At 45.2% G+C, this 72,089-nt stretch overlaps 1 protein-coding gene across 1 annotated transcript; it reads left to right on the top strand.

The window, feature by feature from the left end:
* Positions 1–34,408: 34,408 nt before the first annotated feature.
* Positions 34,409–67,991, top strand: UBE2QL1 (ubiquitin conjugating enzyme E2 QL1). The gene is made up of 2 exons (XM_083624789.1): positions 34,409–36,301; positions 66,596–67,991. The coding sequence occupies exons 1-2, from the start codon at positions 35,474–35,476 to the stop codon at positions 66,725–66,727; spliced, it is 960 nt and encodes a 319-aa protein (XP_083480915.1). The 5' UTR covers positions 34,409–35,473; the 3' UTR covers positions 66,728–67,991.
* Positions 67,992–72,089: the final 4,098 nt, after the last annotated feature.

Raw genomic sequence — 72,089 nt, 5'->3', positions numbered from 1 at the left:
AATAGAGACCATTGCTTTTGGCTGACAGTGATTTTAAATAAGTACCCATATCAACATGGGAGTGTGAAAGTACTTTTGCACATTCAGGTTTATTGTGAGGAGTTTGCCACTGGACTGTTGAGGTAATGTGAGTGCTGTTCGGTTCCTCAGGCTCAGGGGATGGCGCCTATGAGAGTCGTGGCTCTGACTCTCCAGGACCTGGTGATATTGGAGGTTCTCCTGAGTTCCTGTCTCATCAGCCTCAGGCATAATGTCTTCTGATCTCCAGCAGCAGTTTAAGAGCCCTGAATCTGGTCTCGCTCCTTAGCTGGAGACTCTATAGCTTCTGCCTCTTGAGTTTTGATAGCTGCTGGACTCTGCAGCTAAGCAACGGACCTCTGTCAGTGTCTCTCAGTACAGCATTCTACATAGGGCTATAAAATGAGGGACTCTCCACATATCCTACCATAAGCTTCTTAGACAAAGGGTGGGGTACAAATGCAGTTAATTGAGAATTTCTCTGACCAGGAATGCATTGTTCAAAGCCAAAACAGTGACTCACAATTTTCACCCTAAGAGAGCACACACCTAGTCAGGAAAGGGTGCTGATTCAGCAAATAAGTGCATGGCATATTCACCGTGCCAAATACATTAAGGGGGGAAATGCAGAAAATGTGTGCACTGGTGCTTTTTGTTCTCACAAGCATATGGCGAAACTGAAACAACAGGAGCAAAAAGAAGAAGAAGAAAACCCCCAGTTCCTAGCAAATTATTGTGCCTAGAACTGCAGCCCTACCGCCGGGTGAAATGGCAGTTGCATGCCTTGTAATTTATAGATCTGCATGTTTAAATGGCACAGGGGATTTGCAGGAGGCAATGCTGGTTCATACACTCCCATCTGTTTTGCAAGACTTCCCTATACTTTAATTAGTCCATATCGGAGACATATTAATGAGTACGGCAGAATAAAATTGCTTGAAACCCACACCATGGAATACCACCGCCTTGATGAACGACAACAATTTACTTGAGTAAGCATTAGGTTCTCATTATATGTGCCCTTGGAAATGTATAGGGCGAAGAATCGTCCAGGCCCATAAAGTTAGCTATAAATTTCAAAGATTACAGCTGTCCAAAAATACTGTTCCTGTGTGACTGGCCAAGTGTGCCATTCCTCCTCAGATATTTGCACTAGTTTCCCTTCCCACATACGACACTTTCAAAGCTCTTTGGAACCAAGTCCACCCTGTCTTCCTGACCTTCATTCCTGTTCTGCCGATGATGTTGGATGCGCCATCTCTACCCTTTCTGTCCATTGTTCTTTGCTGCTCCTTTATGCCTAGAATTCATCCCCCAAATGGTAGTGCCACCGTTCTCCCTTCCTACTTAGGGCACTTCAAAACCCACTTTTTCCTTCCCTTTTCGGTGGCCTCCAGATCATGCAACTCCCTTCACCTCTCCCTGCCTCCATTGTTAAGTCTTCCACTGCTGAAATGTGGATCAAAGTAAAGGTAAAGGGACCCCTGGCCATTAGGTCCAGTCGTGACCGACTCTGGGGTTGCGGTGCTCATCTCGCTTTATTGGCTGAGGGAGCCAGCATACAGCTTCTGGGTCATGTGGCCAGCATGACTAAGCTGCTTCTGGCGAACCAGAATAGCGCACAGAAACGCCGTTTACCTTCCCGCTGGAGAGGTACCTATTGATTTACTTGCACTTTGACGTGCTTTTGAACTGCTAGGTTGGCAGGAGCAGGGACCGAGCAACGGGAGCTCACCCCGTCACGGGGATTTGAACCACCGACCTTCTGATCGGCAAGCCCTAGGCTCTGTGGTTTAACCCACAGCGCCACCCATGTCCCTTGTGGATCAAAGTAGGGACCTCTTATATGCTTGCTTGCTTATGCTGCTCCATAAAGCTCCATGTACACTGATCGCAGTATGTAATAGGAGGGGACCTCAACAGAACAGAACTGTACGGAACAACCTTACATTTACAGAGCAAAATATCCTTTTGAATATAACCCAGCACATGGAACCTTATAAAAGGACAACATGAGCGGACTCTCTGTGCCCTTACCACAGCGAAAAGACTGACAGTGATGAATTGGAAAAATAAAAATGTGGCTCCCTTCTACGATTGGATTAAAGACTTGTACAAACTTGCAACATATGATCAACTTGCATATAAACACAGACTTGCCATGGACAAATTCAAGGAAGTTTGGAATCCAGTCTCACAAATACTGTACAGTGGTACCTCGGGTTAAGAACTTAATTTGTTCTGGAGGTCCGTTCTTAACCTGAAACTGTTCTTAACCTGAAGCACCACTTTAGCTAATGGGGCCTCCTGCTGCCGCCGCGCCGCCGAAGCATGATTTCTGTTCTCATCCTGAAGCAAAGTTCTTAACCTGAGCTACTATTTCTGGGTTAGCGGAGTCTGTAACCTGAAGTGTCTGTAACCTGAAGCGTATGTAACCCAAGGTACCACTGTAATAGGTTAAGATCTGGTGAAGTACAATAACAACCTTGTAAAATATACAGGTATGTGTGTGTCCCCCTTTATTTTCCTTTCTACACGGGTTCTGTTTCTCCTTTTCTGTTTCTCTCTTTTATTTACGTCTCATCATGTTTAATGCTCTGACCTATCCAGCACAGGTAACATTCACGGTCGGTCCTCTACCTTCAATAATATTAAGGCAAGGTAGGTACTATTAAGTAGAAGATTGAAATGTAACATCCTTTAAAAAAAACATTTTATTGTTTTTAGCAAAACATGAAAAACAGTCCAAAGAGCTTAACATAAAATAACAACAATAAAGGAACAGTTGCTGCAGTAAACATTCTTGGAGTTGTTCCCATATGTTAAGCACTGTGTTAAAACCAATTGAAGAATAGATCCATAAATTGTCGTCTAAATGTACTTCCCCATAACTGTCCATGTGTATGTTGGGGTTGCCTTCTTTGTCCATAACTCTTAAGATTTTGTATAAAAGGATACCAAAGAATGGGGAGGAATGTCAATTGTTGTGCATCCTTGAATGTGTTTTTATCTGATTTGATAGGGCTTTTTTTTTTTTTGGCTAACACAATATTACAGATGTGACCTTGAGTTCAAAGATATACCCTCCAGAGTACGTCAAAATGTCAGATACTTGAGAAAGGCCTCAGCTCTTACATACCCAGTAGATTGTCGTGTTCCGTGGCAGAGTCTGTCCTTGAAATTCCTAAAATATCAGAGAGCCACTCTGCTGCAACCACCGGCAGAGCTTTCCGCCCGTGTTTCTGGGAACAGCACCCTTTTTGAGATACGACAGGCACTCCCAAGTTGTGGTTTCTGGAAACAACTGAAGATATTATTGTTGACAAGGCAGCACCTGCAGGTAAGTCACTAGCTGCTCATGTAAGAGTCACAGAAGCTGTTGGGAGTCAAAATCTGCAGCTTTAAATTTGAAGGGGACAGCTGAGTGTTTGTAACTGAAAACTAGGACACCTATACAAATTGCTCTCTTGGAATCTGACGCAGGGTTTTGCAGCTACGCTCTGAAAGGATCGTGTTTTCCTCCCCTAGGTTTTGCTTGTCTTTTTTGAAACGAAATAAATATTGTAGAGACGCTGTAAACCTCCCACTTCTCTCTCACTGAGACACTGTTTGTTGTCCCTAGAACTTCTCATTGCGTAGTGACATTGTGTTACTAGTTCTCCTGCACATTCACATGGAAACCAGCTGAAACACGTAGCAGGAAGTTGGATAAATTTGCCGCTGATCTTCGGCAAACACAGTAAAAAATGCAATAATCCAACAGCTCTCCCCATGGCATGGATTCAACCTCCGGGGATCAAGTCTCACAACTCCCCCCTTTTGCTCTGGTCTCTGGTTTACGTCAGTTCCTTCTTCCCTAAAGACCGTGGCACATTTTCCCTAGGTTTTTTTAAAGCCTCCCAGCTCTTCAAGTTGATGTGAATCTTTGTTATGTAGTGTTTATTAAGTTTGTGTGTTTCTTTCAAATTTTGTAAACTGTTCAGGGAATTTGCATTACCGTAAATGGAAAGATGGTACAGGAATCATTAATTAGTTTACTGGAGTGAATTCAAATAAGCCCGTCCAAGACAGAGAGCCAGAGAACCTACGGTATATCTTTTACTTCGATTCCTATTGTTTTGCTGGTTTTGCTTTAACTATTTATTTGTGCTTTTATCTTGTGAAGTGCCCTGAGACCAAATAAATAAATGAATAAATAAATACTCAGACTTCACATGCACAAAGGATGATCCTGATAGGGTTGGAGTATGAGTTAGTCACTTAATCATTTCAAATGTTCCTCCTGATTAATCAGGCAATATTGTTGTTTTTAGAAAAAAAAATCACCTACAATTACCGTATTTTTCGCTCCATAAGACATACCTGACCATAAGACACACCTAGTTTTTAGAAGAAAAAAACAAGAAAAAAATATTCTGAATCAAATGTTGTACTAAACTATTTAATAAACTACTGGTATATCAGAATAATATTTCAACCATATAAAGTGAACAGCAATCAACAGTGGCATTAAGAACCATCATCACTGTCATTAACAAATGAAGAGAGACTTTATCCCCAGTAAGCGGGGGCAGGCAATGGAAATATATGAGCTTCCCACGTTGAGTCCCTTAGATCTAAGGACTGTATGGTTTGGCCCTACACAATTATTTTAATAAAGCCAAAAGAAGTGGGACTTTCTTCCTTTTTGTTCATTGCAGAGAGCTCTGGGGGCTTTCATATTAGGGAGGAATGAGGGAGAAATCTGATTCAATTCCCATTTAAAGTCAAACCCACCTAATTCACACCTTCGTACACAACACAAGGACCAAACCACAGCCGCCCTTCAAATTTCACACTTTTGCAAAGGAAGGCACTACTGCCCCGGCAAGACCAGTGGTAGAGGGAGGGTCTTGCGTGGCGGCACGTCGCCAGTGGGGATGTGCATAGCTGTCAAGTGTCCCTTATTTGAAGGGAAAGTCCCTTATTCCAGCGCCATGTCCCGCTGCTGTCCCTTATTGATGGATGTCCCTTAAATGATGTACCTTAAATTTCAAAGGAAGCAGCTCCTCTCCCTCCCTCCCTGGCCGGCAGGGAGGGAGGGAGGCTCCAACTGTGTTGCTTGGCTGTGTTGCTCACCCAATAAGAAGTCTAAGAATGACTGGGGGGTGGAGCTTGCATGCCTTGTGTGTGGCTAGTTAATGCAAGCTGAGGGGTTTTTTGAATGCTGGACGCCATTTTGTTGCACGTGCTGCTGCAAACTTTGCAGTGCAAAGCCAGGCCGGGGAGCCATCTTAAGTTGAGGCTGCATAGGCCTTGTGGTGCATGTGATTCAGATTCTATTCAGTTGAACCTCTGGTTACAAAGTTGGGTGGACAGTGTTCTCGGAGCTACCAGCATGAGTTTGACCAGACTGCAGGAGGACAGGAAGACTGGAGTGCCTGGAACAGGTGAGGCTGCAGGTCCCTTATTTTGGCTGCTGGTCCCTTATTTTCAAGGCTGCTGGTCCCTTATTTTCAAATCTGTAAGTTGACAGCTATGGATGTGGGACATCGCCCACACGAGTGTCCTCCCAAGGGGGTGGGGCAGCCAAGTGCGGAGGGGGGAGGGATTACACGGCTCCCGCTGTGCTTGCTTTACACCCATGTAAGTGGCTCCTGTCCCGCTTTGCTGCTTTAAAGTGAGCCACAGAGGAGGAAAGGAAGGGGAGCTATGGCTCCCGTCCGTCCCTCCTCCGTGCAGTATTTTCCGTACGGTATTTTCAATGTTTCCTTGGCATCTGTCTGTCTTGAGAGACAATGGAGTGTGCCTCCAGAGCCAGGTCAAACCATGTTAGCAGCGCAAAAATGACCTCCCTGGGGCACAAGCCTCGGCAGTGTGTCTGGAGGTCCCAGGCTGCCCAGATGGCAAGACCCCCCTCTTGACATCGCTCATGTGGTCCAAAGGAAAGCAGAGCAAGACGTTTGGCACCAGCTTGGCTTCAGGAGTTGCCAGAAGGAGTTGCCAGAAGGCGTACAAGGTGCTGCACTCTGGATTTGTGTAGGATTTACTCCTTAGCCTTTTTAATGTAGGTTCTCAGAAAAACTACATACGGCTGGAAGGCCAGTCAGGCAGTAGATCTTAAAATACATATATTTACAATTATTTTGAATGCAAGTAAAGTGGTACCTCGGGTTAAGAACTTAATTCGTTCCAAGGAGATAAATAACCATAAAACCTACTGCTGGTGGAGCTTCGATGAGTGAAGTGGGATGGGCATGGGACTTCTGTTGCAACAGAATATTAAAGATTCTTGCTTTCACTGGTTCCTGCCTCAGCTCATTCATCGCTGGCGGATGACAGACTTGGTGGAATCTGACTCCCGTAAAATGGGAGTTACTTTGTTAAAGCCCCTTCCCCTTATATTCTGGTAACACCTTCCTGCTGAAAAGGGGGGAAATTGGGCCATGCCTCAGTTGGCCTGCTGGTGTGTACCTAAACATGCAGACACTGAGTGTATCTACATATGGGCTTAATATACAGTGGTACCTCGGGTTAAGTACTTAATTCGTTCCGGAGGTCCGTTCTTAACCTGAAACTGTTCTTAACCAGAAGCACCACTTTAGCTAATGGGGCCTCCTGCTGCTGCCGCACCGCTGGAGCATGATTTCTGTTCTCATCCTGAAGCAAAGTTCTTAACCCTTTGCAGTACCTGCATCTGTAAAACAAAACAGAACTTTTTCTTCAAAAGTTTTCATAGACAAATTCAAACAGATTAAAATGCATTAACTGATTCATAGTGCAATTCTATGTGTTGCCTCCGAAGTAAGCTATTCTGCATTCATTGGGGCTTACTGCCAAGTAGGGATTGGGGCGGGGGGGGGGAGGTTTCGATTCAGTTTGCATTTAAAGCCAAATTTATCAAATCTGCACTTTCTGAAACAATATGAGAACAGAAACACAGCCATCCTTCAAAATTCGCACTTATCTTAATTTCGTGATGCAATTCTTCCACCACAACGTATGCAAAAGGGCATAATTAAGAAGACAGTGAAAGGGCAATGGCAATAGAAATAATAAGCTTTTATATTTTAATATATGCCGGTACATAGGCAAGTATGCAGCTAAAAATAAAAAAGCTAACTAAAGCGTATATGTGTTCTGCACATGACATAAAATATATAGCTCCAGCATGATTTTTTTGACAGCAAAGTCATTGATAATGTCATCACATGCTGAGCTATGAAGTTTATCACCTTCTAGGCATGTACGGCTAAATGCAGGCAGCTTTCCTTATAACATTTGTCCACGGTTCATTCTTGATCTTGTTCAGCCGTGAAAATGACCTTTCTCCTAAGCAGTTTGTTACCATTAAACTCAAAAAGAGCCGCAATATTGCCTCTATATTAGGGAGGGCCAGCTACATCTTATCTTGGATGATGACTTGAGGGCGGAAGTGTTTTTTATCTGATTAATTTTGCTTGATATAAGCATGGAAGTGCTGTATTTCCCCAATGAGGTTAGCGTCAACATTATCAGGGTAGTCTTTCATCAGAAATTTGATACCTTCACACAGTTGTTTTTCTGTGGCATCTGAATCAACCAAGAATTGGGGGGGGGGTGTTCGTGCAACATTTTCAAGTTGGTTTCAAGTGCATCCACCATAGGCATAACAGATTTCACTCAAAATATTTCTCTTGAACAAAGCCTTTCATCAGCATCAGGTGTATCACCATCATGGGCTGCCGGTAGTTTTTTCATCATTCTTTTTCTTTTATTTACACACTTGCAGTCAACGTCAGGCAAATATTCTTTTGCTTTCCCTGGGTTTCTTTTAGGAACCGAGATAGTAATCTGCAAAGTTTTGCACATGTGCCAAGGGCTACCTGTGTATCCTGTAGTTGTTGTGGAACTGGTCTAAGAAATGAACACTCAAATCCCTCCATTTTCTCCTGAAGAATGGCAGGTTATCTCTTTATTCACCGTTCCATGAGCAAGGACATTGATAATTGAATCACAGCTCTGAGCTGAAGTACCCATGAGGTGTCAAAGAAATTTTGGGTACCGTGGAATCAGGACCCAGTAATAATCTCAGTATTGCACAGCATTTTGTAGAGGCAGAAAGGAATGCATATATTTGATGTACAAAAGCCCTTTTTCTTTTTACTGAAGCTAGGCAGATGTCAGTTGGAGCAGAGTCAACAAGATTCAGTCAATAATGTCCAGCACATTATTTCTGCACACGTTTATAAAAACAATATGACATAGTTGTCAAACCAGAATGAAAATATCTGTTTTGTAGCCTCTTTTCCCTTTATTTCTTTATTTCTTAACCAATTACAGTGGAACCTTGGTTGTTGAACGCTTCAGAAGCCGACCAATTCAGAACCCGAACACCGACAAAGTGAATGCTTCTGTTTTTGAACGCGCCTCAGAAGTCGAACGGCTTCCAAGGTGCGTTTTTCCATTTTTAAAAAGGAATTTGCTGACCAGCAATTGCACCTCGGTTGTCGAACACTTCAGAAGTCAAACAGTCTTACGGAACGGATTACGTTTGACAACCAAGGTTCCCCTGTATGAGAAATCTGATATTTAGTGTGTGGAACAGGGTATTTAGAGGTTCCTCATAATCTGAGGCCCTAAATTGTGGTTTACGTAGTTTATGCATAAATCCGGCACCGTGGAGGAAAGTGGACACTCACCTTCAAAAAAAAAAAACCTTTGAGAAACAGTTCTTGGAGAAGTTGTTTGCAATTGCACACAAATAATAGGATAATAATAATAATGTAGGAAAAGCAACAACAAAGGGATCATAGAGATAGAAAAACAGAGTGGCACACTGTTGAATGGTAAAAAGTGAAAGCCACCATTGTAATATAATAATAATAATAATAATAATAATAATAATAATAATAATAATAATAATATTTATTTATTTATACCCCACCCATCTGGCTGGGTTTCCCCAGCCACTCTGGGCGGCTTCCAACCGAATATTAAAAACAATACAGCATCAAACATTAAAAACTTCCCTAAACAGGGCTGCCTTCAGATGCCTTCTAAAAGTCAGATGGTTGTTATTTCCTTGACATCTGACGGGAGGGCGTTCCACAGGGCGGGTGCCACTACTGAGAAGGCCCTCTGCCTGGTTTCCTGTAACTTCACTTCTCGCAGCGAGGGAACGGCCAGAAGGCCCTTGGAGCTGGACCTCAGCGTCCGGGCTGGATGATGGGGGTGGAGACGCTCCTTCAGGTATACAGGACCGAGGCCCTTAATGGGTACTTAGTGGTGTTTCTGTATTTCTTGGCATCTTTGTGGTGAAAACTTGGAATAGAAGAGCGGTGACACTGTTCAAATTTAGACCAGAAGTGCCAATAAGAATTTCAGTGATATATGATGCTAGACTTTCTATCTCTATGGAAGGTTGGCATTTTAGAAAAATGACCAGTGGGGCAGCAGGCAGTGGAGAGAGGGAGATCTATACTATCATTGATCCAGGGCTTTTTTTTCAGGGGGAACTCACAGGAACTCAGTTCCAGCACCTCTCAGGTGGGTGCCATTGATATTCAAAGAGAATGAGGGAGATGTTCATGGTAAGTTCTGGCACCTCTTTTTCTAGAAAAAGAGGACTGCATTTACATCAGAAGCCACAGCTTCACACCAAATGGCATAATAATACAACATCAGCTCAGACTTCAAGTTATAGTACTACTACTGCAATGAAGGCACTTTCTAAAGGACATGGGTGGCGCTGTGGTCTAAACCACTGAGCCTCTTGGGCTTGCCGATCAGAAGGTCAGCGGTTCAAATCCATGCGACGGGGTGAGCTCCCGTTGCTCTGTCCCTGCTCCTGTCAACCTAGCAGTTTGAAAGCACACTAGTGCAGGTAGATAAATAGGTACCACTGCAACGGGAAGGTAAACGGTGTTTCCGTGCGCTCTCTTTTCCGACACGGTGTCCCATTGCACCAGAAGCAGTTTAGTCATGCTGGCCCCATGACTTGGAAAAGCTTTCTGTCGACAAACACCAGCTCCCTTGGCCTGAAAGCGAGATGAGCGCCGCAACCCCATAGTCGGCTTTGACTGGACTTAACCATTCAGGAGTCCTTTACCTTTTTACCCTTATGTTCTAAACCGGGGCCGGGGGCCTGAAAAAAGCAGGATGAAATCTGGGGGTTGTGGAAGAAATAGCAGTTCTGAAAATTGTTTTGGGGAAATATTGACTAGTTTCTCAGCAACAAATGTGTGAGTGAGTAGTATCCCTCCTAGGGAGATGGATGAATGTGGGAAGACATTAGGTTTCGCCATGTTTGGAGGCCTTGATTGTCTGTCTAGGACCCTTGAGAGTGCCGGCCCCCAATTGCACAGATGCTGCTTCTGTATACAGTGGTACCTCGGGTTAAGTACCGTATTTTTCGCCCTATAGGACGCACTTTTCCCCCTCCAAAAATGAAGGGGAAATCTGGGTGCGTCCTATGGGGCGAATGCAGGCTTTCGCTGAAGCTTGGAGAGTGAGACGGGTCGGTGCGCACCGACCCCTCTCGCTCTCCAGGCTTCAGGAAGACATCCGCAGCCTAGGCAGCCCTGCGGGAGTTCCGGCAGGGCTGTCTAGGCTGCGGATAGCAGCCTGCTTCCCGGAGCGCCAGGTGCGCTGAAAGCAGAGAACCCGGCGCTTCGGGAACACATCCGCAGCCTAGGCAGCCCTGCGGGAGTTCCCCGCAGGGCTCCCCACGCTGCGGATAGGAGCCTGCCGCCCGGCCCGAGGGGCGCCCTGAAGCAGAGTGCCCCTCGCGCCAGTCAGACATTGGCCAGCCCCACAAGCTCGGGGGACAGCAGGGAGGCGCAGCGCTGCCATCCCGCTGTTCCTCGACCTGGTTCGGTTTCCCCGACCTGGTTTTGGGGGGGAAATAAAGGGAAAAAAATTTCCCTTTATTTCCCCGCAAAAAAACTCGGTGCATCCTATGGGACTGAGCGTCCTATGGGACGAAAAATACGGTACTTAATTCGTTCTGGAGGTCCGTACTTAACCTGAAACTGTTCTTAACCTGAAGCACCACTTTAGCCAATGGGGCCTCCTGCTTCTGCCGCTCCGCCGGAGCATGATTTCTGTTCTCATTCTGAAGCAAAGTTCTTAAGCTGAAGCACTATTTCTGGGTTAGCGGTGTCTGTAACCTGAAGCGTATGTAACCCAAGGTACCACTGTACTAACTTTAGACCAGAATCCTCCAGCAGCATGCCATGAAAACATAAAACTTCTAAGATTTTTCTGTAGGTAGTGAGATTAATGGTAACCCCAGGAATATGCAGAGACCTAAACATCCATTCAAAGCAGAACTGTCACTTAGCAACCACTTTAGGCACCTATATGTGGTTATAAACCTTTCTTCTTCCTTGCCTTTGCCAGAGTTTCTATGCAACTGTGTAAATTAGATTTTTCCCCAGTGTGTTACCACAAAACAAAAGGTATCCACAACCATGCATGATATAAATGTGCCTCAATTTAGTTTTATGATAGGAACACCGGTGTACTGTTGCTTGACTACAGTAGCCTGTCAATCAAAATTCACCTTCAGCATGAATTTGCTGGAAGGCTGAAGGCAAACCCCACCCTCCCACGATTGCAATATTCTGATATTACCGTTCTTCTTGAAGGGGTCCTGTTTAAAGATAACACTCTAAAGCAGCTTTTGCCAACCTAGTTTCCTTCCAGTCTTTAAAACTACAATTCTCGTCCGCCCCAGTCATTGCTTGACAGGAGCTGTAGCTAAAGCACTGTACGCATGCTAAGCATTTAGAAATAAACTTAGACTGTTCCTTTCTGCCTCCTTGGCTGCCTCTCTTCATTCTGATTACTTCTGGCTTTGAGACAATTTTGCACCCAGCCATTGCCAAAAGTAGATCAATTAAACCATCTGTCATCTAGAACGGGAAAGCCAATTGTCGAAATTTAGTTTATACCGAAGCTTAATTAGATCACCTTAATTGGATTCATGAATTTGGGTTTGTGCAGTGCTTTGAAGTTTAAAAGAAGCAGAGCCATGTGCAGCTATATACGGTATAACGCAGGGTCTCCCACATTCCCCACAGCTGATCTGATTCTACTTTTCTTTTTCTGGATTAAAATGGGAGGCACATTTCCCTGTCCGGTCCAAACAGGTTTCCTTTTCAGGATGCTCAAAACAACAGCAACCCTACCCTTTCGCTCTCTGATGGGAAGGCAGGAACCCCCAGAGCGGTGACTTCTGCAGAGATGCAACACGCAGACTTCTCTGAGGATGAGTCATTCTGTTGCATCTCCACATCAGGACCGATTTGGCTGATTAATATTCTGCAGCCTTTTAAAATGTGTCTGTGGGAGGCAGGGGAGTTATTGCTTTGCCTTTATTTGTGTCTTTATCTTGTGTTTTTATCTTGTGAACCACCCTGAGATTTTTTGGATGAAGGGCGGTAGATTAATCCAATAAATAAATAAATAAAATCTTTAAATTGTTACCTATAAGGCTAAACCTAGACAGCATCTTAAAAAGCAGAGACGTCACCTTGCCGACAAAGGTCCGTATAGTTAAAGCCATGATTTTCCCAGTAGTGATGTAGGGAAGTGAGAGCTGGACCATAAAGAAGGCTGATCGCCGAAGAATTGATGCTTTTGAATTCTGGTGCTGGAGGAGACTCTTGAGAGTCCCATGGACTGCAAGAAGATCAAACCTCTCCTTTCTTAAGGAAATCAGCCCTGAGTGCTCACTGGAAGGACAGATCCTGAAGCTGAGGCTCCAATAATTTGGCCACCTCATGAGAAGAGAAGACTCTCTAGAAAAGACCCTGATGTTGGGAAAGATGGAGGGCACAAGGAGAAGGGGACGACAGAGGACGAGATGGTGCGACAGTGTTCTCAAAACTACCAGCATGAGTTTGACGAAACTGCGGGAGGCAGTGGAAGACAGGAGTGCCTGGCATGCTCTGGTCCATGGGGTCACGAAGAGTCGGACACGACTAAACGACTAAACAACAACCTAAGGCCAAAACAAAACGGAACGAGTTCCCCACCAGCCACACCTTCTGCTGGTCAGAAGGATGCAAGGGATATCCTGCAGCAGCACAGTGACTCATGCAGAGGCAGAATGGGCATGCCCCCCCCCCCTGTGGATGAGTGCCAGGGCTGGTACAAAAATATTCTGATGTTGAAGGCAGAGCTGTTGTTTGCCATCCATTTTCACTGACCATTGCGACCAACATGGGAGGAAGAATATATGATGCTTTCAAACACTGAAACACAGTACTGCCGCTCCACAGTACGTTTCCTTGGGGCAACTGCCCCCCACCCTTAAAAAGAACCTGCTGTGGGAGGGGGAACAGCAGGAGATACGTACAGCCTCTCCTGTTTTCCCACTTCAAACCATCGCTCCCAAAATTGTGCTCCCTTTAAAAAACAACAACACACCCGTAATCATGCATAACATGTAGTTAGGCTCTCAGACTGTCAAAGAAGGATGCAAGCGAGATTCACTTATCCTTATTTGCAGATTGGCTTCCTGGTAAATTGCATTCAAGAATACTGCAGAAAACCACTTTAATTCAGGTCTTTATTGTGTCTGGTGTTGGCAGCAGAGCTCACCCTTGACATCTGTTTCCATGTCAGTGCTGAACCCTGGGATTGATTGATTGGTTTTAATAAATTCTGTTGTGCGGTTCTTTATCAATAGAGCAAAAGAAAGCTAACGGCACAAAATCAATAAAACACCAAACGCTAAACACAAATGCAAGGTTACAAGATAGTAAGTGGGAAACATAACAAGAGTATGAAATACAATCCCACAGCATTCTCTGTGACACAGAAAAAGAGAAAACTGCCCTTGACTGTGGGTGCAAAAGTGCAGTTCTCTCATCAAGGAACTTCACAGATCAGGAATTAGGGGGGAAGCCCTTTCAGATAAAAGAGACTGGAAACAAGACAGACTTCAGCTCAAGCATCTCTTTGGGTAGAAAATAAATTTAATGTGGCTTTATTCTTTAAAAGACCGGCACATTTTCAAATTATAAAGCTCTTCCTTAGGGATATTCTCCATCAATTCAGCAAGGAGGTGGAGTGAAAGGATGATCATGATCATCCTTTGAAAGGAATGAAGACAGGAAGAGAACACTTGCTCTTGAGAAAGAACTGCGCAGCTCAAAATACACTGGCCTTTTAAGAATATAAGAAATTTATTTTCCCCCTTTTTTGGGGTGAAATTCCTCGGAATTTTCACAGTAAGATCGTTTTGTACAGGTATCATGTCTCTGAAGTAACCACCCATATTTCAGGTACCATATTGGCCCAGATATAAGCCGCACCCGCAAATAAGCCGCACCTTTAAAATTCAAGGGGCAAAAAGGAAAAAAGGGCAATACCTGAATATAAGCCGCTCCCTTAAAACTGGGTTACAGGCTGAAAATTGCTGTGGCTTGTAGAATTGTAACTCCAGGCCAGTTTAAACCTTTGATCTTGCAAGCCCGCAAAAGTTACTGTACAATCGCTAAAATCGCAAATTGCCGTTCAATTGCTACAATTCCGCAGGCACTCAAGCTCGCAAATAGGCAATAAAACTTTTTTTTTTGTTCCGTTCTACCATATGTCTGTTTCAGCAGCAATATCATAAAAGCCTATTTTTGTAAGGTCGTGAATATAAACTGCACTTAAACTTTTCACGGTTGGAATTGGGGGGGGGGGCTTATATTCGGGTCAATGTGATACATGATTGTAGTTACAGTGCAAAAAGCCCTTTTAGGGGTGTACAAGGATTCACACGCTCAGGTGCCCTGCTTATTTTATTCCATGCAATAGCTTTACCCTCTGTGTCAAGCACTGCTTCTCAAGGTATGTGTGGGGAGCTTGTCTGGCAGCCCAAGTGAGGGCTGTTTCCAGAAAATCAGGACTCTGAAGAAAAGCAGCTACCTCAGGCATACATTGTTGTTGTTGTTTAGTTGTGTCCGCCTCTTCGTGACCCCCTGGACCAGAGCACGCCAGGCACTCCTGTCTTCCACTGCCTCCCACAGTTTGGTCAAACTCATGTTCATAGCTTCGAGAACACTGTCCAACCATCTTGTCCTCTGTTGTCCCCTTCTCCTTGTCCCCTTCCCAACACCAGGGTCTTTTCCAGGGAGTCTTCTCTTCTCATGAGGTGGCCAAAGTATTGGAGCCTCAGCTTCAGGATCTGTCCTTCCAGTGAGCACTCAGGGCTGATTTCCTTCAGAATGGATCGGTTTGATCTTCTTGCACATTGGGGTCTGTCCCAGAGATGCAGGTGACAGCCAGTATGGAAAAGTACAAAATGGCACAGAAAACACCTGTGTTCCACAGGTGCTGCTCAATGCATCTTTACTAATCGCAGGCAGATTTCCCCTGTCTTACGTTTCACAGTGTGAAACCGAGTCCTATAATTATTCCGGGTCTGTTGTTACAGGACATGTCACACTAATACTTAAGAGCTGACAGTTTGACAAGGGAGCATAGAGACAATACTGGCAGCATGTGAAATACCTGCTCTGCTCTTGCTGAAGTTTAAATAACTAAAACCACACAGAAGAGAGTCACTTACTATAAATGTTATATTTTGTAATGCTAGCATTTCTGCCCCAGTTTCTGATGTTCCTTTTACACTGCAATACTTGCTGTGTTGTTGTATTAATATACGGACATGTTGCGCTAATTTTTAAACAGTGGGAAAGAACAGAATGTCAGGACACCACCCCAATTACATTGTGTGAAATTTCAGCATGAAACTCCCAGGATTTTCCATGTTAACAGAGTTAAAAATGGATTTTTTCCTAGAAACAATTAACACAGAAAGGAGCACTAAACTTCTGTTAGATTCCACTAGATTTCAAGAAGTGGCTTTTGACATTGTGCGGAAGATCAGCATAAAAGTTAACAAGTCAGGGGAGATGCTGTGAAGGCAAAACAAAGTGCCGTCTGAATGCATCCTTTTTTATACAGCCTCAGAATTTGTGAGGAGTCAATCTGTGTGAAAATACATTTCCTTCCTGGGACACTTTAGAGACTAAAGCAATAAATTTGAAAGCTATATATCCCAAATGATGGACTATGACTGATTTTCAGTTAGAATGGAGAATTCCACTTGGGTCTCTTCCATACAATTTCATGCAGAAATAATATAACTTCCCTGCTTATTGAGCATTCATGATGATTTGCTTGCATGGAGGTTATATGATGTTGTCTCTCGGGACAGATGCCAACAAACAACATGGCACTAGAGAGTTCAGCTGCCCACCCTGAAACTGTTGTGTTTCATTGCTACTTAGCCAGGGATGGAGGCTACAGAGTGGGGTTCTGAGGATATTTTTTATGTCACAGCATGTGTTTCCCTGCCCCCAACACTAGTGATCAGCTCCAGGACACTTCCAAGCGAATGTATTTAGAATTACAGTACAACATGTAGGTGTCTCAATGGCTTTCACTCTGCATGATGTCCTGGTCAACTCAAAGTTGTTCATGTCAAGACGTCACAAAATCAAATCGAAAGAACGACCTTGCCTACACTGGGCATAACCCCCTAGGAAGGTCTCCTGCACAAACCCCATAGACGTGAAAGGCATAAAAAGCTCTTGTTCACATTAGTAGACCTTGTGCTGCAGACCTTCCCAGTGGGATCGTTCCCTTAACTCTCATATTCAGTTGGGTGGTATGAACTGTAGCCCTAAACAGATTTCCTTTCAGGTGAACCCCACTGAACATAAATTATAGCAAGCAATGCAGTTAACACGTTGTGTTGTGAGTTGCCTACAGAGTCTGAGCAGATCTCAAATGCATTTTAAGTTAATTAAAAATAACCTTGGCAATGTGCAGGCCTTAGGAGAGTGGGATGGAAATCTAAACCGATAAATCGATATTCACTCGTCCAAACTCAATGTGACAACTTGATTATTTTCAACTAGGCCTGTAAATCATATTTATTTCTTGTTGCTGTCTAGGTAGATCCTTGTAGCTCTTGGAATCATATTTCTTCCAGTATAATTTTTCACACTTGGGAACTGGGGGCGGGGGGGCGGGGATTGCTTTCCACAAACATGTTTTGAATATTTACTTAGGCAAATGCTTCCCTGAGCATTTTTTTTCAGCCATATCTGCTAAACTGTGTAAGAAAGCGTTTCTCTAGAAGGCCAATACAATAGAAGCCAAGTAAATCTGTTTCACAAATATTTAAACATATTATTCTTTGCGGGTTTTACATAGAGCCTCTTCCTGATAATATTGTGCTTTGTGAAAATACAGCCAGAATATTTAAGCCAGAAAATGAGGTTAAATACAATTATTCCACTGCAACTTGTTTTATAGCTCTTCTACAGCTAGATATCACTTATTATTACTGAGCAATCCGATTCATTTCACAACAGTTCTGAGGTAAGGTATTGTGGTTTCTTGGTAGCAGATTTGTTTCTATTCTTTGCCCTATATTTGTGATAGAACTGTTTTCCTAAAACCCTGTACTCAGATCCACCAGTTTAACAGTACTGACTGCAAAATCCTGAGGGATTAGTAGCACAACTCTCCCCTCATTCCTACAATTTTATTATTTAGTTGTTAGTCTCTAAGGTGCCATAAGACTTTGCTGCTTTTGCTGCAACAGATTAGCATAAACACATTATCTAGGGTGCTATCGTACATTGGACGCGGGTGGCGCTGTGGTCTAAACCACTGAGCCTCTTGGGCTTGCCAATCAGAAGGTTGGCGGTTCAAATCCCCACAACGGGGTGAGCTCCCGTTGCTCTGTCCCAGCTCCTGCCAATTTAGCAGTTTGAAAGCACACCAGTGCAAGTAGATAAATAGGTACCACTGCAAAAGGAAGGTAAAAGGTATTTCTGTGTGGTCTGGTTTCTGACACAGTATCCTGTTGCACCAGAAGTGGTTTAGTCATGCTGGCCACATGGCCCAGAAAGCTGTCTGTGAACAAACACCAGCTCCCTCATCCTGAAAGCCAGATGAGGGCCGCAACCCCATAGTTGCCTTTGACTGGACTTAACCGTCCAGGGGTCCTTTACCTATATTGGAGAGTCTGTCAGTTGAAGAGAACTCTGCAAGGGCAGGGGGGTGGGGCTTGTGATTACTGTCCAGTTTTCTAATTTTTTTGCATGTTGAGGGTGTGGCCTCTATACCATCCACAAGTAGATATCATCTCCAGCTCAGTCCTTGATTGGTAGGCTTTGGTGGTGTTTCCAGGAATACTGGGGACGGAGAATCATCAAATCGTAGAGTTGGAAGGGACCCGTGAGGGTCATCTAGTCCAATCCCTTGTGACACATGTTAATCTCAACCCGCAGTCAATTTGAAACCAGACCCTGCTTAGCTTTGCAAATGAGCTAGCAGTTTTATTGCCGCACCAGTCACATTGTGGCCTTTCCACCAGTGCAGCAACAGCGTATCTTTGGTCCAGATGTGAGGATTAGGATTGTTTTGCTCATTTGGGGATTTCTAACCCCCTTTTAATGGTGTCATCCATTCCCCTGCACGTGCGTATTTAATGCATCTTATTAAGACCTCGAGGGACACGGGTGGCGCTGTGGGTTAAACCACAGAGCCTAGGACTTGCCAATCAGAAGGTCGGTGGTTCAAATCCCCGTGATGGGGTGAGCTCCCGTTGCTCGGTCCCTGCTCTTGCCAACCCAGCAGTTCGAAAGCACGTCAAAGTGCAAGTAGATCAATAGGTACCGCTCCGGCGGGAAGGTAAACGGCGTTTCCGTGTGCTACTTTGGTTCGCCAGAAGCGGCTTAGTCATGCTGGCCACATGACCAGGAAGCTGTACGCCGGCTCCCTCAGCCAGTAAAGCGAGATGAGTGCAGCAACCCTAGAGTCGTCCGTGACTGGACCTAATGGTCGGGGTCCCTTTACCTTTTTATTAAGACCTCAGCATGTGTTAGAAGGTGTGCAATTGCATCTATGCATATGAAGACTGTCCTACATCGTTGCCCATCCCAGACCATATCCAACAGTATGTACCAGGACCTGGCACACTTGGGAACTTCATACATGATTGCTGGCTGATGTAGGTGTGTAGGTTTCTTGCCATGTTGAAGGTCCACCTGGAGTGAAGATGGAGGGTGCAGCGATAGAAGAAGTGGCATCCATCAGAATGAAGATGCTGGACCAGTTGGGTCTGGATGCGCAGAGAGTATGCCTGTCTCAACTACTTCTTTCTCCTCCCTCTGGGCTCCATAAGAACTGGATCCTCCACGGTGTTGTCTATAGCTGCACTACTGAGGTCCTCCACTGAAGTGCTGGATCATGCCTTTAAAGTGCTGGATTATGTTTTCAATGCCCCTGGTGACCTCGTCTACTGCAGTGCTCTGTAGCTCACACTGCCCTGCCATAACAGGAGCTTTTCCTTAGAAAAACAAACCAATTTCTATGCAGCTCTTATGACATAAAACTAACATCATGGGTGCTTGTCAAGCAATAACAAAGGTGAAGAAGTTTTGTGGCTTTCTCTACACCCCAAACCCACACCTGTACCCCCACACACACTGTGTGGGGACTGGCTGCTGGCACTGTATTAGGTCTAGCACAAGTATGGAAAAAGTCCTTGAGAAATCTGAGATTCCCAGGCTAGCTGTCTACAGCAGCAGAGGCTAAGTGCCAAATCAGAACTAATGGTGGAAATCCACCATTGGATTGCCTGATGATGATGATGATGATTAATTAAAATTAGCTGCTGGGGCTTTATCAGAGTAGCAGTGCTTGAAGAGGGTTTGTTTAAAAACAAAAACAAACCTCTTTTCCCCAGTCTGAACCCTCCTAAGGTCCTGCACAGGGTCTTTCTCTCCTTCTTTCTCAATTTGAGATGGTCTGACTTGTTTGGTTTCATGCCTTACAAGGAGCCTCATGGCCAGAGCTGGTAACTAGGTAAACAGGATAAACAGGGCTCTAGGCAGCAAAAAACACTGGAAAGGGCAGAAACATACCCTTCCTTGCAGATTTTTCATATCTGCTGTGCTGGCTGCCCCTAAAAGAAGTTCTTTTCTGGCCAAAACTGTTTGTGGAAAACACAGGAGTACACAACATCACAAAGAACAAAAATTTGTGTTAACCCACATTCAGGGCCCATTGATTTAATGTGGACTGTGAAGCCCTTATTCCTCCTTTAATCCCACCTTGCCCATGCGTACGCCTCCAACCAATGCTGCCCCACACTTTCTGCTCCCTAAATCAAGACGCTCCCCATGCAATCAACGTACGTAGTTCTCCTATTTGGGTTTTCAAAGGGCCCTTAGTAGAACAGAAGAGGTGGCAACAGAATGATATAGGGTCCAAGCTGAAATCCTAATTAGAAGGGCAGTTCAGCAGTGGAACAAGCTATCTAGGGAGCTCACCATGAATCTTCCTTCCTTCAAATATTTAAAAGAATGCTTTCAGCAGACATTTGTCGGGCTGCTGTAATACATGGCAGTTTTGTCTTTAGGTCCTTTGAGAACTTCCACTCCATTCTGCAATGGTAATGGCTGTGCAGTCTGACATACAATTTCTCTTCTCTTCTCTCCCCACACCCTATAGCTACACAGATTGGCTTGTATTTGGCCAGCGCTATCCTGGGTGGCGCTGTGGGTTTAAACCACAGAGCCTAGGACTTGCCGATCTCCTGTTGCTTGGTCCCAGCTTCTGCCAACCTAGCAGTTCAAAAGCACGTCAAAGTGCAAGTAGATAAATAGGTACTGCTCTGGCGGGAAGGTAAACGGCGTTTCCGTGCGCTGCTCTGGTTCGCCAGAAGCGGCTTAGTCATGCTGGCCACATGACCCAGAAGCTGTCTGCGGACAAATGCCGGTTCCCTCGGCCAATAAAGCGAGATGAGCGCTGCAACCCCAGAGTCGGTCACGACTGGACCAAATGCTCAGGGGTCCCTTTACCTTTTATCCTCTCTACTCTCGGGGTCCTTTCCTATTTTGTCTTCCCAGTCTTCCCCAGAAGCTTTGGACTACAAATTCCATCATTCCTGACCGCCGGCCATGATGATGGGGCTGATGGGAGTTGTAGTCTAACAAACCCTGGAGCAAAATAACAACAAACAAACAACAACACCCATGAGTACCTACTGAGGCACGTATATCAAAAGGAATTATGGTGAAAATAAGAAAGTGGGGGCAAAATTTGTCCTCGCTCAGGGTGCCATGTTACCCAAATCCACCCCTGCACAAAGTAAAGTCACTAGAAGTGAGGAGCAGGGCCGGCTCACTCACAAAGCAAGGTGAGGCGACTGCCTCAGGTGGCAGGATCCACATAGACAGCAGATTTGGCCTCCAGTGAATGCATCACTCACTGTTCCTGCTTAGTGGATAGAAAATGCTGGTGGTCTCCTTCCACCCTTGTTCCTCAAGTACAGCAGACCTTTATTCCCCTCTTGTTCCTGATGTAGATCTTCATTCACTGCTTCTTCCCTGACCAGGGATGGGGGGCATAATTTTGTGGTTCGCCTCAGGTGGCGGAATGTCTTGGTCCAACCCTGGTGAGGAGCCTGGTCCTCAGCTTGGAGGCTCAACCCTCCAACATTCCTCAGATGAAAATAGGGACATTTCTCACTCCCCCCACAACTGACCCTCCTCGACTCCCCATTCTGCCCCCCATTCCTAGCAGAGCATTTCCACCACCATTACACCAATGGGACACAGCACACACGCCCTCCACCAACCTCCAAAAATCCCTTAATCCCGATTTGATTTGATTTTACAGTGGTACCTCGGGTTAAGTACTTAATTCGTTCTGGAGGTCCATTCTTAACCTGAAATTGTTCTTAACCTGAAGCACCACTTTAGCTAATGGGACCTCCTGCTGCTGCCGTGCTGCCGGAGCACGATTTCTGTTCTCATCCTGAAGCAAAGTTCTTAACCCGAGGTAATATTTATGTGTTAGCGAAGTCCGTAACCTGAAGCATATGTAGCCTGAAGCGTATGTAACCCGAGGTACCACTGTATTTTATTCTTTGGTAGATTTACAAAAAGAAAAACACATACCAATAAATAAATCTTGGGAAGGGGCAAGGTTAGACATGGACACGCAAAGCATTTTATTTTTTAATCAAGACTTCTTGTGCTCTGCTCAGCTCCCCCTTTTTTCTTGCCCATCCACCTGCCGTCCACCTGCATCTCAGAGATGGTTCTCAGAGGCCGCAGAAAGGCCACAGGATGCTCCCTTGCTGCCACCACATTCCGGGATCAAATCAGAAGCCGGCTTTCGTAATTCCAGGACTGTCCCTGGAAAATAGGGACAACTTGGAGGGTATGCAAGTATCGGGTCAAGGAAGAAAGGAAAGAACAGCTTTACTGGACATGCTTTAAAGCCCTCTGGGGAGCAAGGGTCCTTTTGCCAAGCAAGCAAAAAGAATTGCGGCATCACCACCACCAATCGCGACGATTATAGGTCTCCACAGCTGCTTTTGTTATGCTGACTAGGAAGAGGCCAGGTGAACAGTCTGTCTCAAGCTTAGCCAATACAGACACAAAAGCCGCAGGGCTGGACGTGCTGTGGGTTTTTACTGAGCCAGCCGCATGGCTATCCTTCCAGCTGCATTTCTTACTTATTTAAGGTCCTCTGAGGGCGGCATCCTGTTCCCCACAGATACTCAATGCACGAAGGCAGCTTAGGGGAGGGTTAGAGCTATACAGTCTTTGGGACAGAACGGGAAAGGGAAAGGAGAAATTGGGTCTTTTAAATGCTGTTAAGCACTTTGTGGGCCTAATGGTTTAAAAGCGGGATATAACCCTAAACAAACAGCTCTCGGTTGCTGTCCGCCCCACAGTGATGGTGGGCATGCAGCTTTGGAAGACTTAGACATCATTAATTTAATGTATTGAAATATGTTTTTTCAACCTTTACTCCTCAGCCGCAATATGGGGATACCCAGGACTTTTTTTTCAGCCAGAACTCACCAGATCTCAGTTCTGCCACCTCTCAGGTGGGTGCCATTGTCATCATAAGAGAAGTTCGTGGTGAGTTCTGGCACCTCTTTTTTTCTAGAAAAGTAGCACTGGAGATACCCTCCAGGGTTGCTGAAAGGGTTACTGAGATAACGCTACATGAAGCAAACACTCAAAAGTGTGGTACAAATGCTAGGGATGGTGATGGCATTGCCTGTAGGTAATATATGTGTGAATGGGTGATGGAATTCTACGTACCATGGTCTATCTTGGTGCCCCTGTGTCAGTGAACAAAAGAAACCTCTGCTGAAATCAGTGGCCGGGATAACTGAAAGTAATCAAGGCACCACAGACGGAGGAGCATGAACAGGCTTAAAAAGCTATGTACGTAGAGCTAAACCAAAGGGGACTCAGGTCAGCTGCAAAGTAGGCATTGGAAAATGCCAGTAAGATGCAACAGCACAAACGGCTTCAGCGAAGAGAGAGAGAGAGCAAAGACTCAACGGCTGCAAGGAGGAAGCCGTAGGGAACAAACAGAATAAGATGGGTGTTGCCATGGGAACCAGAAAGTGCGTGTTCCAAGGAGCGAAATGGCTGTGGGCAAATAACGAAATGGTAGGCCCTAACGTGGCATGAGAGCGAAGAAGAGCAGAACGAGGGCATCGAACGGCAGCTCTAACTGAAGCGACGACGGGCACTGCATGTTCTTTTCTGAACGCCGAGTGGCAGGTGGTGCTGAGCTAGTTTCTCCTGAACTTTGTGTTGCAGAGATTTCTTCTCTTGGTTTCCTTGGAAGGAAGTAGGGACAGTAGGCTCTCCTCATACGCCCTGGGGAACCCATACTCCCTGATTTTTCACCTCCGATTCCTCCTGCTTTTTCTCTGGGGGAAACGGCCTTGTTGCTTGGTTGTCTGGCATTCCATGCACGCATGTCCAATCACCAGGTGCCTCATATATAAATTCCTTTTTACTGTTGCTCATATTGTTACAGGTCACCCCAATCTCCTAGCGGTGCCAGATTCCAGGGGTTACAAGCACTTACTGAGGGTTTGTGTTTCCTTTTGGAAACAAGGCCCAGCGGAGACTGTGGTGTCTTTATGATATATGGTTTATTTACTCAAGATATACAACCTGCGCCTGCAATGGAGGGGCTCACAGCATTAACACTTCAATAGGGTCCTGATTCCCCCATTTCTGCAGCTGTGGGTTCAAAAAGAAATCAAACATAGCTCTGACTCTAGCCTGCTGCGTTTAAAGATTGCCACTGTTTTCTCTCCAACTTACATCACAACAACTCTAAAACTCTACTCCAAAGCCTTTTGTCTTTCTAACTAATTCTGAGATGATGTGGGACCCCTCCCATTTACCCTCTGGCACAGAAACACCCCCTTTGTCCCCCTAACAAACCATCTTTAGTGGGTCATTACCAGGCTGGCCTCACTATTCCAGCAATTGAATCTGTGTTGGATCCAGGAATTAGGAGGCAGTCCCAGGTGATTTCTTGAACATGGGATGCCAGCCTGACTTGTATTTTAACATGCTAAATTCAGTGTCCATCACCCAGGAATTAGAAGCAGGGTCCAGGCAGCTCACAAACTCAAACAATATTGTACATGGCATTTTTAAAAGAATAGCAATGTAAGCGTAAGAAAGATCGTGCCCCAAAGATCAAATGTGTCAAAGAGGTGACAACAGGAGGACAGCATAGCCAGGAAGAAAGATGAGAGTCAAGCGTAATAGGCTGGAGATTTGTCAGTGTAAATGCACACGCTTCAGACTATGTTTCATCTGAAGGTGAGGAACAAGTCAAAGGGTTGATGAAAAGCATGGCTTTGGAGAGATTTAGAGGAAGCAAGAGAGGTGGTGGTTCTAGTAACATGTATGGATTTATTGATTGAAGGCAATCTTCTTTTAAACACTTGGAAGAACAGTACACCTTAACATAGCTTTCTCCTCAGTGTTCCACCCTCCCTCCTCTTCACTCTTTGGCTCAGCTTGGATCATAGCTGTCAACCGTCCCTTATTTGGCGGGAAACTCCCTTATCCCAGCGCCGTTTCCCACTGCTGTCCCTTATTGATGATGTCCCTTAAATTTCCCGGGTTTCAAAAGAAGCAGCTCCTCTCCCTGCCTCCCTGCTGGCCAGGGAGGAGGGAGGCTCCAACTGTGTTGCTTGGCTGCGTTGCTCACCCAATAAGGAGTCTAAGAACAACTAGGGGGTGGAGCTTGCATGCCTTGTGCCGATCAAATCAGCCGTGTTGGTGTAGTGGTTAAGAGCGATAGACCCATAATCTGGGGAACCGGGTTCACGTCTCCGCTCCTCCACATGCAGCTGCTGGGTGACCTTGGGCTAGTCACACTTCTTTGAAGTCTCTCGGCCCCACTCACCTCACAGAGTGTTTGTTGTGGGGGGAGGAAGGGAAAGGAGAATGTTAGCCACTTTGAGACACCTTCGGGTAGTGATAAAGTGGGATATCAAATCCAAACTCTTCTTCCTGGGGACTCACCTTTGCTCAGCACTTCCCAGCGGTGGTTTTCCTTGCTGCATCCCCTCTGCCGGGTTGCTGCACTGTGGGAACCACCGCTTGAGGCTTCGTTTGGCTGCTGGTTTATTAAAATCCCTTATTTTGGCTGCTGATCCCTTATTTTCTGTAAGTTGACAGCTATGGCTTGGATTGCTTTGACCCCCAGGGTTCTAGTTGGGTGTCACCTGTTGACCAACTGAATACCACCAGAAACAGTTCAAAGCACAGGAAAAACCAATAGAGTATGTTAAGGGGACAGAAGACTCTTTCCTCCAGACTGTAGCCTGCAAGGTGTCTTGGTGAAGCCTGGCAGGAGACAGAGCAGGAGAGCAGGACCATGGAGCTGGTTATATCAGATCAGCTGCAGAGCATTCAAGAGCACCAAGCTAGAAGGTTGTCCTCAGTCTGGACACTGAGGTCCAGTGCCGAGGGCCTTCTGGCAGTTCCCTCACTGTGAGAAGTGAGGTTACAGGGAACCAGGCAGAGGGCCTTCTCGGTAGTGGCGCCCGCCCTGTGGAACACCCTCCCATCAGATGTCAAGGAAATAAACAACTATCTGACTTTTAGAAGACATCTGAAGACAGCCCTGTTTAGGGAAGTTTTTAATGTTTGAAGTTTTATTTTGTTTTTAGTGTTCTGTGGGGAGCCACCCAGAGTGGCCGGGGAAGCCCAGCCAGATGGGCGGGGTATAAATAATAAAATTATTATTATTATTATTATTATTATTATTATTATTATTATTATTATTATTACAGAGGGGGCAGGTTTAGTCATTGTCTGAGGACTATTCCTGCCTCTGGGTCTGGTCCTGACCAGATGGATACTAGAATCAGCAAGGGATACCCACATGACCTGAAGGTGCTGCTGTGCAATGCCAGGTCAATGATTCATAAGACCACTGCCATCCATGACTTGATCATGGATGGAGGACTTGACCTGGCACATGTAACAGAGACTTGGTTGGATGAAGGAGATGGGCCTGTCCTTGCCGCTGCTTGTCCACCAGGTTTCTCTTACGCACAGCAACCCAGGTCATGTGGGCGGGGAGGGGGGGTTGCAGTGATTTTTAGGAAGTCATTAGTTTGCACCAGGCATCCTATTGGGAAGACCCAGTTTTCCGAGTGCATGTTCTAGACATTGGGCAATAGAAGAAGAAGAAGAAGAAGAGTTTGGATTTGATATCCCGCCTTTCACTCCCCTTCAGGAGTCTCAAAGCGGCTAACATTCTCCTTTCCCTTCCTCCCCCACAACAAACACTCTGTGAGGTGAGTGGGGCTGAGAGACTTCAAAGAAGTGTGACTGGCCCAAGGTCACCCAGCAGCTGCATGTGGAGGAGCAGAGACTCGAACCCGGTTCCCCAGATTACAAGACTACTGCTCTTAACCACTACACCACACTGGGGCAGTACAGGGTTCCTTTTGGTGTACCGACCTCCCCGCTGCACCAAGGATTCCCTGCCCAAGCTGCTTCAGGTTGTGGCGGATGTTCTCCTGGAGACACCTAGCTTGGTCGTCCTAGGGGATTTTAACATCCATGCTGACACGACCTTACAAGGGGCCACTCAGGACTTCGTGGAAAGCATGGCCTCCATGGGGCTGTCCCTGAATAAGTCTGGCCCAACCCATAGCCGCGGACATGCCTTGGACCTGGTGTTTACCTCTATGGATGTTGGTGATCTGACACTAAGTAAAAGCGAAATGAAAGAAGTGCCATGGTCAGATCACTTCCTGGTGCAACTGGACTTCACTGCGACCCATCCCCTCTGCAGGGAGGTGGGACCAATTCGGATGGTCCGCCCCCGCCACTTAATGGATCCAAATGGTTTCCAGAGAGCGGTAGGGGATGCTTTATCCCATCTTGATGGCCTTTCAGCTGATTCCATGGTGGCCTGCTGGAATGTGGAGTTAACCAGGGCTATTGACTGTTTGGCTCCGAAGCGCCCTCTCCGATTGCATGGAGCCCGGACAGCCCCGTGGTTTTCCACAGATCTGAGGGCAATGAAACAATCGTTGAGACGGTTAGAGTGCCAGTGGCGGATAACGCATTCCGAATCTGACCAGACACAGGTTAGAGCTCAACGTCGAGCCTACCAAGTGGCGATAGCGACGGCGAAGAATTTCTTCACCACCTCTATTGCATCTACAGAAAACAGCAGCAGGAGACTTTTTCAGGTGGTTCACAATTTAGCGGAACCACCTGCAACATTGGGGCCCAGTACGGGCCACATGTTCTCCTGCAATGATTTTGCAAAGTTTTTTGCAGATAAAATCGCTCAGATTTGAGAAGAAGTAGACTCCACCGTGGGAGCAGGGCCGGGGCGGGAGAGTGCTAGAGTTCTGTCTAGTCAAGTTGAGTGGGATCAACTCCAATCTGTTACCTCCGAGGATGTGGACAGGCTGCTTGGACGAGTGAAACCAACCACCTGTCTCCTGGATCCCTGCCCATCCTGGCTTATAAAAGCTAGCTGGGAAGGACTGGGCGATGGGCTTCGTGGGGTGGTGAATGCTTCCCTCCATGAGGGAGCCTTCCCAGACCCGCTGAAAGAGGCGGTTATTAAACCGCTTCTTAAAAAAAACATCTTTAGATGCAGCCACGATGGCCAACTATCGCCCAGTCTCAGATCTTCCATTCTTGGGCAAGGTGATTGAGCAAGCGGTTGCCGAACAACTCCAGGCACGCCTAGAAGAAGCAGACCATTTGGATCCCTCCCTCATCATGGGACTGAAACTGCCTTGGTCGCACTGGTTGATGATCTCCGGCAGGCTAGGGACAAAGGTGAGAGCTGTTTCCTAGTTCTGCTGGATCTCTCAGCGGCGTTTGATACTATTGACCATAACATCCTTCTGGACCGTCTTGAGGGGCTGGGAGCTGGGGGCACTGTCATACAGTGGTTCCGCTCCTTCCTCCTGGGCCGTGTTCAGAAAGTGGTGGTGGGGGATGAGTGTTCAGACCCCTGGGCTCTCACTTGTGGGGTGCCTCAGGGTTCTGTCCTCTCCCCCATGCTTTTCAACATTTACATGCAGCCGCTGGGAGAGATCATCAGGAGGTTTGGGCTGGGTGTTCATCAGTATGCGGATGATACCCAGCTCTACCTCTCTTTTAAATCAGAACCAGTGAAGGCGGTGAAGGTCCTGTGTGAGTGTCTGGAGGCGGTTGGAGGATGGATGGCGGCTAACAGATTGAGGTTGAATCCTGACAAGACAGAAGTACTGTTTTTGGGGGACAGGAGGCGGGCAGGTGTGGAGGATTCCCTGGTCCTGAATGGGGTAACTGTGCCCCTGAAGGACCAGGTGCGCAGCCTGGGAGTCATTTTGGACTCACAGCTGTCCATGGAGGCACAGGTCAAATCTGTGTCCAGGGCAGCTGTTTACCAGATCCATCTGGTACGTAGGCTGAGACCCTATCTGCCTGTGGACTGTCTCGCCAGAGTGGTGCATGCTCTGGTTATCTCCCGCTTGGACTACTGCAATGCACTCTACGTGGGGCTACCTTTGAAGGTGACTCGGAAACTACAACTAATCCAGAATGCGGCAGCTAGACTGGTGACTGGGGGCGGCCGCCGAGACCATATAACACCGGTCTTGAAAGACCTACATTGGCTCCCAGTACGTTTCCGAGCACAATTCAAAGTGTTGGTGCTGACCTTTAAAGCCCTAAACGGCCTCGGCCCAGTATACCTGAAGGAGCGTCTCCACCCCCATCATTCTGCCCGGACGCTGAGGTCCAGCGCCGAGGGCCTTCTGGCGGTTCCCTCACTGCGAGAAGCAAAGCTACAGGGAACCAGGCAGAGGGCCTTCTCGGTAGTGGCGCCCGCCCTGTGGAACGCCCTTCCAGCAGATGTCAAAGCGATAAACAACTACCTGACATTCAGAAGACATCTTAAGGCAGCCCTGTTCGGGGAAGTTTTTAACGTGTGATATTTTACTGTATTTTTGGTTTCTATGGAAGCCGCCCAGAGTGGCTGGGGAGGCCCAGCCAGATGGGCAGGGTATAAATAATAAATTATTATTATTATTATTATTATTATTATTATTATTATTATTATTCTCCCTCCAAGGAAACTGTTGGTGTTTCAAAAAGCTGCGCTCTTGCCCTATTCCTCAGGCACTGGCAGAGTTGTGGAGTCTCCAGCTCAAGAGAATCAGAAGCCATGAACCAGAAGTCCAGATTGAAGAGTGATCAAGATCCGAAGGCAAGCCAGAAGGTGGGACTTGAGAACAAGCCAAGAGTCAGGACTGAAGGCCAGAAAAACAAGACACACCAGAAGTCAGGTAGACTTCATTGCTCAAGAAAAGTTCCACTGAGAACAGCAAAGGCAAATTTTACCTTTGTACAATCTATGCTCACACAGCCCTCTCTACCCTCCATCCTGGAAAACAAGAGGTTAAAGGGCACATTCCAGCCAAGCAATTGGAATGTGAATCCAGGCCACTGAGGGGTGTGTCCTAAAAAGAGGAGGCGTGGCCTGTGGAGAGGGCCTACCTATTGTGTATAAGACAATATTTTTTCCTTAGAAATAATAGGCAAAAATTGTGGGTCGTCTTATACACGGATACCAGAGGGGGGGACGGGCGACTGGTGGCAGCAGCCAGCAGAAGACTGTCAGCAGCGATTGGCGTGTGATTGGTTGCTGCAGCAAGGCCTGCTGATGGATGGCTGAGGCTGCAGCTATTGGGCGGGCTATTTACGTCAGTGGCGAGTCGTACATGCCATACAATCGGCTGTGGTTGCGTCAAGCGTGCAGGTGGGCTTTTGGCTGCGTACATTCCTACGATTGGTGGCCGCAGTGATGCGTGCAATTTGCATTGGCGGGCAGCCTGTAGAAAAGCCCCAGAAAAACTTTTCAGACAAGCTCAACAACTCTGGGCAATCTCCCCCCCCCCCCCCGCAAGAAAGCTCAACAACTTTGGGTAATCCCCCCCCCAAAAAAAAATATTTTTTTGCTGCGGTCCAAAAAAATTGGGGTCGTCTTATACATGGAAAAATACGGTACAGTGGTACCTCGGATTACATACGCTTCAGGTTACAGACTCCGCTAACCCAGAAATAGTACCTCGGGTTAAGAACTTTGCTTCAGGATGAGAACAGAAATTGTGCTCCGGCGGCACGGCAGCAGTGGGAGGCCCCATTAGCTAAAGTGGTGCTTCAGGTTAAGAACAGTTTCAGCTTAAGAACGGACCTCCGGAACAAATTAAGTACTTAACCTGAGGTACTACTGTATTACTTTTCTTATTGTGTACTTTCTACCAAACCAGGGACTAACAAGTCACAGGTTCTAGGAACCCGAAGATTCTGTATCTCGCTGTCATTATCATCATCCACAGAACTCATAGATGATTTTGTACTCCTTCTTCATGTCTTTCAACTACAATAGTTCAGTCCTTAGTTATGAATATTCATGACTCTAATAACTTAAAACATGGGTTCTTAACCTATGGTCCATGGGTGGCTGGGGGCACAAAACTGGGACCTTTTTTTCTTTTCTTTTCTTTTTACCCCAATGCAATACAACTAATTGTATGCCAAATCCTGTATGAATGTGCTCATGTAGATTTCCCCCCATAGGAAGTGGGTTTAGTTTTCATCAGATTTTCAAAGTGGTCTGTGTCCAAAACAAATATAAGAACCACTGAATTAAAATATTTCACGTATGCTTTCCATATCACTAGGAACACTCTTTTATCTAAAAACTATCAGCACGAAACGTACAGAAAGACCTGGAAACTTACAGGCCAGTCCAGTCCTTGTTTACTCAGAAGTAAGTCTCACTTTGTGCTATGGGACATTTACAGATAAGAGCGCCTACTACTGCAACATCAGTCTTTAAGTAAGTGTTCTTGCTTAATATGTTTGCATGCGTAGATAGAAAGAGCCGAAAAGACTGTCTCTAAGCAGACACAATTCTACAGTGCAAAAAAAGCATGTGGGTTATGGTTTAATGGTGTAATAAAGGCTCCATGGGACGCGGGTGGTGCTGTGGGTTAAACCACAGAGTTTAGGACTTGCCGATCAGAAGGTCAGTGGTTCGAATCCCCGCAACGGGGTGAACTCCCGTTGCTCGGTCCCTGCTCATGCCAACCTAGCAGTTCGAAAGCACGTCAAAGTGCAAGTAGATAAATAGGTACCACTCCGGCGGGAAGGTAAATGGCATTTCCGTGCGCTGCTCTGGTTCACCAGAAGCGGCTTCGTCATGCTGGCCACATGACCCAGAAGCTGTACGCCGGCTCCCTCGGCCAGTAAAGCGAGATGAGCGCCACAACCCCAGAGTCGGCCACGACTGGACCTAATGGTCAGGGGTCCCTTTACCTTTACTTTTAAAGGCTCCATTTAGTTGCAAGCCAATATGTCTTAATTGTATGTGGCCATGGGCTACTCTACATGCCTGTTCAAGAAATATATGAATGCCTGAATGGTATAGTTGATTTACATCAGTTATTTAAGTTGGCTTAATTTAAATCACCGTGTATTGTGTTTCAGCTGAGTTCAGGTGTTTACGATTGCTCTGCAGTGGATAATTGCACATCATCACTTGGCGCACTGGTCACATAGGTGAGTTGGCCATAAAACACACATTTGATCCACTCACATGCTCTTTGTGCCACACGCAAATGCTACTGAGATGTGCTTTTCACATTACAGCAGCCCTGGATCCATCCCATGGGGCAGCTGCAACGTTTAAGGGCTTGTAACCAGGTGGTGAGGACGAAATGTGAGGGTTGCTGCTCATACAAAATGGGCACTGCGGGGTAAAATGTGGCCCCCATGTTGGTGCTGTTACACCACCTGACGCAGGGCAAATGACAGAAAACGAATTTATATTTTCCAGTCAATGTAAGATTGCATTACATTACACTGCGTTATAGGTTATTCATGAAAATGTTTTCCAGGTCCAGGTCTGAGAGCTTTATTTTTTTCTTTTTTGCACTGGTGTAGCCATGAAACCCCGCTCTTTACCACTGGTGCAGCTGCAGAAAACCCAAATTGCTGTATGCTCCGATTCAGCAGTAAATAGCAGGTTTTCCTGGGGGAAAACAGACAGTGCTCTGAGACAGGCCTGGAAAGCCCAGACCTTGTGCCTATAATGTGTGGAGCAAAAATGTGGCTGAGCCCTAAGTTACTACAGATCCTGACTGATCCCTCCGTGAAATTATTTCTCCCAGTAATCACAAGGAAGAAAATTGAAGCTCTTATACTGTACTATACTATACTTCTGTAAAGCGCTTTGTGAATTGACGGCACTATATCACGAAGCAAAACAGCCCTCCTCCTCAGATATATAGGATAGAGGCATAGTTGTGTTAGTCTCTTGTGCAAAAACCACGAGTCCTCTGGCACCTTAAAAGCCAACATTTATTGTCACATCAAACTTTTGCTACAAGGAAAGCCTTTAAGGTGCCACAGGACTCTTGGTTGCTTCTACACAAATATATAGCTACACGCGAGGAATGGAAAATAGGTGGCAGAAAATGGGCCCAAGACATAGGTTATAATATCATGTTTGCTGACTAGGAACAGTTGTGGACCACCGGTATGAAGTTTACGGCATGTAATGCCTTAAAGGAGAATATTATGAAAATGATTTACAGGTGGTACATGACCCCAGTTAAGCTTGCAAAAATTTATCACCTGCCTGATAACAAGTGTTGGAAATGTAAAGAAGCTGAGGGAACATTCTTTCATCTTTGGTGGACGTGCCCAAAGGTTAAGGCTTACTGGGAAATGATCTATAATGAACTGAAGAAGGTATTTAAATTTACCTTTCCTAAGAAACCAGAGGCCTTCCTTTTGGGCATAGTCGGCCAATTGGTGCCAAAGAAAGACAGAACATTTTTTATGTACGCAACAACAGCAGCAAGAATACTTCTCGCTAAATATTGGAAGACACAAGATTTGCCCACCGTGGAAGAATGGCAGATGCAAGTGATAGACTATATGGAGATGGCAGAAATGACCGGCAGAATTCGAGACTTGGGAGAAGAGTTGATGGAAGAGGACTGGAAAAAGTTCAAGGATTATCTACAGAAATATAGTAAATTGTTTGAATGTTAAAATGATGTGGGATGTAAAGGTAACACGGCATTTGGGATATGGTTAAAAGAGGTATGAAAAAAAGGATCTAAAAAAGAGGGGAAATTAGAGATATAACAAGTGGGAGTACACAATTATAAATGAGATGTGAAAGAGGGTTAGAATTTGCTGAATTTGACGAAATAAAGAGGAACACAAAAAAGGGAGATGTGAGGAGGTCAGGAAAGAGGAATATAGAACCTTGAAATTTAAAAGTGGATCTTTTTTTCTTTTTCTTTTTTTACTAAGTGTGTATTTTGTTTTTTGTGTTGATATGTATTTGTTTGATTTTTATGTGTTGTAAAATCCTAATAAACATTTATTTAAAAAAAAAAGGAAAATAGGTGGCAGAAAAAAGAATCCCTTTTTCTTTGTAGTGCCAAGAAGCTGCCCAATAAAAACCCGGTATCTTTTTCCTTCCCTAGCCCACAACCAAGGACGTCTACTCTCCTTACGCATGTGAACACTTATCTTGTGACGAACGGGATTTTTTTAGGCTCAGACACACACGGCCCATTAATGCGTCTTGCATTTCTCCTCCCCCCCCCCGCCCCGTCCTTGTTGGAATCAACCTTGGTCTGAAAGGCATGCTTTTAAATCTGATTTCTTAAACAAAACAAAAACAAAAAAACTGTTGCAGGTCTGCAGATCTCTTCGCCTCCCGCCTCCCTCCCCCGCCGCCCGACAGCCACCTCGGTGTTTTACAGGTCTCTTGTTCACACGCACCTGCAATTATCCTGAATTATACTATGGCGAGGGGGAGGCGGGGGATGCTGAAGGCTGGAGGAGGCTTGCTGCAAAAGAAGCAGCCATCGCTCCTCCATCCTCCAAGAACCACATAATTCCAGCTTCTCTCCCCCCCCCCCCCGCCATCCCCATTCTCCTTTCCCCCTCCAACCAGTAGGGACCCAGGTTGCCACCACGTGAGCATCCGCCTGGCCCGGCCCTCCTCTTCTTGCGCATACAGAATAGTAGGCGGGCTTTAACGGGGTTTTTTTCTCTCGCCTCCCTCTCCGCCTCCCCCCCCCCCGCAATGTCAGATCCGCTGCAGAGTCGCGGGGCAGCCTGCAAGGCAGAAGGAGGCGCCGCGCGCAGCTGACGGGGGCTCCCCAAAAGCCTGCAGCCGCGAGGAGGCGAGCGGAAGGTCAGCGCCCTCGCCTCGCCGGCGTGGGGGTGGGGGGTCGCCTTGGCTGGCGAGGGGGGATCCGTCTCCATCTCCTCCCCCACCGGGGCGCACGAACGGCTTCGCTCCAGTATTAGCCTCGCCTGCGCCGGATCCCCGGCCGGAGAAAGGACCGAAGCGGAGGGTTCCTGCTTGCAAAGCAGCCGGGGGAAAAACGGGTGCCCTTAGGAGAGGAAAGTCAGACGGTGGGTAGTAGGGGTGGGTGGGAATTAATTGCAAAATAAACGCATGCGGCAGAGCCACCATCTCACCTTGCTGTGGGGGAAAAAAACTGGGTGAAAGAAGACACCCCCCCTCCCCAAAGAGCAAGCCCGGCTGGATCCCATTGTGTGCGCGCGCGCGCGTGGTTTAGTCGATCGGAGCTGAAGGTTATTGTGGAAGGAAGCGGCCTCCTGCAGCAGCAGCGGCAGCGTGTCGTCGGGAGTGGGCGGAGGGAGCCGGGGTGGCGGCGCTTTCCAACGTGGGATTCCATGGCTCTGGCGGCGGAGCTCTGGTGACCCGGGGAGAAGCGGCTCGACTGCGGCAATGCTGCCAGCAGCAGCAGCAGCACCGACGGCTCTGCTGAGAGGAGGCGCCTGAGCAGCTGCTGCGGAGGCAGGCGGCAGGATCCGGCCACATCCACCCTTCCCCCGCTGCCTTTTCTGTTTCCTCCCGCCGCCCCTCCAAACGGATTCTCCCCACTCCACAAACCTCTGCCCACCGTTTGCGCTCTGCTCGGGGAGGCGAGGCGTGCGCGGCTTGGCTCGCCTAGCTCGGGCAGGTAGCGGGTCTCTGGGTCCTCCTTTTGCCCTCCTTCCCTCCGACGACCCCCGCGGCCAAAGCCCTTGAGAGCATGGCTACCCTGCTGCGGAAAATCGGGCTCATCCGGATCCACAACAGGGACACCGAGGACCCCAAGCATCACCACCACCATCACCACCACCGTCGCGGCAGCATCCAGCAAGGCTCCTCGCTGCGGGGCAAAAGCAACCAGAAGAATAAGCAGCAGCAGCAGCTGCAAGGCACGCCGGCCAGCGGCTGCGGGAGCCCCGGCAAGGAGAGCTGCAGCAGCAGCCGAGGCAGCAGCCCCGCGCGCAACAAGCCCAAGAAGGTGCTGGAAGTGGCCAAGCAGCAGCAACAGGCGAGCCCCGACGGCGCGCCAGAGAAAGCGCAGCAGCAGCAGCGCGACGCCAAGGAGGCTGGCTCGGGCAAGGACCCGGCGTCGGGGGGCAGTGTTGGGCGCTCCAGCACCCCGGCCTTGGTGCCGCCGTCGCTGGTGCCAGCCAGCCGGCAGGCGCACTGCACGCAAGTGCGCACCCGACGGCTGATGAAGGAGCTGCAGGACATCGCGCGCTTGAGCGACCGCTTCATCTCGGTGGAGCTGGTGGACGAGAGCCTCTTCGACTGGAACGTGAAGCTGCACCAGGTGGACAAGGACTCGGTGCTGTGGCAGGACATGAAGGAGACCAACACCGAGTACATCTTGCTCAACCTCACCTTCCCGGACAACTTCCCCTTCGCGCCGCCCTTCATGCGGGTGCTCAGCCCACGTCTGGAGAACGGCTACGTCCTGGACGGCGGCGCCATCTGCATGGAGCTCCTCACCCCCCGGGGCTGGTCCAGCGCCTACACCGTCGAGGCCGTCATGCGCCAGTTTGCCGCCAGCCTTGTCAAAGGGCAGGTAAGGAAGGAAGGGGCTCCTGGTGGGGGGGGGAGTCTTGGGTGGGGGCTCTCTAGGCCGAGAAGCAGTGGGTCCTGGCCCACTGAGAGGCCTTGGGTGGCACCCAGTCTGGCTGTGGTTGAAACACCCCAGAACCTCTCCCCCCCTGCTAACATTTGGCCAGCTGGCTCCCTCTGTGACTCTGGTCCCTTTCTCTCGCTTTGAAGGGGGTTTTCTGGAGCAAAGGCCTAGGCTTGGCTCAAATCCATCTCCTCCTGCGCTGCCATTTTGCTGCACTGCATTACCCACGTGGCTGAATACCAAACCACACACGATGTGGGCGATCTGTGACTTCCCAACTTTCGCCTCTTAAATATTAAAGGAGGCGTAAAGTGCTAAAAAAATTGGTCAGAGGAGCACCACTTATCCAAGTCCCTCATGTCTTGTTTGGTTGTTTCTTCTTAAAAATCACAACTATCCCATGCTGTGTGCCTTATCCAAGAGATCTCTTACAAAAGGGCTCTCCAGATGTTGGATTTCCAACACCCAGCAGCCCTTTGGTCCCAGAGTTTTAGTCCAGCAACACCTGGAGAGCAGCAGATTGGTTATTTCATACCTTATAGTGTCTCAGAGGATGCTGGAGTGCACCTCTGGGATGATGCCCCAGCATCCTCCTCTGCAATACTGGTGAGGATACTGGGATGCCCATCTTGGGCCACACACTGCTTCAAGAGCACTTACAAAAAATATTTCTGGACCTCAAACAAGCCCTGCCCCACTCCCCACCCCACTCCCCAAAAGGGTGTGTAGAAAACCTTTTGCCAGACTCTAGCGCTGGCGGGGGGGAGGGGCAGGCAGGCATCCTAACCTCTTTCTCAAAGATGGGGGAGGTGGTTCCGGTCCCCAAATCTTTGTGTAAATGGAAGAGGATGACTGCTCTGTAGTATTCGGTGGGCTGAGTAGGAGAGATTTGTATTCTAAGAGGCTCTGTAGAATCCAGCGGTCAGCAACCCAACACAGTGTAAGTGACCCTTTGCCAGGTCACAGAAGGTGCCCAGGAGTGCCCCACAAAAGGTGACTTTGGGGAGCGGACATGCAAAGCCAAGATTTATAAAATTCAGAATTATCTGGAGAGAGTGAGTAAAACTGAGTTATTCTCCCTCTCCCAGAACTGGAACTTTTGAGTCATCCAGTGACAAATTGACTGGCAGAAGAATTTTGTCATATAGAACAGTATCGTAGGCAGTCCCTTGCTACAAGATGACACGATGGCAACTACGGTACATCTGTTGGCTAAAAAGGGAAATACAGCGCATTGATGGAGACCAAGTGTGCCAGTGACTAAGAGTCAGATTCTGGGAGCAATTAATTCCAGGACTGGCTGGTCAAGTGCTCTCACAAATGGAGGCACAGTGTGTTCTTTGCTCTGATCCAGAAAAGCATTTTTGATGTTTTAAAGCGGTCTCGCAGCCTGACACAGCTATCTATATTGTTATGAAATGAAGCCTATGGCTTCAAAGGAGGGCCTCTGCAGCCCTGCTTAAGATTGTACGAATATGTGAGACAAAGCAAGGAGACCACAGTTCTTGTGTATAATAAACCCCAAGCTCTTGAGGTGTCTGCTAAAATGAATGGGTATCAACTGAAGCCTAAGCTAGAAAAAGCTACCACCTTGCCAGATCTATGCTGCCTCTCCAATCCAGCACTTCCTATGGCCTTCTGGCTCTTTGTAATCTTAACTAAATATGCAGGAGACCCCCTTTATATCTATTTGTCTCCCTGTCTATGTATAATCCCATATATGTTTCATATATGTGCAACCCAATCCTATGCATATACATTTGGATGAGTTTAGTGGGATTTACACCCAAGTAAGCAGGGATAGGATTGCAACCAAAGTCAGATATACGGTCTTCAAAACAGACACAGCAACAATTCCACTGCTCTGTTGTTTCATGAAAAATGTTTTTGGGATGTGATGAGAAGGGATTTTGGTAAGAAAATCCACGCACTCATTTATTTCTTTTTTTAAAAAAGTTGCTGTAATGGCTGTTCCTGCCTTGGCTAGCTCCCAATGAATGGCCTCAAGATCTTAATGTGCTTTGTATCCCCTGAAAACGTGCGCTGTGGTCACAGACCAATGCAAAATTTGTATTGCTTTTAAATGTTTTCCTGTCGTCGTATGTCATTCTGATATTCTGCGAGACGGCGGTATATAAATCCGTCTATAAATATATTTTTTTATTAATCACTCTGTCATAAATTACATTTGGTATTGACTAATGGTTACAAACCCATATTTCCAGGTAATGGTTTTAAACAACTGCGTATTGCAATGCACTTATGCAGGTTGTAGATCCTTCTTGAGCCTCCTCCTGCTTTTCAAACATCAGTATCACTAAGCAAGACAGAGAGGACAATGCCCACTGGAACATCCTTAGGTGTTTGGGTTGCAGTCTGGTGGGAAGTTCTGTGCAAACCCCACTGAAATGAAGGCACTGTGCAGATCTTGTTCACTTCGGTGGGCTTTGAGCATGATAGTATCCTGCTGGATTGCACCTTTATTTATTTTTTAATAGCTCCAGCATAGGCATTGGATATGTTCTTCTACAGTGTTAACCTCCAAAGACCCTCCAACCCCCAAATGCAGAATGTACATATACGCAGATAAATTAAAAGAGATTTGAAAACTAAGTAAAAAAACAAAAAAAAACCCCCAACTTTAAAAATAAATAAATAATAATAATAGCTTGGTTGAAGTTAACTCTGAATACCAGCATGTTAAACCAATACTTACAGCCTCTTAGAACTGAATTGTATATATAGGGGGGTTATCTGAACAAGTCATACTCCAGAGTAAACCCATTGAAAGCAATGGAACACGAGTCCATTTATTTCAATGGGTCTTCTCCGTTTGACTTAGTCAGATGTCACCCACTGAGTTAAATACCGCTTCTCCATGTGGACCATGGGGGAAATATGTTTTGAGGATAGAAATGACATAATTGTGGCACGATAGGACATATACTGTATTCTTAGGATGGGTTTGAGACAGGTGGCCTTGGCTTCGCCAGTTATCACAGATATTGGGATCCAGCTCTTGGTTCCAAGAGATATGCCATCCCATATATTACTAAGGGCAGACTACGTCACCCTGGGTGATCTTGTATAATCCTATTTTTTTACTAGCTGAGCTTTTCAGTTTGCTTCATTCTCGAATCATGAATCCTTGTTTAGAAGTTTTAATGGCAGTCTTGAGAACTAAGTGGCTGTTATAACTGAAAAGGTTATGTAAGGTTTGGGCTTTATATATCCACTTCATTTCTTTGGAATATCTGTATCTCACCTTTTGAGTGAATTATCCTCAAGCTGGCTTGACTGCAGCAGTGCACACCTGTGTAAACACTCAGCCCAAGCCCACACAACCCAACATCATCCCTTAGTCCCCCTGGTCAACTGATGGGGCCAGAGTGTGCTTCCCTCAACTGCAGTTCCAGGGCAACTGGCAGGCAGGGGCTGAAGAATCTCACTGCACCTGCTTCTTCTAGGATGGATAAATGGATGGATGGATGGGAGCAAGTTGGTGCCCACCTCTTGCCATGATGTTCTTCTAGAAGGCAGGGCGTGAAAACTTCCAGTGGCCCAGTCCCTTGGCCAATGTCAGACACCAGAGAGTGCCAGTGTGGTGTAGTGGTTAAGAGCGGTAGACTCGTAATCTGGTGAACTGGGTTTGATTCCCCGCTCCTCCACATGCAACTGCTGGGTGACCTTGGGCCAGTCACACTTCTCTGAAGTCTCTCAGCCCCACTCACCTCACAGAGTGTTTGTTGTGGGGGAGGAAGGGAAAGGAGAATGTTAGCCGCTTTGAGACTTCTTAGGGTAGTGATAAAGCAGGATATCAAATCCAAACTCCTCCTCTTCTTTTTAGTGCTGGAATCTCAGGTAACTTGGACCTATGTATTCTTTAACATACAAAAATGTCCCATGGAACTCAAGGGAGATTACATGCAGAGGATTGTGCTGATTAAGTTGCTTACGCATACTAATAGTATATTCAGTTTTACTAAAATGACCTTAAATGTTGAACAACCTTTTCACATTTATAACAGGCCATTGAGCCTGATTGACTTCTAGTTGACATTCCTAATGCACTGCTGCTTAATAGATATAAGGAACATTTATCCATTTAATAAGCAGGTGTATTTACATGTATCATTTCCCAAAATTCATAAAAATACCAAGTTCGTTTATTCAGCTATAGATATATGAACACATCAATACATAATAGTATACTTTGTAGATAGTCTACATGCTCTCTTTGGCTATAATCTATTTTAGTAATTATATTAACTGGTTGGTATGTATCATTGTTTAGGAAAGGCATGACATACCAGTGGGATGGGAAATTTGATTTCAATTAATGATTTAAATTGTAGGGTGTGTGTTTTTTAACTCAACAAGAGAAAGGCCAATGTAAAAAATTGGTTTAATTCAAGTTTCTCATTATACTTCAATCCTTCCCTAAACAATTTCACATATTCCCTCAATTCTAATGAACCCACCTTGCCTTTTTAAAGTATCAGCAGCCCTTCTAAGTTAAATGTCTACCAAAAGACAATGAAATTGTCTGTGCCATTAGGCTCAAAGCAGTTTTCAGTGAGAAAACATTTTTTTACCCTGTGAAGAATGCACAAAATGGACATTTTGGATATCAGCTTGATGGACACTTCATTTTATTATACACAGGGAATGAGGAAACCAGTTTGATCTGCTTTTGCCCTGCTTTACCAGAAAGCCATGAGGAAACCAAATATTATATAGATGCAATTTCAGGGGAAATCCATGGTTTTGTGATATTTGCCATAATTATTTCTGCCAATACTATTTTCCTTCTCAGCTTTCCCCTCTGCTCCCCAAAAACCTCCTTGTAATTGTATGGCGATTTTCTCCTGGAAATACTTCTTGTAAATATCTGTCCATTTGGGGATTAGGGGATGAGGAGAGGTGGTTGCACGTTTAATTAAACCATATTGCTTCATGTTTCAGGGCTAGATCATGGAGCCTCTTTCCCATCCATTAGTCATATGATCCTTTTTGCCGCTGATATGAGTAATTCATGTTACTTCAAGCCTAATGAGAACAATTGTCAGCGCTGGGTCTTTTTTGCATTCTTGCAATTAAAGTAACAGGCTTTTACTTAATTGCTTTATGTGACTCAGTCATGTCTTCGAGAAAGGAGTGTAGGATCGTGTTGTACTGAGCAAGCTTTTGAGTTCCCTAGAACGCTTCAACAGATTAGTTGTCAGGAAAGCCTACTACGGATGGGTGGGGCCGGTGGGAGTCCCCATTTAGTGCTGATCCAAAAACGAAATGTGGGAGGCAGGAGCAGACGATTCAATTAGGCTCAATTAGCTGCCGCAGTGAAGAGGAGGACCAGGTCCAGAGGTTCCTGCCTTGCCATGTGTGCCCATATACGAAGTCAGCATCAACTATTCTAATGCAGTCAACCTGCACCATTTTAAACTTAAACACTGAGATGAATAATTATTTCAACATTTGTTCCTGAACGCAGTCTATTGCTTCAACCCCTCCTTATCACATGAGTGTCTGTGTGAGAGAAAGTGTGTGCTCGCGAATAAGAAATACAGATCTGTGATATAATTGCTACAGAGAAATACATTTTTAAGGGAAGGTTAAATTGCAATCCTAAATATACTTTGTAGAGAGTAAGCCTCACTTAGTATTGCGGGACTCCTAATTATTCACAATGCACTGTTTTCACTGGAATTCTATAATCTAGAATATTAATTCCTATACTTGTTATTAAAAAAGTATATGATGCTCCTATGTTGAAGAGCAAAGGGGAAATGCAGAGGTGAATGTTTGTCAACAGTTTCATAATGCTTTTTTGTAATTAAAAATGTGAAGGCAATCGCAAAGGGAAAATGAGAGGGTAGTATTAATAGTAGAGTGTTGTCAATGTCTGTTTGATAATCTGAGCAACTGCTGTCCAGTAGCAGTCGGATTCAGCCCCATGTAATACGAGTTGCATTATATAACCTGGATGATTCTGTTGCATAAGGCAGATGGTACGGAAGCTCTGGCTAGGAGGAACACTTGAGATTCCTGGTCCTGTTTGCAGAGCTAGTCTTTCTTAACACTTAGTTTAAGAAGGGCACTTGCACTGAGAGGGAACCTATTTCCATCTGCTGGGAAATACAATCATTGAATTTGTGAAACTCTTAACTGGCATTGTACCCATTGTGTAGCACTTGGTAAGATTCCCAGTGTTTCATCAGAAGAGCTTCTGTCAGTTTAATCAGGCAATGTTAAGATAGTGCTTTAAGTGGAAATAAGAGCCCTGCTGGATCAGACAGGGACTCCCTCTAGTTTCCAACAATGCATTGCAGGAGATTGAACTAAATGGCCCTTGTTGGCCCTTCCAGCTCCTCCATGATTCTGTGAATGGCCCCAAATTGATCTCCCCTGGGCAGCCCGTGGAAGGAGAAGCAGGAGCAAAGCACATGTTAATGGATCACTACAATTTTTGGGATTAGTCGTATATTCCTTAGTGGTGCCTGTCTTACCATGTGGAAAACGCCTAGCAAAAAAGCGCCTGAGCCCCAAAAACTTATTTACGTAGCATTAACTATTATTTAAGGGATGCGGGTGGCGCTGTGGGTTAAACCACAGAGCCTAGGACGTGCCGATTAGAAGGTCAGCAGTTCGAATCCCCGCAAGGGGTGAGCTCCCGTTGCTCTGTCCCTGCTCCTACCCACCTAGCAGTTCGAAAGCACGTCAAAGTGCAAGTAGATAAATAGGTACCGCTCCAGCGGGAAGGTAAATCGTGTTTCTGTGCACTGCTCTGGTTCGCCAGAAGTGGCTTAGTCATGCTGGCCACATGACCCGGAAGCTGTCTGCGGACAAACGCCGGCTCCCTCGGCCAATAAAGCGAGATGAGCGCCGCAACCCCAGAGTCGGTCACAACTGGACCTAATGGTCAGGGGTCCCTTTACCTTTACCTTTAACTATTATTTATCTCAGTAATAAGACACAGGAGACGTAGGGTTGTTTCCAGCTAAGTTCTACTCAGAGACCCATTGAAAATATTGAGCCCAAATTAGTTATGTTTGTTAACATAGATAGGCCTACTCAGAGTAGGATTAGCTTTGGCCCCAACCCTGAGGGGCAATTCCATTCTCCCTGGGTAGGCAGCTGAGGGGCCATACGTTTCTTTAACTTCCTCCTCCACCAGGGCGGGGAGAGTGAGGTTGCTGCCAGAGGCCTTCCTGATGCACAGAGGAAAACTCTGCCACTGAGGCCTTCCTGATGCACAGAGGAAAACTCTGCATATTAACTCTATAACGGCAATTAAAATGCAGCAGCTCCGCAGGGACTCCCACAAAAGCTTGAGCAAAAAAGAGTGCTGAAAAACTCATCCTCACTGGTGCCCAACTGCACCTGAGAAGGGAAGCATAGATACATAGACTTGTAGGGTAGGAAGGGAATTTGAGGGTCATCAAGTCCAAACCTCCTACACTGCAGGAATCTCAACACACGGTCCTCCATTCTATTTGAAACAGTACAAAGCCCTGCATAGCTTTGCAAGTGTGCTAGTGATTTTATTGCTGCACCACTAGGAGGGCCAGGGAATACCATAAATGGGGCGCCACTGCTGAGAATGCAGGTAGATGCTGCACAGTCAAGAAGGCCTTTCCCGAAGATCTCAAAATATGGCTGAGAAAGCCCTGCTGTGATCCATCTTTTACTTCATGTCATGATTCTGATGTTGGCTGTGAATCATCAGACTAATGAGATGGGACCGTGGATTTGAAAACGTGTTTCAGGGAACCTTGGAAGCTCGTTGAGACTCTTCAGTGAGGAAACTCACCAGCTTGGCCATAATTATCTTCTCTTCCCACAGAATGTGCAGCTTCAAAGAACCTTTAGATCTCTTCTAAGCCATGCTCTCAATTGACATGGGTCAACAGTGAAACCCTATGGATCTGGCCATTAGGGAGAAACACAGAAAGCTGACTTACATATGAATCAGAGCATTGATTGACCTAGCTCAGGCCTTCAGGCAGAGGTCGTTCCCAGCCCTACCTAGTGATGCCAGAGACTGAACCTCCACTGAGCTTTGGCTTTTCCCTAAAGACAGACATCGGTTGGTGAACCACCAACCTTTTGGTTTACAGTCACGCACGCTCACCAGTTATGCCCAATTGCTTCCCTTTATGAACTGAATGTGATCCTTGGAATGTGACCTGGAATTATTGACAGTGCACAAGGCAGCCATGGCAAAACAAGTTGATCTGGAAAAGGCTCCCGGAAGGTAGAAAACTTTAGACTAAGACGTGCTTACCAAAAAATGGTTTGTGGACACAAACCATTACAAAACACGGTGTCCTGCCGGGGCTGTGGGACTATTGAATACAAATGTTTGTGGATCAAGGCTGTGGGCATATTTGGGCAGGCCTGTGGGCGCACTTGGACTTTTGAGTGGGGGCCATGGACACCACCCCTCTGGTCACTTCTCTCCCCCAGACCAACCTCCACTCCCAAGAGACAGAAAGAGAGAAAGTACATGCACATACAATTTGCATTTCTTGTCTTCTTCTTTCTCTCTGTCCCACCCCCTTGCAAGACTAGTAGAATAGCTTCATTTATTTTGCAGCCAGCCTGTCCTTCAGCCAATCAGATTTGAGTGGAACCCAACCTCATCCAATCACTTTTCCTGTCGAATGAGTGATCAAGAATTTCTACCCATTAAGCCCATCAGAAGTGTGGTTTTACAGTTCTGTCCCATAGTATTTAAAAGAACCCAGTTTCTCCTCAGACCAGCCTTTTGTAACTTAAATAGCAGCCGAATGTCATCCACCTTTTTATGGGGGGGGGGGGGAATGTAGCCTACGTTTACTTTATAATGGGGTGTTTGAATGAGATTGGCATCAGTGCCAGAACAGACAAGCACTCTTACCTAGAAATAATTTTTTCCACTTTAATCTCCCAAATGATTCCTATCAAGTGAAAAGCCACTGAAAGATTTTCAGCATCTGCAAGTTAAGAAAATGCTGCTGAGAATTTTTGGATAAAGTGATGCATATCTCTGGGGCTCGGGAAAGGATTTAAGTCATTCAGCCAGCCTATCCAAACAACTCTTAAGAGTTTATATTTCGTATCTCTCAATTGAAAAGTCAGTCACATTTCCAGCACATTCTGGTGTGATTAACAGAAGAACCCAGAAGGGGACTTTGTGGATAGGAGCTGAATTGATTCCCAGTGGTTGGAGCTATCAGGGGCAGAGAGCAAGTTAAACCAGCAGTGTCTGCAAGTACTCCCTTTCCCCTTTTTTCCCTACAAGTGAATAATAATAATAATAATAATAATAATAATAATAATAATAATATTTTAATATTTATACCCCGCCCATCTGGCCGGGTTTCCCCAGCCACTCTGGGCGGCTTCCAACAAAATATTAAAAGACAATAGTGTGTCAAACATTAAAAGCTTCCCTAAACAGGGCTGCCATCAGATGTCTTCTAAAAGTCTGGTGGTAGTTGTTCTCTTTGACATCTGGTGGGACAGTGTTTCACAGGGAGGGCGCCACTACTGAGAAGGCCCTCTGCCTGTTTCCCTGCAGTTTGGCTTATCGCAGTGAGGGAACCGCCAGAAGGCCCTCGGCGCTGGACCTCAGTGACCAGGCTGAACAATGGGGGTGGAGATGCTCCTTCAGATATACTGGACCAAGGCCATTTAGGGCTTTAAAGGTCAGCACCAACACTTTGAATTGTGCTCGGAAATGTACTGGGAGCCAATGTAGGTCTTTCAAGACCGGTGTTATGTGGTCTCAGCAGCCGCTCCCAGTCACCAGTCTAACTGCCGCATTCTGGATTAGTTGTAGTTTCCGGTTCACCCCACATAGAGCGCATTGCAATAGTCCAAGCGAGAGATAACCAGAGCATGCACCACTCTGGCGAGGCAGTCTGTGGGCAGGTAGGGTCTCATCCTGCGTACCAGATGGAGCTGGTAAACAGCTGCCCTGGACACAGAATTGACCTGCACCTCCATGGACAGCTGTGAGTCCAAAATGACTCCCAGGCTGCGTACCTGGTCCTTCAAGGGCACAGTTACCCCATTCAGGACCAGGGAGTCCTCCACACCTGCCCACCTCCTATCCCCGCAAAACAGTACTTCAGTCTTGTCAGGATTCAACCTCAATCTGTTAGCCGCCATCCATCCTCCAGCCTTTCCCCTCGGACTATGTGTGTCTCTACCTTCACTGACCACAATCCTCCAGTGGGGTGCAATGCGCCCTCTTGTAGATATGCAAGTATCGCCTACCCACAGACACCATCCATCGTAAAAATTACAGCCACTTCCGGTCAGCGCCAGCAACCGTAATGGCGGATTTCCTCTGAACTCCGGAGGAAATCGGCTTCGTGGAGCTGGGGTTCTACCGCTACGGCGAAGCGGGGACCCGAAAAAAAATCACGGGCTCCATTTGTGCCCCCCCCCCGCTGCAAAGGAGCCTTTTTAAAGGCTCCGGATCGGACCGGGGGTAAAGGGTGCGGAGCTGAGAGCTGTCTACCCGTCTCCGCGAAGTGAAGCCGCACAGCCAGGGTCGGAGAGCGCTGATTTCTTTACTGGATAATTGGACTTGAAAACAACTACCCGTGAGTAGGATTTTGTCATACATTTGGAAGAAATTATTAAAGAATTCGGCCGAAACGGGAAAGGTAAAAACAGGAAGTCTGCCTTCCCAGACTGTTAACAGATCAAAAGCAAAGAGACTGTAAAGCTGTGACTAAGAAAGACGAGTTTTTAGAAGGACTAAAATCCAGCACTAAAAAGGAAAAACTCCCCCACTGTTGGCAGGAACAGTGGGGAGACATTTGAAAGACATTTCCCCTGCAAGGAAAAGAAAGTTTTAAAATATATCTGCTGACTTTAAAACCTGGGAACGGACTGCCTATGACAGGGAAGCCGATATGAGGGAACTGTCAAACTGAGAGTGGAAAAAAAGTTTGATTCAGCTCTGCAAAGGATACAGTGTGGACAAAATACATTGGAATTAAAGTAACCTTTTGGGACTGAAAATTTGATACTAAGATACTGGGACTTTATCAGAACTTTATTTGCTATAAAGTTGCAATAAGAAGTTGGAACTGTGACCCCTAGTGTGTGACTGACCTTGGGAGTGTATGTGAGTGTTATGGCAGATGATAAAAAAACAGAGTTGACACAGGAAAAAACTACCAGGTCTGGTAGACAATACAAAGCTGATACTACAAGAAGGCCTTCAACAGCGGGTGTAGCGGGCACAGCAGGAGCTGCTGCCCCACAGGTAAAACATCGTAAAAATTACAGCCATTTCCACCTATTTAACTGCCACTAAAGGGGCCACTCGGTGATTTCAGTGAGGTATAACTCAGTCTACCCCAGGGGTCACCCATCCCTTGGGAGCCAGTGGGCACAGTCTGAATCTCTAGAAAGTGCCATGAGTGCCAGTCACAAAATGGCTCTTGTGGGGCATAACACAAAATGGCGGCTGCAAAGGCTGGGCCAGTGACTACAGGAATTGAGCAGGAAGAACGTACCGTCTCTCGTGCATTGCAAATTTTGAGGGGATCTTTTACTGAGGACTATTATGGGTGCCATATGAGGTACTGTCAGGTATTGTATGCTGGTGCCTGCAGGCTCTATATTTGTGTCCCCTGATCTAGCCTATGAAAGGAAGAATGAACAAAGAGAGAATTCGCCAGTAGGTGTGTTTTATCACCATAGATAGCTCTGTCAGTAGATCATGAGACTCTTAATCTCAGGGGCTTGAGCCCCATATTGGGCAAAATATTCTTTCATTACTGGGGGGTTGGACTAGATGACTCTCATGATGCCACCCAGCTCTACAATTCTCTGATTCTGTTATTCTCAGAACAGGATTAATGGCAAAAGAAAATCAGATTTGTGATGAAAATTTGCAGCAACTACCGAGCATGATCCTGCTAAAGAACTCTTTTTTAAAAAAATATAATTTTTATTAGTTTTTTTTTTAAACATATCATTTTCAACAGTAATTAAACATACTTTTACATCTTATTCAAATTTTTGACTTCCTTTTTTTAAAAAAGATATTTATTAAAGTTTAACAATTACAGAAAAAAGAAAAACAGGCAATAATGATGAAAAAAAAATTACAATACTTCAAAAAAAAAAAAAGTACAACACTAAGGCGAAAAAAGAAAAAAAAGAAAAAACCCAAAAACAATACAACTAAACAATGACATTTAAAAAACATTAACATCCAGTATTTTCATATCATTATCTTTCATTTACTTATTTCCTTGACTTCCTCAGGCCTCCCTTTTTGTATTCTATTTCATAATTGTTCTAGCAAGTCCTTTCCCTCTTTCTCAAATTTTGTTCCTTAATTTATCTTAGCGCAATTTAACCTTAAATTTTACACTTTAACCCATTAACAGTCCATTTTTACTTAATTCTTTGTAACCTTTCTGCTAAGACCATGTAAATCCATTCCAGCATCTTTCTAACATTCATTAATTTTACAATTTTTTTTAAATATACTTTAAATTTTTTCCAATCTTCTTCCATCGACTCTTCTCCCTGGTCTCGGATTCTGCCAGTCATTTCCGCCAATTCCATGTAGTCCATCAGTTTCATCTGGTTTCTTCAGGAAGGTATATTTAAATACCTTCTTCATTTCATTATAAATCATCTCCCAGAATGCCTTAATCTTTGGGCATGTCCACCAAAGGTGAAAGAAAGTACCTTCTGTCTCCTTACATTTCCAGCATTTATTATCAGGCAAATGGTAAATTTTTGCAAGCTTGACTGGTGTTATGTACCACCTATAGATCATTTTCATTAAATTCTCTTTTAAGGCATTACATGCCGTAAATTTCATACCAATGGTCCATAACTGTTCCCAGTCAGCCATCATAATATTATGTCCAACATCTTGTGCCCATTTAATCATAGCAGATTTCACCGTTTCATCTTGAGTATTCCATTTCAACAGCAAGTTATATATTCTTGACAGATTCTTAACTTTAGAGTCTAGCAGTTCTGTTTCCAATTTTGATTTTTCCACTTGGAAGCCTATTTTTTTTGTCCAAATTATATGCCTCCATTATTTGATAGTAATGGAGCCAATCTCGCACTTTGTTTTTTAATTTTTCAAAGCTCTGCAATTTTAGTCTGTCTCCCTCCTGTTCCAAAATTTCCCAATATTTCGGCCATTTAGCCTCCATATTGAGTTTTTTCTGAGCCTTCGCTTCCATTGGTGACAGCCACCTTGGGGTTTTATTTTCAAGCAGATCCTTGTATCTTATCCAAACATTAAACAATGCTTTTCTAAAAATATGGCTTTTGAACGCTTTATGTGCTTTGACCTTATCATACCACAAATATGCATGCCAACCAAATACATTATTGAAACCTTCCAAATCCAACACATCAGTGTTTTCAAGAAGCAGCCAATCTTTCAGCCAACAAAAAGCGGCTGATTCATAATAAAGTTTTAAGTCTGGCAGGGCAAATCCACCTCTTTCTTTTGCATCTGTTAATATCTTAAATTTTATACGAGGCTTCTTGCCTTGCCAGACAAATCTAGAGATATCTCTCTGCCACTTCTTAAAACAATCCATTTTATCCACAATTTGCAATGTTTGAAACAAAAACAACGTTCTTGGCAATACATTCATTTTTATCACAGCAATTCGGCCTAGAAGCGATAACTTCAAATTTGACCATATTTCTAAATCCTTTTTCACTTCAGTCCAACATTTTTCATAATTATCCTTAAATAAATTCACATTCTTAGCAGTCATATTTACCCCTAAATATTTCACTTTCTTAACCAGTGTCAATCCTGTCTCCTTCTGGAACTTATCTCTCTCAATCTCAGTTAGATTTTTCTCCAAAACTTTTGTTTTCATCTTATTCAACTTAAAACCTGCTACCTGACCGAATTCTTGAATCAATTCTAATACTCTTTTAGTACTTGATTCTGGCTCCTGTAAAGTCAATACCAAATCATCAGCAAATGCTTTCAATTTGTACTGTTTGGCTCCTACTTGTATACCTTTTACCATTTGGTCCCTTCTAATCATATTTAACAAAACTTCCAGGACCGATATAAAAAGCAATGGAGAGATTGGGCAGCCTTGTCGTGTTCCTTTCTCAATCTTAAATTCTTCCGTCACTACATTGTTTACAATTAACTTGGCCTTTTGTTCTAAATAAATTGCACCTATACCGTTTCCAAAACCTTGACCAACCCCATCCCCAATAGATTCTTCTTCATGAAACTCCAAGAAATATTGTCAAATTTTTGACTTCCATCAACCCAGTCTGAAAATTTTCCAATCTAATCTCTCAGTATGCATTTCTTATCTTCCCTATTATATTTCAAACTCATAACCAATATCTCTATCTTTTTCTACTTTGTAACACTTCGTATATTTCTCCTTACAAAACTTCTTGTAGTCTTAGCGTAATTTGTTGATTACAGTTGCTCTTCAAATAATTCATATACTTCTTCCAATCTTCTGTAAATCTCTGGTCCCACAGGTTTCGAATCCTGCCTGTCATTTGTCCAATTCTGCATAGTCCATTAATTTCGTCTACCATTCTTCTTTCGTCAGAATTTCTTCTTGTTTCCATTTCTGGGCTAACAATACTCTTGCCGCAGTTGTTGCATATAAAAACAATTTAACATCTTGCCTATTAATGTATTGACCTATAATACCGAGTAAAAATGCTTCTGGTTTTTAAAAAAATGTATATTTCAACATCTTTTTCATCTCATTATATATCATTTCCCAGAAGTTCTTTACTTTTTTGCATTCCCACCACATATGATAAAATGTTCCTTCTTTTTCTTTACATTTCCAACATTTATTATTTGTCTTATACATTTTAGCTAATTTCACTGGTGTAATATACCATCTATACATCATTTTCATCATATTCTCTTTCAAAGCATTACAGGCTGTAAATTTTATCCTTTCATTCCACAACCTTTCCCATTCTTCCTACCAAAGAACTCGCAACTTAGCTTTATTCACACGCATGTGCTCAATGTCCCTCTTACCAATACCATTTAGACATCCAAGATTTAAAGTTTGCTAGATGGTTCACATTCCTTGCAAGTACTTTTGTTGCTGCTATTTAACAGGGATAAGTGGCTATGGAACTTAGGGCTCATTCACACTTCTGGGTTCTGTGATTTCTTCCATTTGTCCCATGATTTCTGGGCACGGCTCCAAGAGGTTTTCCTTCCGTCCCACCGCTTTCCCCAGGAAAATCCCGCTGTCTGCTGTTGAATCTGAACAAACGTCAGTCCGCAGAAAACCCAACTGATGTTTGTTCTGATTCAGAAGTAAACGGAAGTTGTGAATGAGCCTTTACTTTGCCACATACATAAATAACGTAAGTTGAGAGTATTACAAATGGGAACTGTTAAAGTGGGGACAGGTTTTTTCTTTATATTGCTTACAGTCCTTTACAAAAGTATAAAAAGAGTTTACTCACATTCTGTTCCCTTTCTCCTCTCTTGGCTGGGAGCCAAGAGGGCATCTTTCACTCAGGAGAAAGGGACTATCTTCTTATAAGATAGAATCCAAATGTATATTACTTCACTAAGCTTAAGTCTGCCTTCTGGGATCTGATTGTGAACAGAATGTGAGTAAACTCTTTTTATACTTTTATAAAGGACTGTGTCGTGTCTTCTATTTTAAGAGGGGAAAAGGGGAAATTACCAGAGTGATTATTATAGAGGCTTAAGCGAGCCTGAGCAAACGCTGCCATTGCAAACTTAAAATAAAGGGGAATGTTTTACTCTGCTGATATTTTGGGAACTTGTTAACACAAGTTGGATAAGGATATAATCACACAATATATCCTCTCCTGCATCCCTGAACATTCCCACATTATTTACATCACGAGCATGTATCCAGAGACCCCAGTTCTCGCGTTCTGAATGTGCTCTGTCCTTAAGTTATGATTCAGTAGTTCCCCTGTTGATTGTCACTCTCCTTACGTGAAACTGGTTGGGCTTTGGACTGTTGCTGGGTTTGCTCAGTCAGAAAACCATCACTAAGCTGGTGCTTTGAAGCTGACTCATGAAACATGTTCTTTCCATTGTATCTGTGCCTTTCTCACCTTTTTTGTGGCAGCTTTGAAAAAGCAAATTCCGTGTTAGGGATCATTGGGGAAGGGATTAAAAATAAAACTGCCAATATAATAATACCATTATACAAGTCTGTGGTGCTATCACGTTTGGAATGCTTTGCACAGTTCTGGTCACTGTGGGTAAAGGGATATTGTAGAGATAGAAAGAAAAAAAAGCTTTAGAAAAGGGAAACAAAAATTATCAAGAAGATGGAGCAGCTCACCTATGTATTTCTTTTAAGTGGCTGGTGCACTTCCTCGCAGGACAAACTGTTGTGTTTGCTTTTACTTAATTTGTGGGTTGAACAAGACCTTAAATTTGTGAAATTTCTGTTCTGAGTTTTGAATCACTTGATGGTTGTGTAAGAAGCTGATTGATAGAAAATCAATGTGCTGTTTCACATTGCAAAAGATGCTGCGTTTTTTCCAGAATTATAACCTAGCTAGTGTCAAAGAGACGACATGCTGCATTTTCAGATTTTTATATCCCCGGGTGCACTTGCATCACACTCAATTATGTGAGCAAAGTGGGATTTACTTCTGAATAAACGTGAATAGGATTAGGCTGAATATACAGGATTATATCCCTCAATAAAGTCAGGAGGATGTAGCCACAGTACTAGGTAAAAACAGAAATGTTGGTTTAAGGGTACTGGGAACTGTAGCTCTGTGAGGGTGAAACCACAAAACCACAGTTCCCAAAATTCTTGGGAGGAGTGCTGTAGTGCGTGGTGTGTATAGAGCAGGCAAGTAGATCATGATCTACCGGTAGATCACTGGACATCTGTGGTAGATCACTGGTAGATCATTGCCCCCCCCCAAGAATGCTCAACAACTTTGTCTCCCTTAAAAAAAGCTCATCAGCTTTGACCTGAAACCCCCAAAAAGGGGGTAGATCACTGCCAGTTTTGGAAGTTGGCTACCCCTGGTACAGAGCACAGAAAGGAAAACAAGACCAAAATAACTTGGTAGGACAAAATTGGTCTCTTGGCTTGTGCCTCTCAGGCACCTATGCATTTGCAAGGTGAAGCCATTTGCTTTGGGCAGTGAATCTGACCCCTGCCCCCAATGTTACACTGCTGCCAGCACTTCATTCATGCCACCAGCCTTGCCACTGCAGCTGCCTTGTGGCAGCACGACTGTAGCCACAGGTGAGGGCACCGTTACGGCAATGGGTCTGGCAGCAGCACAGTTGCATCGGTGGAGGCAGTGGGGTGAGGACCCAGATCTGCAGGGGGAGGTGGCATCGGGGCACCTTACCTACGGGGGCCAAAAATCTTGGGCCACTCCTGCTCTCGGGACTAATTCCAAGAGGTGGGTCCACTTGTTCAGTGCCAGATTCAGAAACGTGGAAGTAATCTTGCTGTGTAGCTCTGATCCCAGAAGATCTCACTTACACACTGCCTGCTAGGGCTTGGTTTGACAAGATTTTGGAACTGCTTGTTATAGATAGATATCCACACAGATAAGCCTTTCTGTTCACCCAAATTTTAATTTTGATTTCCTAGCAAATGTGTTCCCATTTATTACCTGTGTAGGCTTAAAGGAGGAAAAAAAGATGGAGATGACCAGCAATTTTGAGCTGTTTATTCTATGATGATGATGATGATGATGATGATGATGATGATGATAGTGGTGGTGCAAAATGACGTAGATATATTAATGAATTCATTCACGTTCAATAGTCATTTGTAAAAGTCATGGTGTTAGTGGGCGCATTATAAATTGCAAAGAAGAACTCTGCATCTGAACTCCTCTTGCCTCTGGTGAGCCTGGGAAATGGACGTAGGCAGAATTATCTTGGTTGTTAGTGAACTTGTAAAAAAATAATCGTAGAGTTGGAGATAGTGAAAGAAATGCAACAACAGTAGCTGCCTATTGGGGACGCAGGTGGCGCTGTGGTCTAAACAACTGAGCCTCTTGGGCTTGCCCATCAGAAGGTCGGCGGTTCGAATCCCCGGAACAGGGTGAGCTCCCATTGCTCGGTCCCTGCTCCTGTCAACCTAGCAGTTCAAAAGCACACCAGTGCAAGTAGATAAATAGGTACCACTCCAGCGGGAAGGTAAACGGCATTTCCGTGCACTGCTCTGGTTTTGGTGTTGTGGTTTTGTGCCAGAAGCGGCTTAGTCATGCTTAGTCAGAAAAACTGTCTGCGGACAAACGCTGGCTCCCTCGGCCTGTAAAGCGAGATGAGTGCCGCAACCCCAGAGTCGTCTGCGACTGGACCTAACTGTCAGGGGTCCTTTACCTTTAGCCACCTATTGAGTATGTCATGGAAGTCCAGCCCTGGAGTTACGAGAGCATAAACAGCAAAAAGGAAACAGGGCTGAAGAGAAAGGAGAATGGGGTTGAGCAGTTAAAGAAACAAGTGGGGCAATTGATCAAGACCGTGAGTAGGAGTGACCAGGTGAGACAGATCTTTGCAAGCGTGATAACATTCTTCTCCCCACCCTGCTAAAATGCACTGCCCTTCATGAACTCACTTTTATCTGGCTTTATCTGCAGTCGGCGCTTAGCTGATTTCAGTTCCCTGCTATGGGCAGATACGGAATAAAGCTGCAAAAATACTCAAAAGAGATTGACTGACGTGTTGTTGTTTTAATAAAACTAATGCTGCAATCCTAAGCACATTTAACAAGGGAGCAAGAACTCTGTAGGGTTTGTTTCCAGAATAAACCCAGTTAGGACTGCTGTGAAATTATACGTGCTGGAATATGGTGCTGCTGTTTCCCTAATTGATGAGCTGCTCCAAGAGCAATGCTTGGCTTCTTTTGGAAGATCGCCCAAACTAGTGGCATGCATATAATACATCTGGGGTTTTTTACATACATAGACAAACTTGAATATAGGTGGAGGCAAACAGCATAGGCCAACTTTAGGTAGCGAGTTATATCCATTATCCCCAGAAAGAGATATTTGTGACCCTAAAGATTCCTTCCATTCTTCAACTCAGCCCCTAATACTTCAGTCTGTCTGCTTCAATCTGGGTCCCCCTGTGAGAGCAGATGATGTATCATCTCCTGAACATTCAGATGGGTTTCACATTCAGGGCCGTCTTTATCCAGGGGTGCGGGGCACCCAGGCGCCGAATTCTGGGGGGGCGTTAAATGTATACCTACTGTATACCGGTCCCTCTTGATTGGCGGCAGTGAAAAGCAATGGAGCGAAAGTCCCCGCCCCCCTCCTCCGTTGCTCTGTTACTCAAATACTCGTCAAATATTCCTGACGAGCCAGGAAGCAAAAGCAGTTTTATCCGTTGCGTCGTTGTTACAGGTGAGCAATTTCCCCCCTTAAAAATAAAAAAAAGGTCAATAACTTTGGCTTCCCCCAAAAAAAGCTCAATAAGAGTTAATTGGGGGGGCGCTGGGCGGATCTTTGCACCCCGGTGGTGCATATGCTGGAGACGGCCTGTTTACATTCCACACCATTCTCCAATAAAGCAAGGCTGGATGGGGAACTTGTGGATCTCAAAATGTTGGACTCCCACTGGTTCCAGCCTGCATGGCCAATGGTCAGGGATTATGGGGATTGCATGGGAGGTTCCCCAACCCTGCCCTAAAGAGCCATTCATTGAGCATCTTGGGTCATTAGCAAACAATTTGATCCATAGCAGATATCCAAAACAGAGACATACTTGGCCAGCATTCATAACAGTAGGCTTAAAAGATAAATCCCCAAGAAGCAAAGGTTATTCTATAGAATGAAGCCAGACTAGGAAAAATAGGGAAATTTGATATTTTATTTCTAAGCTTCATTTGTCTTTTTCTTTTATGTGAAATTTATTTCATTGTTTATTTTCCCCGCATGTTTATAGATTGCTTAATAACAGAACAGTCTCCAAGTGTTTGCTGTTAACTGTGAAATGTATGCAGAAAATCCCATTCATATTCTCCCACATAAATTATATAATGCAAAATCCACTTTGCAGATTTCACAGATATAAAATTTAATAGACTCAAACTTCTGCGACGAAGATCCTGCTTCCTTGGTTGCTCAGCTGGATGCAAAATACTATCTTCTCCTATCAGCAGGGAGCAAACAAACCACTATATTTTTCCAATGCCTCAGTTGGGTGCAAACAAATTCTATCATCCAGTAGCCCTGGACGCCGGAAGCAAACAACTTACATAAAGTGTGAAGGAAGGGAGAAAACCAGCACATTAAAGAAGGCTAGGATAAAGTCTTTGCAATCCAGAAAATTCCTTCTGCACTGTGGAACAGTTTGCAAGACGGATGTGCAAGAACTTCGCAAGAGGAAAAGCAGGTTGCGTCCAGAGAATCTGTACCATGTGAAGACACTTGCTTCACGCAGCTAATAGTGGGCATGATTTGTGAAAGGGTTTGCACATCCAGTTTTCTCCCCATTCATTCATTGCTCCCTTGATTGTTATCTAGTCAGAGACTGGGCTTACTTTATTAACAGATTCCAGAGAAAGGTTTGGTCTGTCTTTTTAAATGGGGGAGAATTCAAACATGCAACCCACACGTTCTCACTGAAGCAGTGCAGTCCAAGAACTTCTTTGCCACATGACTCTTCTGATTGTGGAAACTGAGTCCTGTATACCTGAAGGAGCGTCTCCACCCCCATCGTTCAGCCCGGACACTGAGATCCAGCGCTGAGGGTCTTCTGGCGGTTCCCTCATTGTGAGAAGTGAGGCTACAGGGAACCAGACAGAGGGCCTTCTCGGTAGTGGCGCCCGCCCTGTGGAACGCCCTCAAAGAGATAAACAATTACTTGACATTCATTTTTTTTTTTCAAATAATTTTTTATTAAAGGTTTTTATAACAACAACAAACATATAACAAATACATAAGCAGACAAAAACAAAAACAAAACAAAAAACATGTACCATTTCATATCTTAATTTCTTAAACCTTTCTTCCCCGACTTCCTCATGCCTCCCTTTTCTGTATTCCAAATTCTTGTCAATTACTCAGCAAATCTTCCCTTATTTTAATTTAAATTTAATCTAATCTTCCTTATTCTCCTTGTCTTAACCCTTGCTAATAGTAACCATTTACTTTCCAGTCCAGTCCAACATCATTCTAACTTTCGTTAATTTTGTAATATTTCTTTAAATAGTCCTTGAACTTTTTCCATTCTTCTTGCGCTGCTTCTCTTCCCTCTTTACTTGACATTCAGAAGACATCTTAAGGCAGCCCTGTTCAGGGAAATTTTTAATATGTAACGCTGTACTGTTTTTAACACTTGATTGGGAGCCGCCCAGAGTGGCTGGGGAAACTCAGCCAGATGGGCGGGGTATAAATAATAAATTATTATTATTATTATTATTATTATTATTATTATTATTATTATTAGACCTGACTTGCCCACTAATTCCTACCAGCAAAGTGCTTTTCCAAGCTGATTTGCTATTTGGTTTGATTTAATTGCATTTTAGGTGCCGAGGATAGGAAGGAAGAATAGGACACTTTTCGTTATTATTTTTTTTTCTAAAAAAAGTTTTCATAATACCCCACTTTTTAAAAAGCAAAAAAAAACCAAACAAAAAACTCAGTTGCTAATGTGTTGTTTTCCGATCCGTGTAATCAGGGGTGGTTTATTGTCTGTTTAAATGGCAACAATGCAGACTTACCAGCAGGCACCACAGATTTCTTAATTCCGCCTCTGACCTCAAGCTTCAAAACAAAATTTTCCCGTTGCCAGTTTCCGTGTTTATCTATTAAACGACAGACGTGGTTTTGACAAAGCCAGAGTAAACCCTGGTAAGCCTTCGCTCCATTGTAACGATTTCCCAGCAAATAACGCTGTGGGGAAAATGGGATGTATTTCAGAGATGTGCTTAGTATTGGACTTGCTCTTGTTAGAGCACTGGTTATTAATATATCTGCGTACAACAGCAGCCAGGGACCTGTTATTTGCTTAACGGAAAGCATACGAAACGTAAGAGAAGTTATTGTGATGGTCAGATTAGCAGCCGGGAGCAAACGACATGTGATTCATCCGTCACATCTGGCGTTTATCTGTCTGCCCCACCCATGTTAAAACATGGGGTTTCTTCTTTGTGAATCTCTGCATGTGGGGATGAGTGCCTTTTCTATTCCTTGCTACTTTGGGGACAAGAGGGTTGGAGTGACGCAGCTCAAGACACAAGACACAGTATTCACATGCAGAACAGAAAGTAGGGTTGAGAAGAACCTGCAGTGGTCATACTTTGTCGCAAGAGTTCCCCCCCCCCCCATTTCTTGCTCACCTGTGTGGGGTGTTTTGCCTTGGCAGCCCCAGCTGCTGGAGTAGACCAGCGGTCCTCAAACTTCTTTTCTACGGGCCACACTTTCAGAATAAAAATTTGCTCGCACCACACCGAGAAAACATTGGAAAATAAAAAGAAAACAACTCCTGGGTGCGCTTGATGTATCACATAGAACACAGCTACTTTATAATAGGAACATGGGTCATCCTTAAAGTATAAAATAATGCAGCTACATAAGAACATGAATCCTTCTCAAAACAGAATTATAAGCAAGCCTCTTATATATGCACCATATAAACTCAGTGAGAGGCGAGAGCTTGCTTTTGCTGGCTATTCTCATTTATATTATGTCTAATTTGAAATAAAAAAAACCTCTCATACATATCCTTGTTAGCACACAAAAGCCTTTCTCTTTCATGTTCTTTCATACTTGTCAGAATTTTTTTTGAAAATATATCTATCCATATTCTGCAATTTATTTATTTATTTATTTGTTTGTTTATTTTGTGTGTGTAGAGATAGATGATAGGTAGAAAGATAGATAAGATAGATTAGATGATAGATAGATAAAGATGATAGATAGATAGATAGATAGATAGATAGATAGATAGACAGACAGACAGATAGACAGATATAGATAGATAGATACTATGCTATACTGAAGTGGTCCTTTGATTGTCCTTGAATCTTCCTGCCACACCTTTTGAGAATGACTGGAATAGAGCACGGTACAGTGGTACCTCGGGTTACATACGCTTCAGGTTACATACTCCTCTAACCCAGAAATAGTACCTCAGGTTAAGAACTTTGCTTCAGGATGAGAACAGAAATCGTGCGGCGGCAGCGGGAGGCCCCATTAGCTAAAGTGGTACCTCAAGTTAAGAACAGTTTCAGGTTAAGAACGGACCTCCAGAACGAATTAAGTTCTTAACCCGAGGTACCACTGTATTGGTGTTTTTGTGGCCAGAATACTTGTCATGATCTTAGAAAGTGAAGGTCCAGCTGTGTGCTCAAGCTGCAGAGAGAAGAGGCCTTGAGCAAAGTGCTCTCTTCCAAAGTGATCCTCAAGGAAGCACAAAGCCCTGCTAAGGAGATGCCGCCCCATCTTGCATTGCACTGCTAGCTAAAGTTATGGCTCTCCTGTGTTTTTATCCTTGGTGGTGTGCTGCGTTTGGCTGCTAAGTTGTACCAATTGAGGTTAAAGGGAGAGAAATTCCTTCCGCCGGGTGTGGAGGTGGTGCAGAGTTGCACCATGAATGGGGACCTGGCCACTGGATCGAAGGGCTCACTCCGCGCATGATGCAAGGTGAGGTGACTGCCTCAGGTGGCAGGATCCACAGAGACAGCAGATCAGCCCTTCAAGGAATGCATCGCCCGTCACTTCTGCCACTGCCGTGGTCGCAGCAACGACTGCAGCATACTCTGTAGAGGCTGGATATGCTGTCTCCTCAGCAGCTTACACCCCCCTCCCCAAATACCACCTCTACAGTGGCCTCTTGGTGAATAGGTACCTATGACATACCGTATTTTTTGCACCATAACACTCACTTTTTTTCTCCCAGAAAGTAAGGGGAAATGTCTGTGCGTGTTATGGAGGGAATGCCTACAGGTGGCAGGGGGGATCTGCTGCAGTCGTGAGCAGAGGATCCATGGTTCCCCTTCCTTCCCTCCTCCGTGGCTCGCTTTGAAACAGCAAAGCGGGAGAAGAGCTGCTGAGAGGGGAGGAGAGAGGGACAGAGAGCCTGCTTCTTTAAAGGAGCAAAGCGGGAGAGGAGAGGAGCCGCTTACACGAGTGTAAGCAGCTCCTGTCCGGTTGGTTCCTTTAAAGCAAGCAGGCTCTCTGTCCGTCTCTCCTCCCCACTCAGCTCGCTACATAGCAGCAAAGTTTTTCAGCTTGCTAAGCCAGGGATGAGTGGGGAGGAGGGAGAAAAGCAGAGCCTGCTTGCTTTAAAGGAGCAAAGCGGGAGAGGAGAGGAGCCTTCTCCCCTTAAGCCCCTCTCCTGCATCATTAGCAGCATCCTTCTCCACCCACCCCACGCATGTTCCTTCTCCCCTAAAACCCCTCTTTTGCATTATTAGCAGCATCCTTCTCCACACACTCCTTGTCCCTTGAGTGCTTTTCCTTCCCTCCCCACTTAAAACATGGTTACAAAGCACGGATCCACATGGATCCTCAGGATTTTTGCACTGGGTCACCCCAAATTCACCATCAGATCACATAGCATGTCCATGGCTACATCTTGCACCAAAAAAATCACACACCCACTGTTGCCTGGGGTGGTGGTGCAAAAACGTGGTTACAAAGCATGGATCCACATGGATCTTCAGGATTTCTGCATTGGGCTACTCCAAACTCAGTGTCAGATCACATGTCTGTGGCCACAGCATGAACCACAAAAATCATACACCCACTGTTTCGTTTAGAATATTTTTTTCTTGTTTTCCTCTAAAAACTACGTGCGTGTTATGGTTGGGGGCGTGTTATAGAGCGAAAAATACGGTATATAGGGTGTCCTGCTGGCATATTTTACATGGCAGCGGTACAGCCAGTCAGCTAGTATATTTTAAATACAGTGGTATCTCAGGTTACAGACGCTTCAAGTTACAGACACTTCAGGTTACAGACTCCACTAACCCAGAAATAGTACCTCGGGTTAAGAACTTTGCTTCAGGATGAGAACAGAAATCGCACGGCAGCAGCGGGAAGCCCCATTAGCTAAAGTGGTACCTCAGGTTAAGAACAGTTTCAGGTTAAGAATGGACCTCCAGAACGAATTAAGTTCCTAACCTGAGGTACCACTGTGTAGGATTTCGTCCCAAGTCTCTTTCAGTGGGACTTACTCAAAAGAAAGTGAACAGAGTGTTGTAGCTTTAGATGGCCTCGAATCTTTGCAACCTGGCAGGTGTTTGGGGGCAGGAATTTACAGAGTGGACACCAGCATGGCTAAGCCAGGACGGGGCAGTAACACTTATGCATTTCAAGGGTTGAGGACTTACACATAAGGTAAAGTAAAGGGACAGCTGACCATTAGGTCCAGTCGTGGCCGACTCTGGGGTTGCGGTGCTCATCTCGCTTTATTGGCCGAGGGAGCCGACGTACAGCTTCCGGGTCATGTGGCCAGCATGACTAAGCCGCTTCTGGTGAACCAGAGCAGCGCACGGAAACGCCATTTACCTTCCTGCCAGAGCAGTACCTATTTATCTACTTGCACTTTGACGTGCTTTCGAACTGCTAGGTTGGCAGGAGCAGGGACTGAGCAACGGGAGCTCACCCCGTCGCGGGAATTCGAACCGCCAACCTTCTGATCGGCAAGTCCTAGGCTCTGTGGTTTAACCTACAGCGCCTATGTGAAAGCCTACTTGCATCTGTGCTCAATAATGTTGTGGCCACTTTGATTCCAAGATGATGCTCCTGAGCTCACAAATGCAATAATGTTTTAACCCACAGCGCCACCCACGTCCCACATACATACATGCATAATTTTGTCCGCCTGCCACCTTTCCACAGTTCAAACCATGCTCAAACACAGAGAAAACAGATAACTGCAGCATAGCAAAAGTATTCAGAAACAACAAACAAAACATCAAAAAATGCACAACCAAACTGAACCATTTCCACATAAATTGCACGATCGAAAATAAAGATGAAAAAACAAAAGCAACAAACTTCCCCTGAAAAACAGCACACCAGTATAATCGATTGAGCTTGCACATCGCAGTGGATGCAGTTAGGTCTGTGCCCTTAGTTTGCCTGTTGAGGCAAAGGAGATGCAAAGGACAAAAGCCTCTTCAGGCATCCCTCCAAGTGTGGGCAGCCTTTTACATTAAGTCTTCCATTTAGTGGAGGATAAAAAATATATTTTTTAAAAAAACCCCATATGCCTGCAAGGGGATGGAATGGTGAATTCACTGAGTTCTTTTCTAATGTCCAAAATTCTCCCCTGCCAGAATGAGAGCTTTTGGGCTGCTACGGTTGTTATTATTTTTTAATGTTCACATCGCAGCATCTTCCATTTGACTATTTTCAAGCCCAAAGCTTGAGAAAGGCAGCGCAATAATTGAAGATGCCTCCTTTCCCCTTGAACTGGGATCCACCTTCAAGTGAGGAGAGGGCAAAAGAGGTGATTGTCTTCTAACACTTTCACCCCCCAGACTGTAATAATAATTATTTGTTTATTTGTTTATACCCTGCCCATCTGGCTGAGTTTCCCCAGCCACTCTGGGCAGCTCCCAACAGAATAATAATAATAATAATAATAATAATAATAATAATAATAATAATGCAATAAAACATCAGACATTGAAAAATTCCCTAAACAGGGCTGCCTTCAGATGTCTTCTAAAAGTCAAGTAGTTGTTTATTTCCTTGACATCTGATGGAAGGGCGTTTGACAGGGCGGGCGCCACTACCGAGAAGGCCCTCTGCCTGGTTCCTTGTAGCTTCTCGCAGGAGTTAGGTTAGGAAGGAGGTTGTGCCCCTCCATGGGCAGAACCAAGATACTGTATTTTTCGCTCCATAAGACACATCTTTTTCTTCCTAAAAAGCAAGGGGAAATGTCTGTGCGTCTTATGGAGCGAATGCGTGGTCCCTGGAGCTGAATTACCCAGGGGCGAAAAGCAGATTGTGCTTTTTTCTTTTTCTTTTTTTTTGAAAGAGGAAAGTGGGTGTTGAAACAAAGCCACTAATGGGCAAGAGATCAGGGAGGGAGATCAGGGATGCTAGCAATAAAGGAGGCTGCCTGGGAGGGGGGAGGTAAAGACAGTGAACTTGCAAGGAGAGGAGACAGGAAGACTAAAGCAATGAGGAGAGAAATTAGAAGAAAAGGAGGAGCAAAAAACTGCTCCAGCTAAGGAAAAGACACTAAGGCAAACAAGAGGGAAGGGAGTGTTGAAAGGAAGCAGCTGGTCGGCAAGCGATCGGAGAGAGAGATAAGGGATGCTAGTAATAAAGGAGGCTGCCTGGGAGGGGGGAGCTAAAAGCCTATGGATCCTCAGGATTTTTGCATTGGGTGCGTCACCCCAAATTCACCATCAGATCACATAGCATGTCCATGGCTACAGCCTGCACCAAAAAAACCACGCATCCACTGTTGCAAAAGTGTGGTTACAAAGCACGGATCCACATGGATCCCCAGGATTTTTTGCATTGGGCTACCCCAAACTCACCGTCAAATCACATGTCTGTGGCCACAGCATGAACCACAAAAATCATACACCCACTGTTTCATTCAGAATATTTTTTTCTTGTTTTCCTCTGAAAACTACGTGTGTCTTATGGTCAGGTGCGTCTTATGGAGCGAAAAATACGATCAGATGGATGGGAAAGGGCAAAAGGAAATCAAGGATTACAGAAGGAAAATTAGAGGAGGAGTTTAAACAGTTTTTTATTTTTTCAGTGGGGGGAAAATGGACTTGAGGGTTAAAAAAAATAAAAAAAATGAACTGTTTTCTCCTTTAGAGAAAATGCTTTTAAGACAGGATTTTAAAATTTTTGTTCAGCTGCACTTTACCCTGTCAAAATGGGGAAACTGTTGACATACTTAGCTCCTGCTCTGCGACTTCTCAAAGGCATTTGGTTCATCACTGTGGGAACAGGAAGCTGGATTTGAGGGGGCCCAGGTCTGAGGCTGCAGGCTTTTATAATTCATTTTAGGATCTTAAAGTAACAAGGACATGTCTAGAATTGCTAAGACAATAACTCTCACATATATTTCAATTTCCCCTAACATTTCTATTTCATTTCTCGTTACTGGGGGAGAATGGGGGGGGGGGGAATTGTACATTCGTCAGGGCTTCAAAATCTTTAGCCAAATTTCACCTACATAATCTGGAAATATATTGGAAGAACGAGGGTCTTCTGCAAAATATTTCAGCCTGGAAGTAAAATGAGAAATGCCCCTTGTTTTTTGTTTATCAAGAGAATAAAACAATTATTCATTTGTGGGATAATAAAATGCTGCTTTGACTGTCTCTGCACAACAGGTGTGCCAAGTCTCTTAGGGCGACTTTACATACTACGCTTTAATTTGTGAGTGCTAATGTTTGTGTCCAAGAAAACACACAACTAAGCAATTTATGAATGGTGGCTTTGGTTTCATTTTCTGTGTGGGGATACTGATATATATGTATCCGATTCCTGATACATAAACCTGGAATAATACACGTTTGCTGCTTCTCCTGTATTACATGGCACAGTCTTCTTCTGATACTCCTACTCAGGTTGCAAAAAGTATATTATGTCATTGCCATGTTCTGTTATGCAAAGAGGGGGTCCTCTCTCTAGACCAGGCACCCCCAAACTCGGCCCTCCAGCTGTTTTGGGACTACAGCTCCCATCATCCCTAGCTAACAAGACCAATGGTCAGGGATGATGGAAATTGTAGTCCCAAAACAGCTGGAGGGCTGAGTTTGGGGATGCCTGCTGTAGACTTTCCTACAGCTTGACAACAAAAAAAGTCCTCGTTTTAGGAATATGTTTTAGAAATCCTTCAAAGCTAAATTGGAGTCTGCATTTACAATGACTATTTTTGTTTGTTTTTCAGATTTAACTATTTTTTAGGGGCAAAATCCACTTTTTAAAAAGTTTGCGTGTTCTGCGCTTTAATGTGATGCTTTGCTCATCTATAACAATAGCAGTGGGCCAGGTCTTGGTTGATTATCCAAACCTGGCTTTGATCTTGAAGGTACATAAATACTTAGGAGCACCATAGTCTAGCTCAGGCATCAGGTACCCATAGGTACTGATTGTGTGAAGGGTCTGTAAGGAATGTGCCTGCCTATAGTCCCATTCCCTAGATGCTGGTGTGCACGCCAGCCATGCCCCCTAAGCAACAAGGGATGAAACTCAGTCTAGATGCATACAGATGTACCGTATTTTTCGCTCTATAGGACACACTTTTTCCCCTCCAAAAATTAAGGGGAAATGTGTGTGCGTCCTATAGAGCGAATGCAGGCTGCGCGGCTAAGCCCAAAGCCAGAACAGGGAGACGGAGCGCTGCGGAGCGCTCTGTCTCGCTCTTCTAGCTTGGGGTTAGCTGCGCAAAGCCTCTGCAGGGCAGCGGGGTGAAGGCACCCCGCTGCCCTGCGGAGCCTCCAAAGGCTGTCCCCGACGCCTGAAGCCTTTGGAGGGCAGCGGGAACTCGCACTGCGCTCCAAAGGCTTCAGGGATCTTTGAGGCTGGCGGTGGGGGAAAGCAGCGCTTCCCCCCACCGCCAGCCCCACAAGCTCGGGGGGCAGCGGGAAGGCGGCTGGCTGCCTTCGCGCTGCTCCCCGACCTGGTCTTTGAGGCTGGCGGTGGGGAAAAGCAGTGCTTCCCCCTGCCAGCCCCAAAGAGCAGGTTAAAAGGAACCTGAGGCCTCCAGAGCGCAGAGGGAACTCCCCCCCCCCCCGCGCTCCAGAGGCTTCAGGTTGCCTTCACTGAAGCCTGGAGAGCGAGAGGGGTCAGTGCGCACCGACCCCTCTCGCTCTCCAGGCTTCCAAAGTAGCTGCCTGAAGCCTCCAGAGCGCAGTGGGAACTCCTTGTTTTACAGGGGGAGAATAAGAAAAACAAATTTCCCTGTTCTCCCCCTCCTATGGTCCAGTGCTTCCTATAGAGCGAAAAATACGGTATGTGTCAGGACTACTTCCATGAGGACGCAAACTCTGATCAATCTGGAATTGTCTCCTGTGCACATAAGAAATTTGTATCAGCCATGCCTTAGCCGGAGTTGTGGCCAACTCATGCACTGTCATCCAGGAAAGAAGCTTGACCCACACATCTCTGAGAGCCCACGGATATGTTCTTACTGAAGAGGGCTGACGAATTCGTGTTGCTAGGAGGGATATATTTAATGCTTGCATCTGCATTGGGGTGCTGAACACACCTTTCTTCTCTTCCTCCCCCCCCCCCTTCTTTTCTTTTACACAGGGACGCATCTGCAGAAAAGCCGGGAAATCAAAAAAGTCCTTCAGCCGCAAGGAAGCCGAAGCAACATTTAAGAGCTTGGTGAAGACCCATGAAAAATACGGGTGGGTGACCCCCCCTGTGTCTGATGGCTGATGCCACGTGCAACCCGCTCATCAGACGCTAAACAAAACAACACGACAACGATGAAGTACTCTTTGACATTTCCTCAATGCTGTATACCACATCCATCCTTTTTCTACTTCAGCTTCTGTTAGATGTCATGAATGTCATGGAGACATCCAAATTATTTATGAACAGATCTGTTTACAGAGGGAGGGAGGGGAAATGTTGTATAAGATTATATTTTGAAACTGGCGAATGATCGGTTGATCATTAACAAGTCACTTTAGCGCAGATGTTGAGATTGTATCACTTGCCCCCTTCCCCACCCCGCCCTCTTCTTCCATCTGAGCCACACTTGTCGCCTGCTTCTCCCCCCCCCCCCGCCCCCCCCATGGCACAGCAACACCAACCGGGCGGTTCTGGAAATTCCATCCATCGTTGCTTAGTTCATTTCCATGTAAAACGAAGCAGTTAATATTTAAATAAGGAAGCAGTGCATTGCAGATTCATGTTTGCTGTGCTGTTTTTAATCTATGTTTCCAAGCAGGTCAACCTAACTTGAAGATGTGTTTTTTTTTTTTTCCTGTGGAGCTGTGGTCTGCTGTGGCTAAAATTTAGACCTCATTTGTGCTCTGTAATATGACCTTTGGTTCATAAAAAAAAGAAAAAAAGCAAATTCTTGCAAAGACAGACGCTCTAGTGTTAAAAACAAAAAAAGGCAAAAGCACCCAGTTGGTCAAAATGTGCTAGCTATGGTGATATTGTGGTGTGCTGTTGTTCACCAATAAAACCAATGTGATCATATGAAGGCTTTGACACCAGATGAACCCAAGTCAAGGGGCAGTGAGGAGCCAAATGGTTTTCCTCTTCCCAATAGGACAAGGTATTTTTGGAACAGTGTATTTACCTTTCCGCTTCTGCAACGATTGAACAAAAAAGTTAGACAAAATGCAGAAGAGTTAAGCTTAAGTGTATGGTATTAGGTTCGAAATGATGGTCTAAGTACAAAAGCAAAGTCAGATTTTTAAGACCTAAGGCATTTCTGTGACTATTTGTATGCCTGGATTTCCCTACCCACCCAACATAATAGATAAGTACTTTTGAGTCCCATGTCAGAGAGAATCAGTTAACATATAAATGTCCAGCAGGGTCACTAAGAATTCACATTCCCTCTTCTATCAAACAAGTTTTTAAGACTTCATATAATGTTCCTAAGAATACAAAGGGTGAGTTTGAAATGTGGAACCCAAATGGAGAATTGTGTTGGACACATTCTAAATAAAATCAAGCAAACAATTGAATTGCCTCAAGATTTAAGTCATTCTGTTTGCAGGACTACTGTGTAACACTAGAAATCTTACAGATACATTACATTATGAATACTTTCACAGCATTTTTGGTAAAGACCCTAGGAAGTTATTGATCGTGAAAGGCGATGAAAAGAAAAATTGCAACACACTCCCAAGCATATTGACTCAGAAGTAAGTCCTGCTATGTTCAGTGTGATTTGCTGCTTAGTAAGGATGCTGAGGACAGAGGGCTGTTAAGAAGTTTTCCATCACAGACAAAACCAGGCTATAAAGACATCTGCATGAGAAAGCGAAATGCTCATGTATAAGGCGTTTGGTAGCAGTGATAACAACAAACCAGACACAAGCCACCTTTGAAGAGTATTATTTTCCTTGCACATCTAATGGTTTTCCCATTAGGGAAACTTGCATAACGAAGGTGCTTCGTTTTGTCCAAGTTCCAGAAGAGCTAGTGATTGTGTATCGGAAGCATTTTACTGGCCTGAACAAAATTTTACCTTCTTTGCTGATTCCCAGAAATGGAGGGCGCAAAGGCAGACGACAAACCAGAAAATGTTTTTTTCCTGTTTGTGTGCATGTGTGAGCTGTCCTAGTGCATATGATTGCACAAAAGCACCATAAGGGTGTCTGCAATTTCCATTTACGTGGGTGCACTGTGAAAGCTGAGTGAAGTGACAACAAACACAATTTGAGCGTGAGTTTGGACACACTGCTTCTAGGCCTTTGTTTGAATGACTTCTTTCAGGGGTTGGAAGGGGGAATTTGCACGTACTTGGCAATCTTTCTTGACAAAACTGCATGCCCTCATATAACGGAAATAAAAACATAATGTAAAACAGGCGCTCCCCTTTTCTATCCCCGATTCGGGGATCTTACTTTCAAACAGAAACACAAGAGAAATATGTAAAGGACACATATCGCAGAAAAGCTCAGGCTCATGGCATCAATCTGAGAGAGGGTGCCCTTATGCCCTAATCAACCGTTTTGCCAGACCTCTGACTCTGACCCAAATTCTTTGGGTTTGGGGTTGGCCAAAGACCCCATCTCCAAGCCTCTGGTCTCACTAATCTTTCTCTGGACCACATGCCAAAGCTGACATGGGCCCGTCCCAACCAGAAATGGAAATACAAGATTAAAATACAATTAAAATATTGAAACATTAAACTATTAAAATGCAGCCTCATCACAGGAGGAGAAAGGAAAAAGAAAGAGGGGGAGGGAATCAAATTGGCTCCAAGCCAAAGGCCAGGCGGGACAACTCTGTCTTACGGAAAGAAATCAGATCCTGCAGGGCCCTGGTCTCATGAGGCAGAGCGTTCCACCAAGCCGGAGCCAGTGTTGAAAAGTCCCTGGCTCTGGTTGAAGCTAATCTAACTCCCTTAGGGCCCGGGACCACTAGGGTGTTGCTATTTATGGACCTTGAGGCTCTCCATGGGGCATACCGGGAGAGGCGGTCTTGTAGGTACGAGGGTCCTAGACCGTGAAGGGCTTTAAAGGTCAAAAGCAGCACCTTAAATCTGACCCTGTACTCCACCGGGAACCAGTGCAGCTGGAAAAGCACTGGGTGAATATGCCCCCATGGCAGAGACCCCGTGAGGAGCTTCGCTGCAGCATTCTGCACCCGGTGGAGTTTCTGGGACAGTTTCAAGGGCAGCCCCGCGTAGAGCGAATTACAGTAGTCAAGCCTGGAGGTGGCCGTCACATGGATCACTGTGGCCAGGTCGGGGTGGGAAAGGTAAGGTAAGATGAAGAGACACTGCATTCCTCCACCAAATCATTTCTCAACTTGCCCCCACAGTTGTACCATTACATCACCTCATCTCCATCCATTTGGTCTGGAAAGAGAGGAAGAGGAGTATTACGATGGCAGCAAGGGATGTTTGCAAGCAGAGCCATGTGTCTCCAGTGGCAAACTCACCAGCAGCTTGCCATCATTAGTGGCAATGCAAACCATAGTGGCAGCAGCTGGAACAGGCTGCTGTCTGCATTTGGGTGGGCTGGCAGCAGACGCTGGCACCGTAATTGTGCACCAGTTGATGGGGGCACAGCTTGAATCTGTCCAGCAGAAGCTATCGGGTGGGGAGAGCTCAAGATGTGCATGTGTGTGTGTATGCATGGGTGGGCATGTGTGATGTGTGTATGTGCAGGTGGAGAAGTATGCATAGATGCATGGATAAATTAGTGTGTGCATGCCTGCACATGTATAGTGTATATCTGATGCATGAGGCCAAACACACAAGTGTCACAATAGCAATGGAAAATAGACCCTGAACTTTTGTTTTAGTTGTATTTCACTCCATTTCATTGAATAACATATTCTTGAAAATACTAGCATAATGAGAGAGACCTGTGATTTCTAAATGTAAACTCTGCGCTTTATACACCCGAGATAGAAAATGAAAGGAATTGAAAAACTTGAAAAAAGCTTTCCAGCTTTTTAACCTGTTAATATATTCCTCAGCTGTACATGCATGTTTTCAAATATTTCACACTATTTCACAACGCAGAAGGTGGAGGAATCTGAAGTGACGGTGGAGTAAGAGGATGTCTTATGCAAAGGTTTTGCTATGCTGTTGCAAGAGTAATACACTTGGCAAATTTCTAGTTTTGACCAAATACCTAAAGATGTTCTGTTTTCTGAAACTCTAGAAAGTATTTTTTAAATATTGGATGTGAGCCGGGCCGCAAGTAGGCCTGTTCTCAAAGCTGTGTGCTACACCAGCCTACTATTGTCTGCAAAGAAAGGTGTCACATGTACTGTGTACATGCAAAAGCCTCCACACAATGGGGAACTTTTTGTGGGTTTTCTGATTGCACATAAGCCTTCATGCATGCAGCTGTACATGTGAAGGCCCTTTTTTGCACATGTCCATGTCAACATGGAAACAGTAGGGTGTGCTACAGCGGGGGGGGGGGCTAGTGGGGGCAGTCCTACTCCCACATCATGCATTGAGTCAATGCATGAGTTTGAACACCTGCACGCAGCTGGTGTTATCACACTGTCCCAGCCATTATTTTCTGGTGCATCGGTGCAAACTGCTACAGCCCTTGCCAGACTTCATGATTTAGCTTCCAGAAAATAAGTGCGCCACCAAGTGAGTGAGCGGATGCACCTTGTCTCTAGTCCACACATACGTGTGCAAATGTTTGTGCACAAACACAGTGGAACCATACAGCACCCAAACTGACATTTTGAATGCTAGCAAGGCCAATTTTGAACCAGCCTTGTCACTTCCATTGATCATATAGTCCCGAGACAAAAATTCCAAACCGAACTTTTCCAGCAAACTTCTGGGGGAGCGGGAGAAAAAACAAAATGAGGATGGGGAGAAAAGCACAACGATTTGGGGGTGGGGCGGGGCTTACTTTTCAGATTGGTAGAGCGTTCCCTCACAGAAGAATCAGTGGAGCCCTTCTGTGCTTGTGCTACCCTTTAATGCAGCCTCAAGAGATCAGTTTATAGCAAATTTGAGGATTATAAGCCAGAGGACTTCACCCAGCCCACCCTTAATCTGATGCCAACCCCAGTTTTGGAGGGAAGAAGAGCTGGCCTTCAATACTGTCTCTGGCCACAGACTTGACCATCCTAGCAGACCATCCTCTTTCCACGCTGCTTGATAGCAACCTTCATTGGCAGAGTTATTTCTGCAGGTTTCCTCTACCAAACAGCTTCTTTCTACCCTTCTCTGTATCGGTACAGTTGTAGAACAGTATGGCAACCCTACCAATGGGGGCCACCTGGCTTACTAGCAGTGCATTTGAAAAGGATCTAGGGGTTTTGGTGGACCACAAGCTTAACATGCGTCAACAGTGTGGTGCAGCAGCAAAAAAAGCTTATGCTATTCTAGGCTGCATCAAGAGAAATATAGTGTCCTGGTCAAGGGAAGGAATAGCACCACTCTCTTCTGCCTTAGTCAGACCACACTTGGAATACTGTGTCCAATTGTCGGCACCACATTTTAAAGGGGGTGTTGACAAGCTGGAACATGTGCAGAGGTGGGCAACCAAGATGATCAAGGGTCTGGAAACCAAGCTTTATGAGGAGCGCCTGAAGGGGCTGGGAATGTTTAGCCTGCAAAAGA

This window comes from Podarcis filfolensis (genome assembly GCF_964270895.1).
Source record: "Podarcis filfolensis genome assembly, chromosome: 7".
Classification (NCBI taxonomy): domain Eukaryota; kingdom Metazoa; phylum Chordata; class Lepidosauria; order Squamata; family Lacertidae; genus Podarcis; species Podarcis filfolensis.
The sequence above is the reverse complement of the archived record's forward strand: the minus strand, read 5'-3'. Positions and strand labels throughout refer to the sequence as shown.

Coding starts and splice junctions, on each gene's coding strand:
- UBE2QL1 (XM_083624789.1), top strand. CDS start 35,474: ATGGCTACCCTGCTGCGGAAAATCGGGCTCATCCGGATCCACAACAGG. Junction 36,302..66,595: donor CCAGCCTTGTCAAAGGGCAG/GTAAGGAAGGAA, acceptor TCTTTTACACAG/GGACGCATCTGCAGAAAAGC.